Here is a 72,089-nt window from a genome sequence, read left to right on the forward strand (position 1 = left end):
AGAGGCAAGAGAGAAAGAGGGGTTTAAGGGTTTCGTTTTTAATAAAAACGAAAAGGTACGAAGTGAAACAATGCCTCTTTTTTTTAAAAAAAATGGGTTTTAAAACAAATCCAATGGGTGTCGGGTCCCTTCATTTAATTTTTTTTTTTAAAAATTTAGTCGACTAAAACTTTATCGGTCGACTAAAAAGTATGACTTATTCTAAAAATATCATCAGTCGACTAGAAATATATCGGTCGACTAATATGGTGCGATACATTCCAAAATATAAAACACCAGTCGACTAAAATTTTATCGGTCGACTAATATAGTGCGATTTTGAGATTTTGTTCAAAAATCAGCATTTTTATAAATCCAAAAACAAGTAAATACCTAGTTCTTTCCTAATTCTCATAAAATCTTCATTTTTAAGAGGTTTAGTGAAGATATCGGCATGTTGTTCTTTAGTGGAAATAAAATTTAACGAAATATCTCCTTTTAACACATGATTTATATATATATATATATATATATATATATATATATATATATATATATATATATATATATATATATATATATATATATAGAGAGAGAGAGAGAGAGAGAGAGAGAGAAAGAGAGTAATGTGCTCTGCCCCCATAAGGCTCATTCAAAAAATCATACTTTTTTTTTTGTATTTTTTCATTTCTAACACCATAGATGTAATTTATAGGTTTTGTTTAGTGGGAACCAGCTTTTGGATCATCCAAATCAGACTTGTATACAGGTTTTTCTGGTAATCAAAATCAATGGCTATAAAAGGCATCAATTTTTTTTGGCTAAAAAAAACATGATACAAGAATATATTCTCACTAAATAGAGCATGCTAAACACATCTAACAGTTTAGACCTTTCATAAAAACACTTCAAAATATGGGGCCTGCGGAATGAGGAAAAAGGGTCTAATATATATATAAGATTCTGCTTACCATCCTCTCGAGAATAGATCAGTGATTTATCAAATCACTTCAAAAAAGTGATTTTATCAAAATGCCTGACATTTGGATGTGTAGCCTCAATGATGAGTTGTTTTTTTATCTCAGCAAAAAGTGAGGCCATATAGGTAGGCTCTTCTTGGACCCCCTTTTGCCATTCTAAAAAGTTGTTGGTTGACTCTCAACCAAGTGTCGAGGTTGAACTGAATGGGCCCCAAGGTTTCCAAAATATAGCTTTTAACCCCCACCAAGAGATTGGGTCGAATAGTGTGAAGTCTAGTCTAGTCTAGTCTAGACTCCTCTGTGGGACCTGGGTTCTGCGTTATCTCATTTATTTCCCAAAAAAATTGGAACCATGAAAATCCATGGGAAATTTCCAGGTCCCCCTTCTAAGCCGCCGGACGAAGCAAAAACGGCGTTGTCAACCCTAAATTACGAAATAAGTCACGATTTTTTAAAAATCACGATCTTTACGCGTTTTTCAATTTCACCTCCTGGTCCACCTACTTAAGCCCACCACCACACACACACATTGGCCTGTCGTTTCTCCATTTCTCCTTTCCTCCGCCCACCGCAACAAAGACAAGACAAGGGAGAATACCCAAATTTCACGGAAAACTTGCTCTCTCTCGTCGCCGGCCGCCGTAAAAGCGAGGAAATGACGGAGCAACCGAAGCCCGCCACCGGTTACCCGGCTGCGTCCGGCCAGTACCCCCCTGGATACCCGCCGCCGCAGTCGTACGCCTCCGCCTCCAACGGCTACCCTTACTCCGGCTATCCTGCGCCTCCCTACTACCCTCCGCCGCCGCCTCCCCAACCGAATCAGGCCTACTACTACGGCTCCACCGGCGGCTACCGCCCCTCATCCTTCCTCCGGCGCCTGATCATCTCCGCGATCGCCGTCTTCCTCATCATTGGCGCCATCCTCTTCATCGTGTGGCTCGTCCTGCGCCCCCAGCTCCCCGATTTCTCGGTCTCCGCCGCCTCCGTCCCCGCCTTCAACGTTTCCGGCAGCCAAGTGACGGCCAATTGGGACGTGACCATCACCGCCTACAATGGGAACAAGAAGATGGGGATCTCCTACGACAGGGTCGACGCCTCCGTCTTGTACCACCGAGAGGGTTTGGCCGACACCTCCCTCGCTCCCTTCTACCAGGCAAAGCGCAACACCACCACCGTCCGCGCCCGCTTCGCCGCCGACTCGAAGTATGTCTCTGATGGGGCGGCGATCGCTTCCGACCGCAGTGACGGGAAGGTTTACTTCAACATCCGGTTCTTCATGGTTGTGCAGTTCAGGGCCGGTGGGTGGCGCACGCGGTGGCGGACCATGTTGGTCCGCTGCGACGGAGTGGAGATCGACTGGCCGGGTTCAGGGAGCAATTCGGTCGCCGGAAGCTTGAAGGCGCCAAGCGGATGCTTGGTGTACACGTGAGTTGGTCTTCGTCGTTCTCTGTTTCTTCAGATCTTTGGGGCTTTTCTGTTCCTTACAACACTGATGAGACGAAACATTAAATTGGTTCGCAAAATGTGTGAATATTTTTCAGAATTGCCGTATAATTTCTTGTTTTTCTTGGTGGTTGTGTTGATTCTCTTCCCCTTTCCAATAGTGGTGGATTATGGATATTGGTATGTTTTCGTGAATGGTGTTTATGAAAGTGTTTTTTCTTGACTTGTTGCATTTCTTCATTGCTAGGTTAGCATAGGATCTCTATGTTCATAATTCAGGTATACTACCACTTTGGGTGCTTGTTATGGTATGTTGTTTTCTCTTTGGATCAAGCTTTTGGATTGGTATATTCTTTCACAACAAAATCTTGGATGTTTTTGAGTCATATGTGGAATTTATATGAGAACCAGTTGCTAACCAAAGATCATTAGATGTTCTAGGGGGGAGAGAATATGAAAAGGTCGAGGAGCAAGATAAATGATCAAACAGTTGGCATGTCGTTTTTTATTCTTCTATGCACCTGACAATGACTATGGATGTTCCCTTTTTAATGAAATACACGTATTTCTATGATTAATGGATGATAGTCAAAGAAGGCCTTGTTTGATCATAATCTAAGCTTGTGAATGGGGAACTTAAAAAGCGTTTAACCAAGTGAACACGCAGTGAATGTTAGCAAGAGGCCTATTACCAAAATTTGAGACGTCTTTCCTAGTTTTGCTAAGTTCCTTAAAGGGAACTTGAATTCAGGTTTTGTATGTGTTTGTCCAGATTGGTTTAAACAAACACATCAGCATTCAAGCGGAATTAAACATCCAAAATGTGTAGTTGCTGTTAAGTTTTGTTCATGGTAGTTGTGAAATATGCAGATTCATAAGGTGTGTTTCTGATGCTGCTTCTACAACATTAACTTTTTTAAACTTGTGTAATTGATTGAATCAGAAAATGGTTTACAAGCATTGTCCAATAAAAAAAAAGACAACTTTCTGTCTTCTTTCTTGTGCTTCATGAGGTGCCTTGTTGCATGCTTTCATCACATTTCATTGTCTTTGTTTATGAAATGCGTTGACCTAGAAAACTGGGTTGGACCACTGGTGATAATCTAGGTTTATTTATGTATAGCTGTTTATGTGTTAATTAAACTTGATGCTATTTACTGCATAATATATATTTGGGGAGACACTTTTACGCATTGGGAGCTTAGCTTCTGTTTGTAATCTGAAGCTCAGAATAAAAGCTAGAGGGTAGCATCAGCACATGAGCATTGTGGCTGAAGTCAACTATGGAAAGTGTATGATTAACATCTGAAACCATGGACACATTTTCTCAAATCATGCAACAGCATATTCAATCATGTAGAGGATGCCTCACTTATAGCTCCATATCAAGATGTGTTTACTATTTGTCATGGGCTTTCTTGGCGTGAATTGGACATTTATCTATCTATGTCATGCTATATTTACCGGACTGGATGAATTCCTTGCTGTGTAGCGATGCCGACTTGATGTTTTTTGTACCTTAGCAGTTATTGCAGGGCAGGAAATTTTAGATATGGAAGCAAAATGAAGATTTGGGTAACCTAAAACTGACATGTAGATTGGGATTGCAGTTGTCTTTGGAAATGTCAGCTATATTGGAGGTAGTGTACAGGGCTAGTGTTTTAATAATGTTAGATTTTTATTTACATAATGAAGCAGAGAATTGAATGAAATATCAACCAGGAACTCTTCATAGGAAAATTGCGAAACAGACTAGGGTGTGAAAAAAAAGAAGACATTTTGATTGTTTGAATGACAAATCCCATCTGGGCGTAACCGGTGTCTGAAAAGTATACAGTATTTTTTTTTTTAAATAATGTTAGATCAAGTGTTGTTGAAAGCATGCCTCAAGGGGCGAAAAACAACCTCATCGCAAGGTGAAGGCCTTTTTTCCTTGAGGCGCAAACCTAAGGTGCAAAGGGATCGAGGTGTGTGCCTCATATGCCTTGAGGCACATGCCTCATAACGCCCCATGGTGAGGCATGCCCCAAGGTGAAGCCCATGCCTCATTTCTATGTAGGTCAAATGAGGTCAAAGGCCTCATTTATCCGAAAATAAATTAAAAAAAAATAGAAACAAGAGGTTGCCCCCCCCCCCTTTCGTGTCCTCCCCTCTTTGCTCCCCAGTCTCGCCACTGGTGGCAGCCACCAACGACAGTCACCACTGGTGGCAGCCACCGCCCGATGACAGTCACTACCAGCGGCACCTCTCTCTCTCTCTCTCTCTCTCTCTCTCCGCCAAAAGAAGAAGAAGAGAGGAGCAGACTCTCTCTCCTTCTTCTTCTTCTTCTTCTTTGTCTCTTCTTTTTTCTTCCCTCCTCCTTTTCCTTCCTCTATTTTTTTCCTCCTTTCTTTTTCTTCTTCTAATTACATGTACATGTGTAGTAGCTCTGTAAAGACTGTGCAATTAATTGACTATGCATGTAATTATGTTCTTCATAGGACTATGGGCATTTGCCTCTGGTTTTTTGTCTTTCATTTGCACTTGTGAATGTTGTAACACTCTCATTTTGGAGGGTCTTGGATAAATACATTTTTTGGTTGTTATTGCTAATATGCATTATATGGTGATTACACAATGTTGAAAAATTTAATTGTTAGTGATTTTGTTACTTAAATTTTCAATGAATGCTCATATTTTATTTGTTAGATACTTAGAAAGATTAAGTTGTTGCATTAATGTTACTTTTACATGTTATTCTTATATTTTTCTATATTTATTTGATATTTTCTATTGTTTATTGGTTGTTGATTCATGAATAAAATATTTTTGATTTATTTGTGTTTTTATATATTTTTTAAAAGTTTTTAAAATTATGTTTTTGAGGCTTACGCTTTACACGCTTCGCTTCATGTTTTAGTTGATCACTTTACTTCACCTCAACGCTTTTCACAACATTGGCTAGATCTTTAGTGACACTGATAAAACGGAGAATTGAATGAAACATCAACCAAGAATTGCTTTTGACAGGAAAATTGCTAAATAGACTATGGCATGAAAAAAACAGATTTGATAGTTTGAATGACAAAAGCCACTCAAGTGCTATGTCACACGGACTCGGCTAAAGGGTTGCCGCACCCGCGTCGACACGCACGGACTCGGGTGCGGACTCGGGTGCGGCTTTGGACTCGGCCCGGACTCGGTCAACTCCGAGTCAGACTCGGTCAACGAGTCCGGGACGAGTCCGACCACATTTTGGACTCGGTCAACTTTGACCGAGTCCAAAATTGTCCAGTTCGAGTTTTAAATTTTGTTTTGGATCCGGGTCGGGTCGGGTCCAAACCCGACCCAGATCCAAATTTTTTTTGGCAGCCGAACCCTAAAAGGGGTTTATCGACAGGGAGAGGGGCTTACCCTCTCGATTTTGCCTCTCCCCCTCAGCCCCTGCAGCTTTCTCCTGCAACCACGCCGGCGATCCGAACTCCGGCGACAGGCAACCACCGTCTCCCCCTCCGTCAGGTATGTCGACCCTGCTCGTAGCCTCCCTCCCTGCACCCTCTGCACGCAGGGGAGGGGCTCGGCCCCTCCCTGCACCCTCTGCTCGCAGGGGAGGGGCTCGGCCCCTCCCTGCACCCTCTGCTCGCAGAGGAGGGGCTCGGCCCCCCTCCCTGCACCCTTTGCACGCAGAAGAGGGGCTCGGCCCCCCTCCCTGCACCCTTTGCACGCAGGGGAGGGGCTTGGCCCCCCTCCCTACACCCTCGGCTCGCAGGGGAGGGGCTCGGCCCCCCTCCCTGCACCCTCAGTTCGCAGGGGAGGGGCTCGGCCCCCCTCCCTGCACCCTCTGCTCGCAGAGGAGGGGCTTGGCCCCCCTCCCTGCACCCTCTGCTCGCAGGGGAGGGGCTCGGCCTCCCTCCCTGCACCCTCTGCTCGCAGAGGAGGGGCTCGCCCCCCCTCCCTGCACCCTCTGCTCGCAGGGGAGGGGCTCGGCCCCTCCCTGCACCCTCTGCTCGCAGAGGAGGGGCTCGGCCCCCCTCCCTGCACCCTTTGCACGCAGAAGAATTGCTTTTTTTTTTGTGTTGTTAAGAATTGCTTTTTTTTTGCTTTAAAATTTACAATCTTTATGTGTTAATTTTTTGGAATTGCGCCGCACCCGTGTCGCACCCGCACCCGCACCCATGTGACATAGCTCAAGTGTAACCGAAGTGTCTGAAAACTGAAAAGCCAAGAAAGGACCTATTTGATGATATTCACATATAAATGCACGAAAATGTAGTAGCTTTGGGTGACATCTAAAGGGAAAACCAGGATGATGCGAGTCACCATTGTTTTAGATCATCATCATGTTCAAGTTCACGCCTTGTTTATCAAAATTGTGTAGGCGGAATATTTTTGTGAAGTGGTGTAATGACTTGGAACTTTCATGAGACATGTAACTCACTGACTTTCAAGTAAATAACTCTGATAGTTCGAATGACAAAAGCCACTCACGTGTAATCGAAGTGTCTGAAAAGCCAAGAAAGGACTTATTTGATGATATTCTCATATAAATGCATGAAAATGTAGTAGGTTTGGATGGCATCTAAAGGGAAAACCAGGACAATGCGAGTCACCATTGTTTTAGATCATCATCATGTTCAAGTTCAAGCCTTGTTTATCTACATTGTGTAGGCGGAATATTTTTGTGAAGTGGTGTAATGACTTGGAACTTTCATGAGACATGTAACTCACTGACTTTCAAGTAAATAACTCTGATAGTTCGAATGACAAAAGCCACTCACGTGTAATCGAAGTGTCTGAAAAGCCAAGGACTTATTTGATGATATTCTCATATAAATACATGAAAATGTAGTAGGTTTGGATGACATCTAAAGGGAAAACCAGGACGATGCGAGTTACCATTGTTTTAGATCATTATCATGTTCAAGTTCAAGCCTTGTTTATCTACATTGTGTAGGCGGAATATTTTTGTGAAGTGGTGTAATGACTTGGAACTTTCATGAGACATGTAACTCACTGACTTTCAAGTAAATAACTCTGATAGTTCGAATGACAAAAGCCACTCACGTGTAATCGAAGTGTCTGAAAAGCCAAGAAAGGACTTATTTGATGATATTCTCATATAAATGCATGAAAATGTAGTAGGTTTGGATGACATCTAAAGGGAAAACCAGGACGATGCGAGTGACCATTGTTTTAGATCATCATCATGTTCAAGTTCAAGCCTTGTTTATCTACATTGTGTAGGCGGAATATTTTTGTGAAGTGGTGTAATGACTTGGAACTTTCATGAGACACCTAACTCACTGACTTTCAAGTACATAGCTCTGCAGTGTTGATGAACAACTGAGCAAATATCGGGAAGTGAGTCAATACCATGTAGATGTCAGTCATCCTTGTATTAGATCATCGTTATATTCAAACCTTGTCCATCTACATTGTGTAGGTTGAATATTTTTGCGAAGCGGCATAATGACTTTAACTTTCATGAGGCTCCCAACTCACTGACTCTCAAGTACATAATAACTCTGCAGTGTTGATGAATGTACCTGATCACTATGTGAGGTTTAAACTGAAAAAGTATCAGGAAGCAAGTTTATACCATGAAGATGCAGGTTACCCTTGTATTAGATTGTCGTCATAATAGCTCTGCAGTGTTGATGAATGTACCTGATCACTATGTGAGGTTTAAACTGAAAAAGTATCAGGAAGCAAGTTTATACCATGTAGATGCAGGTTACCCTTGTATTAGATCGTCGTCATATTGAAAACCTTGTCCATCTACAGTTCTACACTGTGTAGGCTGAATGATTTTGTGAAGTGCTGTAATGACTTGGAATTTCCATGAGACACCTTAATGGCTTTCAACTACATAGCTCTGCAGTGTCGAGGAACATAATCGATCGCTATGTAAGTTTTAAAACATTAAAAATGAGTAAGTCCATATAATGTATATGCAAGTCACTCGTATATTAGATAAGGGTCATATTCAAGCCTTTTGTCCATCTACATTGTGTAGGCTGAATATTTTTGTGAAGAGGTGTCATGACTTGGAACTTTCACGAGACACCAAACTGGCTGACTTTCAAGTACATGGCTCTGCGGTATCGATGAGCACAACCAATCACTGCGTAAGGTTTATTTAAACTGATAAAATATCTGGAAATAACTCTTCACCAACCTTTGATCTTAAGGACCCATAACAGTAATTTAATTGTCAGGACAAATAATTCAATTTAGACAATGATGTTGGGCCGATATCTTTTATCCGTTAGTGGTATTCAGCCATTGTCCTCTTCTTCATTGGTGTTGGCCCCAGTGAACTGATTTATCTTTTTCTGGGGCTGTGTTTTTCTTGATTGGAGAGATGCCTTATCTTTCGCTCTGTATTTTTTATTGTAATACTTCTTCTACCTATCCTGGTCTGATAGACCTGCATCATGGTCTGTGTACTTCATGAGTCTTTTAATATTTATGGAATGAAAGGGGCCTCATTCCCTAGCTTGCTTGTCAAAAAAAAAAGGCCATGGTGATCTTTGATAACTACCAGTCAAGGGCCACATTCTTGCTAAAGCTTGACCCATGCCCCACTCAGAGAGAGAGAGAGAGATGATATTGTGATTTGGGGCATGTTTGCTTTGGTCACAGGTGGGGATGAACAATCGCAGCTCAGAAAGGTCAATCTTGTGACCACAAGTTTCAAGGAAAGAACAATTACGGCTGGCAATCACAATAACGATATAAAGTTGGAGCAATAGAGATTCTAGTTTAGGAGATTAATGTATATTTAATCCTTATTCAAGTGGGAGGCTTATTAGAATTAGAAAACTTATCTAAATTAGGATTTATAAATCTTTATTGTAATCAGGTTTACCTTTTGTTATCTCTTGCTTTCCTAGATATTTTTATTTGAAGTTTTTAGCATTTCCAGACATCATAGTTGGTAGTTTGGGCTTTAGCTTCGTAATTCAAGTTTAAAACTTTGAATCTTGGCTGGGCAATGAATATTGAATTTGAATATAGTAGAACGAGTCAGATCTGAGTAAGAATTGGATTAAGTAAAAATCCTTGGTGTAGGGAGTGACTATTTTACGTAACAAAGACTCATGGACATGAGGATCATGAGGATGCGTGATGCGGGTTCCACTTGCAAGTTTTGGATTTTTTTTGAAAAATTATACACGAGGACATGATTTTTTTTAATTTTTTAATCAATAGGAAACTATTTTTTGTATTTAAATGTTAAAAATGTATTTTTATTAAACGGGTCAGCTGTGGCAAACACAAACCCGACCCATTTAATAAACATGTAACCCGACACGACCCGCCAACCCATTTAATAAATGGGTTGGGTCGGATAAACGGGTTCTCAGGTTGGCGGGTCGGGTTGGCGGGTTGACCCACCCACCTAACCCGTTTATTAAACGGGTCAACCGGGTTGGCGGGTTGGCATACCCCTAACATGAACCCGACCTGTTTATTAAACGGGTTTGTTTTTTCCAAACCCGAACCGGGGTTGGCGGGTCGTGTCAGGTTTTGCCACCCCTACATGTAAGCTCTTCCGTGGTTGATGTCATGGTTATGTCTGAGCAAGATCCAACTACGAGTTGCTTCTTGGCTCTCTAGGATATACTATTAGCTCCTAAGAATATGCAAAACCATGAGGTAAGTCTTTAGTAGCTAGGCACCCATCCTAGTCGGCATCATAAAACACATACAATTCAAGAGATGACTTAGTCAAAAGTCAGGTTTCGAATTCAATTGTCCTATATGAATTAGGAGCTAATTGTATATCCGTTTAACCATTTGGAAGTGAAAAATAGTTGGATTTTGCATGAACCGGCTTACATAATTAACAATATGAGATATCTAGACGAGTGATAGTGAGATATTGAAGCCCACCATCTATACTCCTATATAATGTGGTATCTTGAAAAAGATTTGCACCTGAGATTTGATGCCATGTGGTATTCATGGGCAGAGCATTGAGCATCTATACCTTCGCTGATTTCAAAAAAGTCGTCCAGAAAATTTATGAACATGGACGCCGAGAAAATAGTGTAGTTAGCTTGTCTTGTCTTTCACGGCAAATTTCTTGCTTGCTTGGTGAATAAAATCTTCCAATACCTTGGGTTACTTTCTGTTAAAATAATATTGTTGACATACCACAGAAGTAAAATAGTTTTCTCTTTATGGTGACTAACAAATAGAGATGAATCTGCTGTACTGGAGAAAAATTTCATTCCCAAAACGATCGTACCAGGACCATGGGACCTGCTTCAAGCCCTGCTGGTTGCTCAAGGAACACCATAGGCCAAAACTAATTTTATAATGATGCTTAGCCTGAATGTACATGCTTACGAGTTTGCAAGTCAAACTACCAAAATAACATTAAATCAAGGTCTCTTTCAGAGGTGGGCTAGGTAAGGCAGGGTGGTCATGCCCGGGGTTTTTCCTCTCTTAGTCAAGGGTTCCTCGTCATAAAAAAACAAAACATTAAATCATGGTCAGCCTAACATTATAATAGAGTATCATATTGATCATCTCCCAATTTTCCAGCACTGAAATAATTAGTATATTGTGCTTATTCTTATGTTACACAACACATACATCTCTACCCTAAGTCATATCTGAACACAAGACTAGAAAACTAAATACAGAAGCAAGCAAGTCGAGTTTCATGGTGAAAGGCTAGCTGAACATGTGCTCAGATTTTCTCAAGCTAAAGCCTAAGACTAGCTAGCCACCTGTTGCTGATATCGTTTCCCAGTTCTAGTTCCATTGCCATTATTTGACACTGCAAAGGATATTGAATTTTGAATAGTAATGTGCGCTCTTAGTTCTTAGTAATAAGACTAGCAAGCTCCTAAACTGGGAAAGCAACCGCTCTTGCAGGATACCGGAGCATGCAAACAAGAAGGCAAAAAACAATCTATATATTATTAGCACGGCCCTTCGAGAATTGGTAAATCTATTTTCATTCTAGATTTTCTATACTTGTTCACATCTTCTAAAGGAAACGGGAAATATGAGGAACAAATTTTTATTCTCTCTTGATAAAAAAGGGAAAAGAAGATGATATATATATATATATATATATATATGTATATATTACAAAATAGAAATTGTCAAATGTACATAAAGGAAAAAAACGTGAATGCCGTCTCCTTAATTTTTGGTAACTATATAACCCATCCTCTCTTGATTATCGTGATATCATTTGCTGAATAGTCAAATTGATTATCGTCTGATATCATGTGCTGGAAATATTAACCGAATACAACAGTTAAAGATAATCTTGACAAGGATACGCGTTTTCATGGTTTCCTGTTCTTTTACTTCCCCTCAAGTTGGAGCATAAGGGTTGAGCATGCCCAACTTGGTTTTGAGGCGAGAGAAATGCTCGGTGCCAAGGCGCCTTTGTGAAAAGATATGCATATTGAGAATGCGTAGGAACAAAGTATGTTTAAATTAATTCGCTTTGAATTTTCCCCCGCATAAGGTGGAAATCAATTTTGATATGCTTAGTACACTCGTGATAGACGGGATTGATGGCAATATAAAGTGCTTCTTAGTTGTCACAATGCAATGTCGTGGGTTAAAAGTGACTAATTCAAAAATATAACAGCAGATATTTGATTCATGTGAGTTCACAGCATGCTAGAGCCATGAATTGATATTCGACTTCGGTCGATGATCGAGAAATCGTAGATTATTTTTTGCTTTTTCAAGAAACATGGTTGTTCTCAATCATAATGTAATAGCCGAATGTGGATCTAAGAGTCATTGGGCAAGATGCCCAATCTGAATCACAGTAACTCACGACTTGAATTTTACCGGTGGATGACATTAGAATCTCTTGTCTTGGAGAACTCTTAATATAGTGAAGAACCCACATAGCAGCATCTATATGAGACCGTCGGGGTTTGCTACTGAACTGAATTAGAATATTGACCCCGAATATGATATCTGGTCGAGTTATGGTCAAGTATAACATCAGCCTACGAGATGCCTATATGATCCTGGATCCTCCAACAAAGCTCCGTCTTCGTTGTTGAGTTTGATATTTGGTTCCATGGAAAACTGACTTGGATTGGCCCCAAGATAACCCATATTCTGAAAAATATCAAGAGCATGTTTTCGTTGGGATAATAAAATACCATTGTTGGATCTTGCAACTTCAATGTCGAGGAAATATTTGAGTCACCCAAGGTCCTTCAATCAAAATTACTAATTGATGTGGGACTTAAGTTGCTCGATGTATATAATGTCATCTCCTGCACTGATAATGTCATCTACGTAAACTAGAACGAAAATATGTGCCCCATTAGTAGTCTTTGAAAAAAATAAATAATCAGCTTTAGATTGTGAGAAACCTTCTTGAAGAAGGTGATTTGACAACTTGACAAACCAGTTTTTAGAAGATTGTTTGAGGCAATATAATGGCTTGTGCAACTTACAAATTTTATGCTTCCTCTGAACAGAAAAACCTGGTGGTAAGTCCATATACACCTCTTCATCTAGGTCCTCATAAAGAAAGGCATTGTTGACATTGGTTTGATATAGATGCCAATTCTTCATTGTTGCAATGGCTATCAGGCAACGTACAGTGACCAACTTGGCAACAAGAGCAAAAGTCTCGTTGTAATCTAATCATTCAATTTGAGTGTAGCTCTTTGTCACGGGACGAGATTTATACCTTTCAATGGATCCATTAGAGTGATGCTTAATTTTGTACACCTATTTGTAACCAACAGGGTGTTTGTCCACAGACAGGTCCACAATCAACCAAGTATGGTTCTCTTCCAATGCTCTAATCTCTGAAGTTATAGCATCACGCCAACATTGATACTTCGTAGCATGAGAAAATGTTTTGGGGGTTCTGAGTGTTGAGAAATGACACTTAGAAAAAAATGATGTAGTGAAAATTTGACATAGCATATATAGGACTTGAGATAATTCGTGATCCATGCTATGAACCTTCTCTCTTTTGTCAGTTGATTGTAGTATGAGGGCAACCATGTAACAACTATAGTCTTTGAGATGTGGTGGTGATTGACAGATTCTTTTAGATCTTCGAATATGAACTTGAGTGGGTTCAAGGATTCCATGATTGAGAGGTTTGTGATTCGGATCATGGTGACTAGGATTATGGGTCTCATTGTCCTGAACACCAATGAGTTATTGATTCTCATAAAGTTGAGTCACAAATATTGATATGGATAGGATGCACCCTTCCTCTTTATCCGGAATGTTGTGATTTTTAAAAGGACACATTTTCATAAAACTTTACATCATGATTGAAAAAGATTTTTTTGTTTTAAGATCATACACATGATAACTGACTTGATCATAAGGATACCCTATGAAAACTTCTTTACATGCTTGATTATCAAATTTGTGAGTATAATGTATATTGTGAGCATAGCATAGACATTCAAAAATGCAAAAATGATCATAAACGAGGCTCTTTTCATGAAGTAACTCATATGGTGTTTTGCCCATTAAAAGTTTGAAAGAAATGCGATTAATGATATACGCAACTGTAAGAACGCATTTTTTTCAAAACTTAAGAGACAAAGAGGCTTGAAACCTCAAGGCTCTTGCAACATTGAGTAAGTCTTTATGCTTGCCTTCAACCACTCCATTTTGTTGAGAGGTCGCAACGTAGCTATGTTGATGTTCAACCCCCTTTTCCTTGAAAAACTTTTGCATGTCATTTGAAAAAAAATCCAGTCGTTGTCAAATCTGAAACTTATAATTTTGCTATTGAATTGATTTTCAACTAGCAAGAAAAATATTTTGATCTGGACTATGGTTTCTGACTTATGCCTCATGAGATGAACCCATGTGGTTCGAGAATAATCGTCCACTATGGTCAAAAAAATATTAAGCTCCGGATAACGCGGTGGTTTGGTATCTGCCCCATATGTCACAATGGATAAGTTGAAAAGGTTTTGACGAAGAAATTGATTCGCTAAGAAAAGGAAGTCAAGTTTGCTTGTCCATATGACAAATATCACAATGATTGTAGGGAACACAACTACGTAATTTATTACTATTTATGAGAGTTTGCAATCTAGAATTAAAAGATGTCGAAGTCTTAAGTGTTAGATATTATAATCAAAGGATGAACTATTAAAAGAAAAATTGTCATCGATCTCAAACACATAGAGTCCACCATGTCGCTTACCCACCCCAATATTCTTCTTCGAAAGATGGTCCTAAAAAATACAATGATCATCATATAAGAAGATGTCACATTTTCTATCATGAATTAATTTACTCACAGAAATAAGATTGAATATGAATTTTAGAACAAAAAAGACATTCAAGAGAAGAAAGTTTGGCGTCAATCGGATACTACCCATATGAGTTACATGTGTAGAGGATCTGTTTGGTAACCCAATAGGGGAAAAAATGGTGGGTGTTGAAAGTATCAGGTTTGACATAAAATTAGTGTTGTGATTTGTCGCATCCGTGTCTATGGTCCAATTTTTGGATGATATGGAACAAACAAAATGAGTATCGAGATTATTTGTTAGATTGACCACATGTGCTGGTTTAGAATTATCTAAATTTATCGCAGTAACTATTTGGTCAAGTTGTTCTTGGGTAAGTCGTTGAAAAGTTTGGACATGACTAGATTTGTTGCTTTCAGAAGACACATAGTTAACGCTAGCTTGATTTCATTGACGAGCATTAGAAGGTATACCAGATCGATTTGAAAATTCATGGAGATGAAAACATTTGGCCTTTATATGACCAAGTTTTCAACGGTGATCACATTTTGGGCGAATACGATTTTGTCAATTTTTTACTTGGATCCATGTTGATTTGAGCATTGGATCCATTTGCAATTGATGCTAGTGGTTTTTTGTTAGCCATGATCCTAAGATCACGTTGTCTTTGTTCTTGCACTAGCTGTGCAAAGGCTTTGGATATATTTGACAATGGTGTCATCAAGAGCAGTTGGCTCTTTATGACACTATAGCTTTCATTTAGTCACATTAGGAATTGCATTAGTCTTTCAAGGTTTTGTTGCTTATGAATGTCCTTCACCGCTTTGCATGTACATGACGGACTAGCCATTTATGTGGATAGTTCATCCCATAGGCCCTTCATTTTTGTATAGTATATTGTCATATAGGTCTTCATTTGCTTGAGGTTTATGATTTCTTGCTAAATCTGATATATGTGCGAGGCATTCGATTGAGAGAATCAGTCAAGGAGTTCAACCCATACTTCAACAGAAGTTTCAGCGTAGATAACGCTTGAGGATAAATTTGAATGCAATGAGTTGAGGAGCCATGATAGGATCATATTGTTGCATCATTCTTTGGCATCAATAGATTTTATGAGAGAGGTTGGTTTAATTATGGATACATCAACAAATCCAAACTTGTTTTTTGAAGAGAGTGCCATAGTCACAGCATGACACATCTGGTATAGTTGTCGTCAGTTAATGGCTGTGATACGAATGATGAAGAAAAAACAGGCTCTCCATCTCTTCAGGATTCTAGCTGGCTGCACTTTTATTTTTGCTATCCATCGTACCGACTGAGTCCTCAGGTATCATAAAGGAAACTGGAAATGAAAAATATGAGAAACAAATTTTTATTCTCTTGATCAAAAAGGTAGGAGATGAAACATATATATATTACAAAATAGAAATTGTCAAAATGTACATAAAGGAAAAAATGTGATTGTCCTCTCCTTAATTTTTGGTAACCATATAACCGATCTTCTCTTGACTATCGTGATATCATTTGCTGGATAGTCTACTTGATTATCGTCTGATATCATGTGCTGGATATATTAACCGAATACAACAGTTGAAGACAATCTTTCATAAGGATGCACGTTTTCACGGTTTCCCGTCTTTTATCTTCATACTTAAAAAGGGGTGTCAATCTCTATCTTTCCTCATTTGTAGTAATTTCATTCCTAAATGAAAGCCAAGAAGTTCAAACGTTGTTAATTTTAAACGTGAGAATTCACCGAATTATACTTCTTTCCTAATTTTATCGTCATTGAACAAGATATTCAGAGTTACTGTGATGCTAAACTGTCTTGCGAATGGAAGGTATTCATACTGGATTGTATGCTGCTTGCATATTCTCCATCATATGCAAGCCAAGGCGATGTGAGCTCTATGGGTACTGTATGCATGTGGGGAATTTTTTTTCAAAAAATGACATCAACTCAAGCCGGCCTTTTCCCTAAAAGATGATGATGATGGGATAAACCACTGTTTTTCTTAGGTAAAAAGAATCCCATCCTTTGACATGCGTGCAGCTAGCGGAAGAAGGTTCCACTCAAGGCTTTTTGTGGAGTCTTCGTCCGCTGAAACAGAGTCGGACCCCCTCTCCTCCCTCTCCCCCCCCCCAAATGGGAAAGCTTTTCGTGCGGGGTGGGGGGAGGGGAGATTACATTGAAAACGGCCCTCTTTCCACGGGGAAAAGAGAGGACGGTGTTTTTGTTCCCACATGGTGGGGCCCATGGAAATGTAATGATTTTCATGAAAACCCTTGGGTTTACGTGGCAGACAAACACCTAAGCTTTCCATGTGTTCTTTGGGCTCTTTTACTTCAATCCCATGGATGCAGAGGCGTAGCTGGGGGGAGGGGGGTCCTTTTTTTAAAGCCCAGTCCTAGCCCAGCCCTGATTCCATATGAAATAGATTTTTATCCATTTTTTAGCCCAGCCCTAGCCCACTGACTGCAGCAAATAGTTTGATTTGTCCATATGAAATAGATTTTTATTAATAATTGCAGCCATTTTTTATTATCACACCAAATTTTTTTTCCCCCTCACATGAATCCTAGCTATGCCTCTGCATGGAAGGGAAAGACCTTTCATGAGAAAAATCCTGTCAGCTCAGCCTTTCTATTAGAACGCTTTCATAGGAGGGAGGCATGAAAGCTGGTAGGGGTGGCAATCGTGTCGGGTTGGCGGGTCAGCATACCTCAACCCGAACCTGACCCATTTATTAAACGGGTCGGTTGTGGCAAACACGAACCCGGTCCGTTTAATAAACAGGTAACCCGACACAACCCGCCAACCCATTTAATAAATGGGTTGGGTCGGGTAAACGGGTTCTCAGGTTGGCAGGTCGGGTTGGTGGGTCGGGTTGGCTGGTTGGCGGGTCGGCATACCCCCAACCCGAACCCAACCCGTTTAATAAACGGGTTAGGCCGGTCGACCCGTTTATTAAACGGGTTGGCTTAAGCCCAACCCGAACCCGCCTAAGAGACGGGTTGGCGGGTCGTGTCAGGTTTTGCCACCCCTAAAAGCTGGGGCCCATTTCTGCCAGCCTGGTACTTTCTTACTTACTTGATTCCACTCATGATAGGAAAGTAAATGGATGTCAGCTCATCATTTTCCTATGAAAAATGAATGTGTTTCATGTGGCGGTGGGAAAGGAATGCCTGCATGCACTTTTAAATAAAGATGGCCTTAACCAAATTTCATCGGTCTGAGCTATGATTCCTATGAACATGTGACTTAATTTATATCGCCCGCCCAAAGGTGCAGCCTTTGCCACGATCAGTATGTAGGTATCTAATATTTTATTATACGTAGAGCTAAGTAGTCTTTTTTTTTTTACGCCAGGAAAAAGAAGGCCGTAACTCATTTATGATTATTTGAAAATTAAAAGGCAGGTCAAATTCTTTGGCTTGAGTCTCGAACAATAATAAAAAAGTTGCGGCCTACTTTTCCAGAATTCTGCCTTCTTCTGGTTAACGCTAGGGTGTCAACGGGTTGGGTTGGGTTGGGTTGGGTTTGGTTTGGACCCAGTGGAATCAGACCTGGCCTCTATTTTTGGGTATGGTATCATCTCCGGACCTGGGTTTAATCAGACCCATCATAAGAAAAACCATACCCAGACCCAATAAAAACTACATGAACCAGACCCAGTAAAACAATATTTTTTTTATCATTTTTACATTGAAAAATTGCATGTTTTAATTGGAACTCGGGTCAGGCCCAGGTCTTGTATAAAATTTCACAAACTATACCCGAGTCTATGTATTAATTGGACTTTCGAGTCCGGACCCAGGTCTTAATCAGGTCTTCTTATTTATCACCATACCCGGATCCTATAGGGTTTGGTACGGTTCGGGTCCAGGTAAACCCGACCGGTTGATACCCTTAGTTAACACGCTTTTATTTATCTTCGATATTCAATTCTAGATGTGCCCTGCCCACAGAAATTGGGGAGTTGAGATCCAAACATGAGCAAGCTCATAACCAATCACAGGGCGTTGATTTTGAGTGGGACCCTGCGTTCAGGTGTTGTAAGACCGATGTGATGCTGCCACGTGTTTGATCATTATGATATTACAGATAATTTTATCCAATCACCAAATAGAGAGGCCACTTCTTAGGTCAGATCTAGCCCAGCCCTAGGTCATCCAACAACGCAGCCTAGCTGGGACCTTCTTCATCTTCCTCTTGGGCTAGTAAATATGGCAACTATATATTTGGGATAACATTTTGCTACCCTCGTGGGTAAGATAGGTTGTTTTGAGTTAATTTGATTTCATAGATATGTACAACATGGTAACACTAGTAGTTTGTTGTCATAAAATTATGATTTTATGAGGGTTGAAAATTTGGTGTATTGTAGGCCGTTGATTTTTCAACCCCCATAAAATCTTGTATATACGTTGGAATAACATGATCCAAATACCTATTTCTATTAATCCAAATCACATCTGAAGGGTCAGATGTGCAAAAAACATTAAAATTTTTAAAATATTACAGTTTTTAACTATTTGGTTCCTTACCTATGAGGGTATCAAATATTAACCCTATAAATAAATCTTCATTGAAAAAAAAAAACACTCTAAAGCCATAAAGCTAAGTTGAATCACTTTGGTTCCATTTGGTATATCCTCACCGCCCCCACAAGTTATGTTCTTCAGTAATAACATGAAGAACAAAGCAGAAAATAACAAAGGGAAAGATGATAAGATGGCGAGAAGCTCAGATACTCGTGAGTGCATTCTTGCTTGATAGACATGAAAGCCAAAGGATTCATAGGGATGTTTATCAGTAAGGAATAAATGTTTCGTAAGTTGGCTTTGGACCCACCAACATCACCTTTTTCTCTTTTGTGTTGGATCATGATTATTGTTACTCTGCACTCTTTTACCAAAAGTTATGGTATGATATATGGCCAAAATTTCCATTGATCCAAAATATCTCACTAGAGGACAACTTCACTTGAGCTTAGCTCATGATTTATCCCCCCCACCCAGTTGCTTCACCTCTCTCTCTTTCTCTGTCGTTTTTTTTCTTCTTTTTTTTTCCTACTTTAAGAATCTCATTGAGATGGTCTTCTCTTTTCACTTTATTCTTATCTCTTCACTTTGGTGGAATATGTGCATCTCTTCCCAATCTTCTAAGTATTCATGACTGGCACTTGTCTACTGCAACACTTTTAGTTAACTTGAATATTTGGCATTCCACTTTAGTATCAACCCATAACATTCTAATGCCCTACTGAATATCTTGCTAAAAGATGGATTTGTTGGGTATTTGCAGCTATAAAGGTACGTATCATTCAACTAATGTTAGACTTACTTACGCATCCACCTTTAGGAGTTTGTTAAATTTGGTGACCTAACTTTAATATGGAAATCCTATACTTTTCACATCTTTCCCCTGCCTTGCCTTGAGGAACACTACCTAGCTTTTCTAATTCAAAAAAAAAAAATAGGAAAAAGAAAAGAAAGTTTGGCTGATAGTTAAGGCAAGGTGCCCACCGAGGTGGTAATCCATGTGGTAAGCGGGGTCCTGTGCCAAGCTGAAGGCCCAGGTTCGAATCCCTCTGCCACATGGGGCTTAAGAGAGATCTGGTATAGGGGTTTGCCTCCTTTCAAAAAGAAAAAAGAAAAAAAAAGGTGTTCACGTTTGCATGAATGAATGCCCTACGTGGATATTTTTTTACCGCCCTTCCATTTTTTCCCATTGTGTGTGTGTATGCCTGCGCGTGTGTGCACGATGACGCATGTGTGCTTACATAGTGAAAATTTTTAAAAAGAAAAAATAACGTGACCTAGTTCATAGGTAAATCCTTTTATGAGAAAAAGGCAGCCAAATTCTCATGATAAATTGGCACCTTTTTTTCTTGCATTTTTATAAGAAAAATATCTGTAAAACTAAATAAATAAAGAATTAGAACAAGAATATGTAAAGGAAAATATCTAAAAATAAAATAACTTTGTTTTTTCCCCAAGAAATAGAAAATGGAACCATAAATGCTGCCATAAAATATTTCATTAAAATGGTGCTATCGTGGGCATTTAAAACAGTGACCAAATTTTCAAAATGTCATCCACATTCTTTGTATGTGTATGGTGTTTTCCTATGCAAGTGTTCATGTGCGTGACGTAGACAGTAATGAACTGCATCCCCACATGAAATATGAAGTCATTTTCATAAAAGTGGCAAGCTGCTATGTTAGCTGTGATCCAAGCTCTTGAACAAAATATAACTTGGAGTCTTATGGACTTACCTCTTGGGAAGAAACTCATTAGATCCAAATGGGTATTTAAAATTAAGTTCAAATTAGATGGGATTATTGAGTATTTAAAATTAAGTTCAAATTAGATGGGATTATTGAACGATACAAGGCTTGTCTCATTGCAAAAGGATATACTCAACAAGAGGGCTTTGATTACCATGATACCTTTGTGTCGGTCGCCAAGCTTGTCATTATGCGATGCTTGTTGTCTGTGGCAGCAAAGTCAAACTGTCCACTCCATCAACTTGATCTCAACAATGCCTTTTTTCATGTCGACCTTGATTTGTCACTCGGTTTCTCGCACGAGGAAGAGACTTGTGTGTGTCGCCTACATAAATCTATTTATAGATTGAAACAAACATCATGACAATGGTTTGAAAATTTCTCAACTGCCCTAAAGAAAGCTAATTTTAAGCATTACTCCCTTTTCTCTAACATCTCAAGTGATAAACACATGTTTTTTATAATTTATGTTGATGACATCATCATCACCGACAATGATGATTCCATGATACACAATGTAAAGGTATTTCTGAATCAATGTTTTCATATTAAAGACCTTGTAAAGTTAAAATATTTCCTTGAAATAGAGATGGCCTAGTCCAGAAAGGAGTTTTCTTGAATCAGAGAAAATATACTATTGAATTATTACAAGATGATGGGCTTTTAGGATCCAAACCTAGCGAAACACCTATGGAGCCAAACCATAAGCTGGATCATAGTGATAATCTTGCTGAAGACCCCACGATTTATAGAAGTAGAAGGCACGTGGAATACCGGGCCTTGGCAACTGACACTTGTGAAGTAACTTGGTTGAGATATTTATTAGAAGATTTTGGATTTTCATAAAAGGAATCAACACAAATATTTTGTGAGAATCAATCAGCTCTGCATATTACAGCCAATCTTGTTTTTCATGAACAAACAAAACATATAGAGTTGAATTGTCATTTTGTGACAGAAAAGTTGCTGTAGGGAATCATTAGAACCAATTTTATCTGTAGTAAAAATTAAAGGGCAGACATTTTTCACGAAGGCAGTGGGATGTGATCAATTCATCTGGTTGATTGGCAAGGTGGGTATAATCAATCCTCAGAGATACATCTTGAGGAGGAGTGTTGAACCAGATCCAAATGCACTTAATATTAAGGGTACTAATCCAAACGACCAAGTCAGGTTAGATCACGCCAATCCAGAAGGAGATAAGGATGCCAACATAATGCGTGCAAAATGAAAATCCCCTCAGCAAATCAGTTCCTAAAATTAAGTGATTAGATTGTGTGTTCCTAAATTGTTGTAACCTGTTCTATTTTGAATCCCTATGATTAATGGATTTCGTATATCCATATGTAAACTACATATAGTCCATTATATACTGTGTAAAAGGTAAGGACATCTTAATGAAATCGAGTGATTTTATGCTCAACATAGATAGACCTGCTCTACACACTCCTGTCAACACAATTAAACACTCCTTGGGGTATGTTTGATGGCTTGTCTAGGGTTGGACAAAACAAACAAAAAAGACAGAATAGAACATTGGTTCAAGTCTAACGTTTGTTTGGACCGTACTCAGATGCTATGTTTTAAACGTCCATTATTTGATGTCCGGTACGACATGAATTTGGAAAAGAGGAAAAGAAACATAAAAACATGTTCATTCTATGCTAATAGGAAGACGAAAACAAAATTAACCACTTCGTCATTGACGAGTTCTGATTTGTTGAATGCCAAGGTGACCGGAATCCTGATCGATTCTGCCTCCACTAAGAACCTCGTAAGTGTGAAGGGTTCGAGCTTGGGCTGCTCCATAGAGAAAAGAACAAGCAAATGATCCACATTCGACATTGGAGGGTCGATAATCACGGATTTCCTCTCGAATATGTTCTCGATCATCAATCTCCTATCAACCCAATCAATCCCGCCAACCAGAACCTTGTCCCCCCACCAAAACCCTCCTCTTAATCTTCTTGAGCATCGCTCACAGCACGCAAAGAAGCTCAATGCCGATCCTCTCGTCCCCAATTTTGTTAGAATCGAAATCTTCTGGATGACCACCATTGTCGATTCCCGAGCAGAACTCGATCGGGTCCAAGAAACCCCCAAATTCGTTCGAATCCGGCAGGGGGGGTAGCTTTCCGGCACTGCTGGATATATAGATTCGCCGCGACCCCGATGCATTCGACGAAAACCGCTGATTGTGCACCGACCAGTGGACAGGTGGCAACCCCTACTGAAGAAGGAGCCTCCGCCGCTCACGGAGGTCACCGGTGGCACCGCCGCTGAGTGCGCGGTGGTGTGCCCGTGCAGCCAACAGGTCCACCGGTCGGTAGATCATTTTTTTTTTTTTTAATTTGTTTCCTCTGTTCTTGTTCCTTTTGTAACAAGGAGGGAAGAGGTGGATAGAAAATAACACACATTAATGAACGCTGAGGATATGCGAAACATCGTCTACAGCGTCCAATGTTTGTTCAAACATACCCTTAAAGAACCCAAGCACATGACACATTCCAGGGGCTATATGCGTGCTTACACATCATGCATGTTCTGCTTTTTAACACGTTCATGTCATATATGTTGATCCTCGCAAGTGGTACAAATGAGCTACATCAAGTGCTACGGACTAGCTAGGATTACCCCCAATAGTTATCTATCAGGATATGAAATGGATAAGAAAAGCGATGAATTGCAAGCAAGAAAGTGCAATGTTAATAGTATAAAATGTGAAGTGAGATACATTTTTGAAGAACAGGGATCCCCTCGTACATTCAGTCCCAGCCATCCAACAGAGCCGTTGATTGGATGGCTAGGATTGAATGTATGATGGAACCCATCCTATTTCAAAACGATGGGATCTCGTGTTTATTTTTGAAATGACCGTGGAAGTCTATTTTTTTTTTTTTGAAAGAAGATCGTGGATGGGATCCGTGTTTATTTTTGAACTGATCGTGTAAACGTTTTTTTTTTTTTTTTGAAAGAAGATTGTGGAACTGTATTTATTACAAGTGAAAAAGAAAATGCCCAAGAGGCACTATGGAAATACAAGTGGAAGCAAATAAGAAACTACATAGAGACAAGTAGGAAGTGATGATGCAAACTCAACATGGACAATACTCGTCGTAGATTAACAATCATATAAAAAAACGTAGTAACATAAGTGAGACCAATTGCAGTGAGTACGGATGGCAGTGGACGGGGGGAACGGGTCAGGCCCGTTTGGATTGGGGACGAAGGACATGAAACAGGGATGGAGGCAGGGATAAAGGTTAAAATCAAAACTCGTGCGAGGATGGAGGTGGGGATGGACTTACTCTTTACGCCACCCCCACCTTGCCCCGCTCCGCCCCATCATAAATCCTTGTAAGGGATGGCAATGGACCGAGGGGGAAACGGGACCCGGCCCTGCCTCGCCTCTGTTTGGACCGGAGATGGAGGACATAAAATGGGATGGAGGCAGGGGTGGAGGTTAAAATCAAAACCCATGCGGGGATGGAAGTCTGAATTTTGAGACGGAGCAGGGTGGAGACCTTGTGCCCTTTCCCCACCCCCGCCCCCTCCCCCTCCCCCTCCCCTAGGCATCCCTAAAAGTGAGGGAGAAGCTACAGGGAACAAGAGAGTAATGACCGGTAATCAATCCAAGAAGTGAGAGTGAAGTGAGCTTCCCACTAATGGTGGTGGGTTGACACTACTACACTCTATGGAAGTGCTTTCCAGTAACTATGGCATACCCTTCTTAGGTCCAATTCTAACCCAAGATTGATGACTAGGGCCAACACGTGTTGTTGGTGTAATAAACTTTTCTTAGTGGGTTCAAAATCGCCTCTTCCATGATCTCACTGGAGATTTGATTACATATTATTTCATTCGGCCTTTGGGAAAAAAGAAAAAAAAAAGAGATGAAAAACATTGTTGTTGGTGTAATATGTAGGACCTGGACCTGGACCTGGACCTGGACCCATATGCTTATCTGCCTAAGCTAGGCTAAGATGGACCCAACACTTATTATCTTATGAAACCTTGTGTTCAGCCCGACTAAACTAGAGGTAATTTCTCCATACAAGTAGGGGTGCAAACGGGTTAGATTTGGGCTAGATCCAAATACAAATCCAAATCCAAATCCAAAATGCAAACAGTAGATCCAAATCTGAATTCATATCCGGATCCAGATCTAGATCTGAATAAGATCCAAAGAGGTTAGATTGAATACGAATCCAAAATACACGCGATAGAAATAGATTCAGCAAAAGATAGAATAAAACATACTATTTATGTGTAAAAACTGCATTCATGTCATATTTTTGGTGCAAAAACTTGAAAGTGATTAAAACTGCATTTGGGGCTTATCCAAAACTGACACAAATCTGAAAGTGATCCGATTGAACAGATCCTAATCCGATCCAAATCTATATTTGGATTTTGCTTATAGGATTCATATCTCGAAAGAAACGTGTAGGACTCCGATTGGATATCCGAATATAACGATATGTTTTTGCAGCCCTACCCACAAGCATACCTACTTTCAAGCCAGCGTGGTAAGAATGTGGACCCTCGTTTTGGAAACAGTAGTTGGAACAGGGTCAAACTTTCCATGGTCCAAACAGCCCCAATTCTTCTTTACAGTGTGGTTTTAGATTGATTTCTTCTTTTTTTTTACTAAAAGGTGCAAAAAACTCGAGGTCTTTTTTGTAAATTGCCACTACATGTGTAGTAATTAAGGTGGTGGGGAAGCAAAGGACAAAGTTAGGTAGGCCATCAAATAATTGAGCTAAAAAATGAGGTCCACTTTTTCAATCACCTTGAACAGGTCAACTATCCATCATCTTACTTTTGCAATACAACACATAGACCATACATTTGGCTACCTTCATGGGAATAGATGATGTCATAATTAAGCAGCCCTGAATTCTGTTGCTCCAAATCCTACTGATCCGTGGGATTCTGAGACCATCATCCAGTCATGGTGGCAAACATCAGAGATATTTTCAAAATATCCGGAAAATAGCTCTTTATTTTTTTGTTGCCATCTTTAAATAAACGGCCAAAATGTCATGATACTATCATTTTAACAAAAACGCATCATAATATCTTTGATGATATTTAAGTTGATAATGGCTATTTCATTATCTCATAAGAAATTTTCTTCCATTGCTTTCCCATTTCAAACATTCTTACACCCCTAGTTACGTGTTTGGGTCTGGACCTGGTACCATCATCTCAAATCTGGTTTGGGTCTGATTCAAACCCGACCCATTTACACCCCTAGTTACGTGCAGGGCTGGGATACCAACCCGAGTAGCTGGCTGCTCGGCTCGTCAGAAGCTCGTTCATGAATGTCAAATGAGTTCAGTGATACGAGATGCAAGCAGCTCGTGTGGCTCAAGTGAGCCGAGTACTAACAATGGTTGTTTGTCTCGGCTTGGCTTGTCTAAGTTTGTATATCCTATATATCACAAAATATAGGGTAACTCAACTGGCTAGATGGGTGTACAAGGAACAATGGACTGTGAACACATGCTTGTAAAAGGCTTTTTCACTATCTCGGGTTCAGCTTGTCAGCTTGGCTCAGCTCATATGAACGATCCGAGTCCGAGCAAGGCTCTAACATAAACGAGCGCAAGCCTTACCGGCTTGTTTTAGATCAACTGATCGTATCGTATAACTTGATTTTCTAAGGGTCACAAAATTCAATGTTATACAATACATCAAAATTTCAATATTAAGAAAATCATATTTTACCTCAAATCCACCTGATCCAAACTGTGTTTACTAGTAAATAAACCATGTTGAATGCATTCATGGGGTCTAATTGGATAAATAAAACTTGCACCTATGAAATTCAACTAGAGAGTGTCATACTTTAGACTGTAGCCAATATTTTTTCATATATATATATATATATATATATAGAGAGAGAGAGAGAGAGAGAGAGAGAGAGAGTAATACATCCGTGTTCATGTTAAATGTAACACGCTAGCAGATTTTTGACATTTTTTTTTTGCAATTCCCACCTTATAGATGTCTTCAGCATCATTGATTTACTATAAATTGATACTTGGATCATGCATTTAGATAATAAAATAATAGCATTTGAAGCTTCAAAAAGTTATGAAAACCGTAGGCCTTTGATTTTTGAAAGCTTATAAAAACATATACATGCATCAAAATCAAATGCTTCAAGAACTAATTAATTCTTATAAAATTCAGACATAGAGATCACATCTGTACGGTCAGAATTTTTTTTAAAAAAAACCCAGAAAATCTAATAACATGGTTTACTTAGCGCCGTGCTCATTTAGCATGTATACATATTAGAGTAAAGTGATTTGTTATCGTCTTGAAGGTTATTTGATATCGGATGAGATGAACTCACAGATAAAAACATCACATAATTAAGGTCCACCATAATCACGAATGTGGGGGGAGGCCTGCTATACGTAGGGACCATCAGGTGGGGCCCAAGATCCATGTCAAGATTGATTACCATGCCTCATCAAATTGAATGCTATGATCACCACCAAATCCTTTTAGGTGCTCTATGAGAAATCATCCCTCAAGATTCAAAACTCTTGTTATGGGTCCCAAGAGGTGCCAGGTTGACTGTAGCCCTGTCTCAAGCTGTATTGAGACTTTCTTATCGTCAAAATGAATGGTACCCACAAACCATTCAAAGCTTTTTGTGTTGGACAAATTTCAGCCATCTCTTTTTCAACCATTGATGCCATCCATCTAGGAAGTGAACGTCCTTCAAAATTTTTGCCAAACCCATTCAGGTGGAGACCATCCTTTTGGGTGCCCTTCATCTTGATGACGGGCCGCATCCAAGATACCTTAGACAGTTTTCTGTTCATGTTCCATTGGACCCAGGGCCGTACCTGTGTTTTATGGGGCCTGAGGCGGAGGGAAAAAATGGGCCTCCTAATTAATAGTAGGAGTTTTGAGGGCAGGGCCTCGAAATTTTTTGAGTCCCTATTAAAAATGGGCTCCCTAAAAATAGGCCCCCTATTAATAGCAGGAGTTGGGGGCAGGACCTCCGAATTTTTTTGAGCCCCCTATTAATAGTAGGAATTCAAGGGCAGCGCCTCTAATTTTTTGGGGGCCCTTGTTGAAAATGGAATCCCTATTAAAAATGGGCCCCTAAATTTTTTTTGGCCCAGGGGCCCTGAGGCCCAAGTCTCATTGGCCTCTTGACAGGTCCGGCTCCCTGATCCGCGCTTTTTTAAGTTGGACCATTGGGGCCTTTTGTGGTCACCTAATTCATTTTTTTTACGGGCATAGATTTTGATGAATCCATGTTATACTTAAGAGATTAACAGTGATTGTGGTGAGAAGAAAATAAAAAAAAGTTCATAGAAGTTCCTCACTAAGAATTATCAGTAAAGAAAAAAGCCAAGGAGGAGGAGAATAAGGATCCAATTTACATGTCAATTTCCTATACCATTGTTTGCATTATATATAAAGGTTGACAAGAACGCAGTTGGGCAAAAAATCAAAATAGTGAGAGTCAATATCTCGTTGAGATATTGAAAATTTTAATATTTTTCTCACTTTTTTATCTGCAAAAATATTCGTTGAGATATTGAAGTCAAAAGGCACTCTCTCCCAAGTTTTAATTTAGAAAATAGATGGGATAATTGGGACCCCATACATCGCCAACTACTCTACTTTCCAATTTTTTGACTCATTGTTGAGGTTTTAATTGTTTTACAAATTACCCCTTCAAGAGAAGAAAGCAACACATGATTGTTGCCCCCACTAGGGGCTAGGAAAGATAAGGGCAGGCCACTCATTTGTTAGAAAAGTATTCCACGGTATTTAATCACAACAATTCAAAGTAATGTACTGTATACTGAAAAAGACTCCCATGGTTAAATGGGAAACTATATATAGACAAGTGATCAGAGTATAAAAAAAAAACAATCTTGGCAAAGAAAAGTAACTGTACATCTTGATTTTTTTTTGAAGACCAGGAACCCTTGCTGAGAATCAGGTCACATAATGGGCCACCTCCTTGTGAGCTAAACCCCGGGTGGGGTCACTAACACCCAAGTTTTTGATGATCCCACTAGTTGAAGGCACCCGCAGACTTGGTGAGAGTTAACCTTTTGATGAAGGGATTTCTGAAAAGAAAAAAATTAAGAAATTAATTTTATAGAGTAAAAAAATTAAAAATACAAAAAATTAAACTTTTTAAATAATATGAAAACATTATAACATTTCCTTTGTCGTCATATAAGGATCATCTTATAGGGATAAAACAACATACTTTCAAAATAGCTTTTGTTTAAAAACATACACCATTTTTTTCTGAATTATATTTGGTACGTACGTACTCAAAACCTACGTCAAAGAGATACGTCATCTTATCTTCGTGTCGTATCCTCTTTTATACTATTTTTAATAGAAATTGCAGAAAAAAAAAGTCCTTTTAATTCAGTATCCTTGTGACCGAGATTCAAACTCGATTTCAAATTCAGTATGCATTAAAAAAAGAAAATAAAAGTCAAGCCCCACAATCCGTCCTCTACCGAAAACCTAAACTACCCCTGCCACCAAAAAAACAGTCACCTCCTACACACTATGAGATTGCTGATGAGATTAGCTGTTGTTGTGGACCCCAACTTCATTCACCCCGAAGCCAGCACTCTTAAATCCACACCGAACAATCTCCAACCCTCTGCAGACATTCCAGCCTCTCCTCCCTCTAACTCTCTCTCCCATTCTCCCACCACCACCGCCATCATGTCGGTGAAGGACTGTGGGAACCACCGTCCCCGCCGGAATAAGCTGTACCGGCGGCTCTTCGCGGGGCTGTTGGTCTTCATCATTCTGGCCCTGTTGGCCGTGTTGGTATTCTGGCTCGTCGTCCGCCCCATGAAGCCGTCGTTCCTTCTGCAGGACGCCACCGTCCAGCAGTTCAACGTCTCCGTCTCCAACCTGTTGACCACCGCCCTTCAGGTGACGCTCTCCTCCCGCAACCCAAACGACCGCGTCGGCGTCTACTACGACCGGCTCCTGGTGTACGCCACCTACATGAACCAGCAATTCACGCAGCGGACGGAGCTGCCGCCGACGTACCAGGGCCACGGCGACGTCTTCCTCTGGTCTCCCTTCCTGCTCGGCCAGAACGTCCCCGTGGCCCCCTACCTCGCCGCCTCCCTCTGCCAGGCCCAGGCGTACGGCACCGCCATGTTCTCCATCCGCATCGACGGCCGGATCCGGTGGAAGCTCGGCACCTGGACCTCCGGCCCCTTCCACCTCTACGTCCAGTGCGACGCCTACCTCTCCCTCGCCGGCCGCGGCATCCACGGCGTCTTCCCCATCTCCCATTGTTACACCGACATCTAACGAGGACGGCGACCGTCCGATTGGTTCGGTTCCCCCCACACTTCGCCTCTGCAGTAAGATCAACTGGTTAACTCTCCCTCTCTTCCTTGTTGTAAGGGTATTTTGGTCAATGTCAAAAAAATTAAAAAAAAACATGCGGTGGTTGTAAAAGCTAGCAATAATTATGGAGGCAAAGAAAAGTGATAAGAGTAAGAGAATAGCTTGTTTGTAATTTGTATATTTTGTTTCATTTTCTTTTTTCTTGGAAAGAGGGAGAAGGGTTCTCTTTGTATTATTTCTAAATTTGTAATGATTTTTAATAATTGGGGATTGAATTTCTCTAATTGTGGATTTTCTTTTCCTGTTGAAGGAGGCTTTTTTTTGTTGAGATATGGAAAAGTGGGATAAATTGGGTTAAGTTGGGAACTTGAATTGTACTGCTTGAGATGCAATTTCCAAATTTATCCGGCTTTTGTTGATAAGCGGGTGTATTCATGCCCCAATTTCTGGACTATCTTGATGAGGCGGTGCTTGCGCTGAGTGCTTTTCAAAATGACGGTTTTGTCTCTGAATGGGAACTTGAATCCGAGTTAATTTGGGGATTGGATTGGGTCGAATTTCACGGGTTCTATTCCATGTATACATCTGGTGTTTGGAACTGAATCCGATCGAGCCCAGATCGGGTGCAATATGATTGCACAAATATTTGTGAATTAAGCACATGATTGCCCTTCATCGCTGACATTCATCACTTCAAGATGGAAGGTGATCAGGTGCTTAATGCACAAATATTTGTGCAATCATATTGCACCTGATCTTTTCACACTGGGTCCTGGGTGATAATTTCAGAATATTTGGAAGTCTTATTTCTTTCTTGTTCCAAACGGTAGACTCGATGGGGGCCGGCAGAGTTGCACCATCTTCTTTCACGCGTTCATTTTTTTTTTTTTTTACAATAAAATTTTTATGTACACAGTTTTATTTTAGCTTTTTACGTGGCTTCGTACTTCCCTTTAAAATTCACACGTTTTTGTTGAATGCTAAGCATCGCTTTTGGCACGTACTTCCGATAACTACGTGGCAAAGGCTTCGTAATTGTGTACGTAACTATTTATTCTATCATGGGGTATGGGGTAAAATGGGGATTATATATATTAACTCATAATAATGCTGGCCTTCCATGGTGTTTTTTTTATTATTATTATTGGGTAAGCACGTTGTTAGAATTTGGTATACGTCATTTTTTGTAAGAATCTGTTTTCTAAAATTAGTCCTTTATTCTTTCGTTAAATAACTAAATATCAACCCCACCCACAAGAGCGGGTTTCCATCTTTCCAAGAATTTTATTACATACGTTAGCAATCATGTAAGATTTTAATGGTTTGCTTCCCTTCATTAGCTAATATTTTAATGGTGATGAAATTATTGCATGAGTGGACGTGACGAAGGGGACACCTCTCTCTCTCTATTTTCGTGATGCCTGTGGGCGTGGAGAAGCAAATTTGTCGTTTAATGTCGGATTTTCTTTGGTCTGGGTGTCACCTTAAGAGTAAGCGCCATTTGGTTGGTTGGCGAACGGTGGTGTTACCGAGGCGTATGTTTGGCTTAGGTGTTTTTGCTCCAAGACAGAGGAGTATTGCTCTCGTAGCCAAGCAATGTTGGATGGCTCATCAACCAGGCTCTCCATGTGCTCGCCTGCTCCATGCTAAATATGGTGCTCCTGATTTATCTCTTTTTCGCCATGGAACCCGGGGTCTGGCGATCTCGCACTTGCGAAGCATGTGGCTGAGAGCCTTATCGTCCTTCAGAGATCAAACTGGGGATGCTGGAAATTATGATCAGTGGTTGCAATGGGCGATTACTCCAAATGGAGTGTTCCACACCCACAAAGTGTATAGATCGTTGCTCCCCCAAGGGGCAGATTGGTTCCCTGAGCGTGCGTTATGGGGTAAGGGCCCTTCTCCAAGATCTCGATTCTTGGCTTGGTTAATTTTGCATGATAGGGTTCAGACTCACAATTATTTAAAGAAGTTGGGCTTTCAGTTTCCAAGTTGGTGTGTGTTGTGTCAAGCTACTGAAAAAACTACTTTTCATTTATTTTGGTCCTGCCCAATCTTTGTGGCCCTATTTAATAGGACGTGGAGATCTCCGAACGTAATTGTCAAAGAAGAGTCTTTTGCGCTTGATCTTCTCCTGGGCCCTATTGAAATTAGACGATGCAAGCGGTGGAGACTGATCTGGAAGACATGGTTGCTTACTACTTGGTGGTTTGTTTGGATGGCACGCAATGATGCTACTTTCCGTCAAATTTCGGTCATCTTTAATCATCTTGTCCATAAAATCCTGGTTGATGTATATGCAATATTACGTATGCATCTTAGAGACCTCTCCTCTCATCTGAACGACGTTCACTCAGCGGTGGTTTCTTCTAATCCTGCGGATCCTGGTTGAGTAGGCTTTGTTGTTTTGTTGCTAGTTGTCTGTAGTTTCTTTTCTTTAGCTTTGTTTTTTCTATATTTTAGCTTTGTTTCTTCTGTGTCTGGTTCATGGGTTCAACATTTTGTTGATCTTCATGAGTATTAATGTTGATATTCTTTCGGCTCTCTCTCTCTCTCTCTCTAGATCAGGAGATTTTTGGGATGGTTGATGGAGAAAATTAGTGCACCATAACTTATTGCTAATTTTCTATTAATCTCTCTCTATCGCATGGATGAAGAAGATCAAGAAAGATGATTGTTGAGATAAATTAATGATGGAAATTAATGAAGGGATATGCAATTGCTAACTCTCTACTGTCAGAGAAGGTCAAGACGCTGGAGCGACTTCGAAGAGTTACTGATGAAAATTAATGTAGGGATAAATAATTTTCGTTAACTAAACTGAAAGGGATACCCGCCTCTCTCTTTCTCTCTTGTTAATGAAGATCATAGCGAGATTTTGGTGCAGTTAATGAGGTTTTGGAGTGAGAAGTGCTTTTTTTTCTGGGGGATAGGCCAAAAGGAACAAACCCCATTACCGACCCCACATTGGCTCCATTGGTAAAATCCTTTAAATCCCCTTGGGAGTACACCCAGCTTCGTGCGGCAAGGAATTTCAATTCACTCGCCCACTAACTTGGTGACATTCACAATTCGCGGTAGATGAGCGGAGCCGCGGTGAGCGAGTGATAAGTGGGGCTTTACATCCTGAAAAATATAATTTTTGGTACGCTTGGCTGTCTCTGACAGTGATGGCAGTGGACCAGGGCGGGGAACAAGGTCTCCACCTCTGCCCCGTTTCAAAATCCAAGCCTTCGTCCCCACCTCAATCCTTGCATTTCAACCTTCACCCCCGGCCTCCATCCCCGTTTCATGTCCTCCATCCCCGGTCCAAACGAGGGTGAGGCGGGGCAGGGCCTCGTTTCCTCTTAGTCTATTGTCATCCCTTAAAGGATTGGGGACGGGATGAGGCGGGGTCAGGCGGGGATTGGGATGGGGATGGGGCGGTGCAGGGAAAAGCTTAAGTCCATCTCCGCCTCCATCTCCGCCTCCATCCCCGCACAGGGATATATAGATTTTAACTTTCATCCCCGCCTCCATCCATGTTTCATGCCCTTCATCCTCGATCCAGGGCGGAGGAGCCCTGTTGTCCCCTGGTCCACTGCCATCCCTAGTCTTCCGAGACACTGGTCATTTGTGTCCTTGATCTTCTAAGTTGGAGAAGTGAGTCATGCGAGCAAAGGGGTTTGTTGTTTGGTTCCTGCCAATTATGGGCGACTAGCTTGGTGCATAGTTTTGCTTGTCAGTCTTGTCTGGGATTATGTTCTTTCTTTCTTTTTATTTGGATAGGTAAAGATGGGGTTAGGTTGACCCCTACAAGTTTTACGGATTCGAACTTGCAACGTCCCAGCAACACAAGGTGGCTTGCACTCACTGCTCCTGCCAGACAAGTACCACTATGGCACTATCAAACAACTACCATATGAGAAATTTTAGTTTTCAGTGTCAGGAAATTCGTATGCGGTGAGATGGGTGGTGAAAAGTGTAAAAAAAATAAATTGTATAGAAGTTATATAGAAGGACACATGTATTTTCTATAAATATTTGATATATTTTGTATAAGAAACATCAGTCAGAAAATACAACAAATTTACATCGTGTGTATACAAAAGAAAAAATATCGAGAAATAAAGTCATCGTTTGCTTGTATTTATGGAGGTGGGGAAACCTGAAACAAGGGAAATATGTTTTTGACAAGGGAGACTTAGGGCACGTTTGGAAGCGAGAAAGATGCAAGAAAAGTAATGGAAAATGGAAAATTCCATATTGATTTTTAGACCCTTACAAATGAGAGATTTTTTCTCGCTGAGAGAGTTTTTCAAAAAATTACATTTTTTGATAAAAAAAAACATTCCTCCTCAGGGGTGAAAAAATGTTTTCTACCAAAATAATTTATTTTTATACTTACCACCACCCATCTCACCACCACCATCCACTTCCTCCTCTTCTCTCTCATTTTTTCACTCTATTTTTCTCAAGCTACACAAACAAGCGAAAAACTTTTTTTAAAAAAATTTAGCATAGGCAAAATTTTCTTTTCCTATGAGAGTTTTTCTCTCTTCCAAACGTGCCCTTAGAGACAGGATTAGGTCTGAGTGTGCTCTGACAGTATTCCCTCAAAGAACCCTTGGATGCAGTTGATATCAAGATGAACGGAATCCAAAATCTGTACGAATGGAATGCCTATCACTTGGATGGACCCCTCTTTTTTCCAATGCGGTTCGTGTTTCTGATAGACGGCATCAGAATGGTTTAAAATGAATGAATGACTCATAATGAGCTTGTTCATTGTTTTGATGGGTGTCATTCATTTTCTAAGATGATCGACATCCAAGGCAACTTTGATTGTATCTGACATGTGATCCTCTCTATTAAACTTAGGGTTGTTTATTTCACCCAAATTTACATATAAAAATGAGGGTTTACGTATGAAACACACCATTTTTTTTATGGAGTTGAAACGAACATGTCAACTTCATTTTCCTCTAGGGCCAACTAGGGGTGTCAAAATTTGACCCGACCTGCCAACCCGCTTCTTAGTCGGGTTAGGGTTTGGCTTAAACGGGTTCGTGTCGCAAATGGGTCGACCCGCCTAACCCGTTTATTAATCAGGTCGTGTTCGTGTTAGGGGTATGTCAACCCGTTTGACCCGTTTAATAAACGGGTTAGGCAGGCGGGTCAACCCATTTACACGAACCCGTCCCGCAACCCGTTTGACCCGTTTAATAAACGGGTTCGTGTCGTAAAAGTATAATATGTATTTTTTTTGTGTTTCTAATTGTGTTATTCGGGTTACTCGGGTCGGTTATCGTGTCTATGTTATCGGGTCGACCCGTTTAATAAACGGGTCGCTGTGTCGTGTAATCGTGTCATATCGACCCAACCCGTTTATTAAATAGGTTAACTGTGTCGTGTCGGGTTACCCGTTTAATAAATGGGTTGTGTTCGTGTTTGCCACATCCAACCCGTTTAATAAACAGGTCGTGTTCGTGTTGAGGTATTCTGACCCGCCAACCCGACACACCAACCTGCCGACCCAACCCGATTGCCACCCCTATGGCCTACAGTCATCATGGGCTTGTTTATTTTCACGTTGAGCATATTTACATATGCATTTTTTCACATATGGGATGGCTTTTTCACATGTGTGATGGCTTTTTCATCATGGGAAACATTTCTCATGGAGTCTTTTAGTATTGATGAGAATGAAACAAACCACCGCAGTTGTGACTGTTTGGTTCATTTTCGTAGAACGAAATGTTCTTTCATGGAAAGAAAACATATTGCTAAAATTCTTGTCATCTTAGCTTTCTCATGAAATTTTTTTCATATGAGAGAGGTAAGAAAGTATTTACATATAAAAAAAAAGGTGGTGTGAAAAAGTGGAGCTCACTTGTGGCAACACCATTGCACTTTCCCATTAGGACGCTTAGATGTTTGTTTCATCCATAGTGGGAAAGGTGAAAAAGGATGCCAGCAATTTACTATGAAAATTATATGAAATAAACGGACCTTTGGAAAAAACATACCCACATGGAAGACCCCTCAAGGTTCGCCGAGATCTGTAAGGGTATGTTTGATAGCTCATCTTGTGCATTGCACGGGATAAAAAAGATGTCAAAAATACAGTTTTTAACAAACATTGGATGTGGCGGGCAACGTTCTGTGCATTTGTCGTGTCCATTAACCTATGTTATTTTTATTTCACCTCCTCCTGTTAAAAAAAAACAAGAACGGAGGGAACGACGTTAAAAAAAATGGGGGCATGCATGACACTCAGCGGTACTCGATGGAGAAATGCCAAAAACCGGCATAGGCGTAGGCACGACGCTCGGCAGAGAAATGCCGGGAATCTGCTGTAAGACACTCAAATTTTTTAGGAATTTTTTAAGGATTTTGAAAATAATTTGTGAAAAGGTAATGTATTTAAAAATTTAACTTCGTGGATTTTGAACTATTGGGATTCGGATCAGGGTCTAATACCAAAAATATCCAAAATCCATTAGTTATGGAAAATGGATACAGTAGCTGGATCTAGTTCCTAGATAATATCCAAAATTTCAATGAAGGGTATAAAAGAAAAAAAGAATGTATATGGGTCAAATTATGATAAATGGATCCAGATATTGAAAGGATCCAAATTAGATCTGGATCTCAATATCCGAAATCCAAATTGGTTTTGATAAGTGTATGGAGCAAGGTACATGAGAGTGGACCCAACATGGATCCAAATTTTAATAAGATCCAATAAGGAAGAGAAATTGAAAGAAGTATTAAGTATAGAGTTTACTTCATGAAATAAAGGTCATATAAGTTAGTTACATAGTGCATATATGAGATAAAATAGAATATGCACTTAGTTACACTACAAGAAATCTGTGGATTAGCGACGACCTCAATCCATCGTTGTAGAGTTTAGCGATGGATTAGCGATAGATTAGCACGGCTAACTTTCATCGTAAAATTCTAGTCGCTAATTAGTGATGAAAACTTTTTGTCGCTAGTTTCGTCCCTAATTTGCGATAAATTAGTGAATGACATGATTTCGTTGCAAGGTCGTCATTAATCTGCAGAGATTTGGTTTGGTGACGGATTAAAATTCGTAACAAATCATTGGCCGATTCACTTTTGTGATGGATAAATATTCATCCCTAGTCCGTTGTGAAATTAGACGTTGATACTAAATAGCAACGGATAATATTCATTGCTAATCCGTCGTGAAATTAGACGTTGATACTAAATAGCAATGGATAATATCTGTTGCTAATCTGTCGCAAACAATAAAAAACTAAAAAAATTTGTTTAAAATATAAATATCGAGAAAAAATTATCGTGATACAATTTATATTTCCTGTATAATTTATATTTCCTATGTATAAAAAATAAAGTATACATAAAAAATACATATACATAATATAAAAAATAAAGTATACATAAAATAAAGTATAAATAAAGTAAACAATTTATTAATCCGCTATAATCCTCGCCAAGTTCTAATTATTTACAAGTAAACATTTACAAAGATTTTCTTTTGAAACAAAAAGAAGGTACAACAAATTCAACACATGAATCTAATCATCGCCAAGATTTTGTGCGTCATCTTCTTCATTGTCTCAATCTGCCCCTTCAGCTCCTCTACGCTGATTATCTCCAACATCCTACAAGAGAAAAGAAAGGTTAGTATTGATAAACAAAATATAATGAAATAAATTATATGCAATGCACCTAAGTTGAGGCAATCAAAGTAACATGAGTGAATTACACACGATCTAGCTAGCAATAAAGTGAAGGATATTAACCGAATTCAGATGTGTTCTAAGGCTGACATAAAAAATTCATAATGATTCAATCATGCAAATATGTGTTCTAATTATGCATATACTAGCTTGAAATCTAACGACATGAAACTTTCATACCTGACAGGCACCTGCAGACGAAGTTTCTCTGTCTTGAAAAAAGCTGCAAAACTCATTACGGACAACGTCAGAAATTACTTCATGTAAATAGTCATGCATTGTGTCCTTAATAAGCTGGCGGACACCATCCCAAGAATTAGGCGGGTCAGTCGAATGCTTAGAGATGATGCTGGCGAGAGAACTCTATGAGTCGTAACTGGAGGAGGCAACGACTGGTGAGGTATTCATATTACTCTCAAACCCGAACATACGACCCTTTTTGGGTTCACCTGTTGCAGTCACCCATGATGCATGATCAAAAGACGGATGCTAAGTAGAGTCATCACCATATCGCTCTACTATCTATTGCTCGTATGACTCTTACAAAGTAATGATTACAATGTGGATTAATAATTAAGAATTACAATGTTTATGATAACTTTCATATTACAATGTTTATTAATACAATAAATACATACAATTGTCATTCTCGCCTTCTCTGATACAAACTCTTATGTGTCTTATGTTTATGTGTTTCAACAAACACATCCTTGTATGGCACAATGCCTCTTTTTTCTTCTTCCTGCGAAGTTAAATAAAAAAAAAATTATTTAACAGATATGCAACAATACTTATAAAATTGAATATATATATATATATATATATATATATATATATATTGATGAGTTACCATTTTCTTCAAGTGGCTCCCAAAAGTCTTAGATCCACCTGTGTGTAGATGGACATCGGGCATCTTCGCTCGGTTTTGTGTAGCCTTCATTGAGCCATTTCAACATTTATGCCCTGCCCACTTGTCGCACATTGCATCTCAAACATCTGACTTGATAGTAGGAGGTTCATGTCCCTTCCACTGTAGTAGATCATCTATCATGTTAGATGCTTTTCTTGTTGCAGTCTTCATATTGTGCAGCATGTCTGTAAATCGATTGGAAGCCACCTTCTGCCACACCTTCATCGCGTTCTGCTCCTCTATCGTAGTCGCGAAGCAATTCAAAGCCTACAAATAATTTCAAAAAGTTAGTAGACATGACTATAACAAAAAATTAAATATGAAACACATTAACTATGAGAAACAATTATATACCATGAATGAAGACCATAATTTGTCCAACATCTTTTTCAGATACTCTTTCCATTGAGCGACTGGTCCTGGTAAATATTGAACTAGTGAATGTCTAATCTCTCGTATTACTTCTTGTGGCTCAAACCTCGCACTGCACATGAATTGGTACGCATTAACTATCAATATACAATATTTATAAGGTAAGTATAGGATAAGTGAAAATGAAATACTTACGGTCGATTATCGATATACACTATTTGAATAAGTCATCATGTGTCAGACTGAGAAGATTCTGCATCCAGCGTTGTCTCGTGACTTGTATGAATAGCTGGTGTAGGTGTATTATGTGCAAGTAAAACATCATCTATAGAAAAATGAGTTAAAAATTCACACAATATGCATTTAAACTAATCAAGTATACAATTAGTTAAATGATATACCTATTGAAGCAGCCCATGAAGATGAAAGTTGAGACGGGCTACCACTGGGTGATCGACCATTGTAACCTCTATGAACCATATTCTAACAAATAAAAAATGTCTTGCAATACATTCAAACATTGCAATACCTTCAAATCATTCAAATCATTTTTATACGTTTCAATACATTCAAATCATTCATATCAAATATTGCAATACATTAAAACATAAGATATGACATCACTTCCTAATCATGGATAACTTATCCTTAACTTGCAATACAATTGGATCAGTTACACAACTCTATATCTTCATGCATACATAATCAAATCGAAAATAACTTCATGCAAGACATTCAAATATTGCAATACATTCAAATCATTACAATACATTCAAATCATAATTCTATACCTATCAAAGATACATAATCAAATCAAAAATAACTTCAAATCATTAAAGTCATTGCAATACATTTTAATACATTCAAATCATAACTCTATACCTATCAAACATACATAATCAAATTGAAAATAACTTCATGCAATACATTCAAACATTTCAATACATTCAAATCATTCAAGTCATTGCAATACATTTCAATACATTCAAATCATAATTCTATACCTATCGAAGATACATAATCAAATCGAAAATAACTTCATACAATACATTCAAACATTTCAATACATTCAAATCATTCAAGTCATTGCAATACATTTCAATATATTCAAATCATAACTCTATACCTATCTAATATACATAATCAAATCGAAAATAACTTCATGCAATACATTGAAATCATTCAAGTCATTACAATACATTTCAATACATTCAAATGATTCACATCAAATAGAGGTATGTATTACAAGATGTATTTCACTAGCTCGAGAATTCTTCCTCATCACTTATTTGACTTTCATATTATTCGTCTTCCTTCTCCTCCTCTTCATCATCTTCTTCTTCTTCTTCATTGGGTGCTCATTCACTTGGTATATCATTTGGATCACCTTCTTCCATGCATGTGTCATCGACCAATGGAGATATGACATGCATACCATGCGCGACATCGTGACCATAAGAGAAGTCATACATATCATCTGATTGATAGTAATCACTCTCTTCAGTTAACTTGTCTTCCTGTAACTAATCACACTCAGGGTATAGTTTAAACTCTACATTGCAAACTACCCACCATTCATTTCTATCTGACTTCCTTGTACTCGGATATGAAGTATAGTAAACTTGTTGAGCTTGCGAGGCTAATATGAATGGTTTATATATTGCAAACCTTGATTTATGATTCACCTCCACAATGCTTGAGGCTTTTGTCGACTCTTGTTGTTGTGGGATCAAATTAATGACACTTGAATAAAGTTACCTTATTATTTATGCCCAAGTAAGTCAACTCCATTATTTCTTCTATAACACGTAGTAGTCATGTTCATTTTCATCGTAGTTGCTACCCTTGACACACATGCCACTATTCATCATTGACTTGTTTACACTGCAGTCTTTTGTATAGAATCGATAACCATTTACGATGTACCCGTTATAACAATACACAACTTTGGTCGGACCATTTTATAAATCACATATTCCTTTATCTTTAACATCACCATGGTGGACCTACAAGCATAAACAATGACTGTGATCACGACCAATTAAGTAATTTATTATTATTTATACAGAAAGAATGTATGTCATCGTCCTTACCAACTATTTTAATTTTGCCACAAACTTATTTTCACATTCTTTTTATATTTCTGCATCAGTGAGATGTGGAAGTTCTCTTCGCAACTCCAGATCAAATCGTATGCACTTAACAAATACTTATATTACCGAACCATATATGTACGTATAGAACTTAATGTTACAAATTAAATATACTTACTTGATGCATGGGTCGATCGCTGAGCAATTAAAAAGGATATAGATTTATGCTGCATCTTACTCTCGATCTTCCAAGAGTCTTGACCTGCAACTGCGAAAGGCATGCCCAAGTGGTTGAAATATAGACAGTTTGTCAGCTACAGTAAATTGTTCTTCATCGTCATTATGAGGTGGGCATGCGTAACGTGTTGGAATATGAGGTTCAAAGTACATAGATAAGAAATTTAAAATCTCTTCTAAAGTCTACGCCTCACAAATAGAGCCCTCTACTCTTGCTTTATTCCAAACCTTTTTTTTGAGGTCAAACATGCATCTATCAACAATATACATCTCGAATTACAATAAATTTCTTCATAGCATTAAAGAAAAAAATATAAAAAAACATATACCTTTCAAATGGGTACATCCACCGATATTGCACAGGACCACTAACCCTTAGTTCATATGGCAAATGTATGATCAAATGTTCCATAACATCAAAAAATATGGGCGGAAATATCTTCTTTAGCAGACAAATAGTAGTGACAACAGATTTCTTGAGATTCTTTACCTCAAATACTATGACTTTCGATGCGCACAATGTTCTAAAAAATCTTCTCAACTCAGATAATACCCCCCATATAGGTTTGTCTAACATATCATGGAATGCTAGGGGTATCAACCGTTGTATAATGACATGACAATCTACTACAAGAAAAATGCATAATGGCGACGGATGTTATTCATCGCTAGTTCGTCGCTAATCCGTCGTTGTACATGTTTACGATGGATTTTGCTATGGACTAGCGATGGATATCATCTGTCGCATAACCCTAGTCGCTAAATTATGACAAAATTTATTTGTCGCTAGTTCGTCGCTATGTTGTGACTGCTTAGTGACAGATCATGTGCGTTGTGAATTCATCGTTAAATGATGACCGATTTGATTAAGCAACAGAATTTAATCTATCGCTATTTCTGTCGCTACCATTCATCGACAGATGAATATCCGTTGCTAATTGGCGACGGACATTAGCGACGACTTAAATTATGCCGCAAACCGGCGACTACCTCAAATTGGCGACGGAGTAACAACGGATAATATCCGTCGCTAATTTATAATAAAAATTTTATTTATTTTTTTTGAAATATTTTAAAAATTGGGAAAAATTTCTCATACAATTCATATATCCTGCTTATAAAAAAATAGTATAAATAAAAAATGCATACAAATTAAACAGAAATGCTAAGTTAAGCAAACTTTAACTACTAAGTACAATCCTTGCGAAGTTATAATTAGTTACAAGTTTGTCAAACAAATTAAACAAAAAAATCTAATCCTCACCAAGATTTTGGGCATCATCCTCTTCATTTTCTCGATATGCCCCTTCCTTCATGCCTCCATCAGTTTCTCTACGTTGATCATCTCCATCATCCTACAAAAGAGAACCAAAATGTTAGTATTTATAAACAAAACATAATGAAATAAATTATATGCAATCCATCTAATCTAATGCAACAAAGTAAATGGTTGAATGACAAATAGACTAGTAATAAACTGAAGGACATTAACAAAATTATAAGAAAAAATTTATAGTAATTCAATCATGCATACCTGATGGGTACCTGAGCTCATGTTGAATGCAGATGAAGTTCTACTGTCCTAAAAAAAGTTGCACAACTCATTACGAACAAGGTTGGGAATAGCTTTATTTAAAAAGTGTTGCATTTTGTCCTCAAGACGCTGATAAACATCATCCCAAGACATATCAGGGTCAATAGGACGTTGGGAGTTGATGTTGGCAAGAGAACTCTGTGAGCCCGGGCTGCAGGAGGAAACGACTGGTGTGATGTTCATGTTACTCCCAAACCCGAACACACGACCCTTTTTGGGTTCATCTGTAGCAGTCACCCATGCTGCAGGATCAAAAGACGGATGCTGAGTGGAGTCATCGCCATATCGTTGTATCATTTGTTGCTCGTATGACTCCTACAAAGTAATAATTAGAATATAAATTAATAATTAAGAATTACAATATTTATGATAACATAATTCAAAGTAACTTGTATATTACAATGTTTATTAATACAATAAATACATATAATTGTCGCTCTCGCCATCTCTGATACAAAATCTCTCGAGCTCTTACGTTTATGTGTTTCAACAAACACATCCTTATAAGGCACAATGCTTCCTTTTTCTGCTTCCTGCAATGTGACATGATATAAAAAATTGATTAATAAGTATGCAAAAATACTCACAAATTTGACAATATATATTGATGACTTACTATTTTCTTCTGGTGGCCCCCAAAAGTCCTTGATCCACCTGTGTGTAGATGCGCATCGGGCATCGCTGCTCGGTTTTGTGCAGCCTTTGCTGAGCGGTTTCGAAAATCATTGTTCACACACTTGTCGCACATGCCCTCCCAATAATCTCTCTTGACTGTAGCCGGCTCATGGCCCTTCCACTGCAGTGGATCATCTATCCCACCAGTTGCTTTTTTTGTTGCAGTTTTCATATTGTGCAGCATGTCGGCAAATCGATTGGCAATCATCTTCTGCCACACTACCCTTGCGTCCTTCTCCTCGTTTGTACTCGCGAAGTGATGGGAGGCCTATAAATACTTTCAGAATGTTAACATACATTTCAATAAAACACTGCTTGTTATGATAAATGATTGCATACCATGAATGAAGAAATTAAGTTGTCCAACACCTCTCTCGGGTACTCTTTCCATTACACTACTGGTCCTGGAAGATGATGCAGTAATGACTTCGTAATTCCTCATTTTACTTATTGCTGCTCAAACCTCGCACTGCACATGAAAAGATACACATTAATAATCGACCGTCAATATACATTTTTTATAAGTTAAATATTGAACAAGTGACAATGAAATACTTACGATCGACCATCGATATAAACTATTTGAATTACTTGTCGTGGGTCACACGGAGAAGACCTTGCATCCGACGTATGTGGGTCATGTGTAGGCGAAACACCATGTGATCATCGCAAAATTTTTCTTCTTGTAATATTCTCTCTCTTCCTTCTCTTTTCCTTTCTAACCTCTTATTTTCCTCCTTTTTGAAGGGAGAAAGATAAAAGACAGAAAGAAAGAGAGAAGAGAAAAGAAGAGAAAAGAAGGAGAAGAATTCTTTTGCAGGTCTCACTTGACCTTAATTTTGAAATTTTTTGAAATAACTCACCTCCGTTTTTGAAATATTTGTGGGAAAACTGGGAGACGGGATCCACTCGTCGGTACGAGGTTCGACTGTTCCTGGCGCCTTTATCAGGGGTAATCGAACCAAGGGTCGAATTTCATGCCTTTTGCTTTGCAAAGAATTTATCTAAGTATTTATTCTAAGTCTAAATGCACAATGAATCATGCTTGTGCAAATGCAAAGATGTATGCTCTTTTTGAAAAATGTTTTGAAGAATTTCCAAGTGAATCTGATAAAGTGAAGAAATGTTTTCTAACTTAGAACTTAAGATTAAAGTTCTAAGTTTTTAGAATAATCAAGAGCTCGGGAAAATAAATCTGGATTTTGGAAAGTGATTTTGAAGTTTTGAGATAAAAAGAGAAGAAAGGAAATTTTCAAAGTCATAAATGGACTTTGAATGAAAATAGAAATGAAATTGAATCAGAAGAAAAGATGGAATTGGGAAATCTGAATAAAATTGAGAAATGGAATTTGATTTAAAAGTTGAAATTTCAAGATGAAATCCGAATCCAAGATCTGGATTCTGAATAGAGTTCAAAGTTGAATTTTGAATTTAGGATCTAAAATGGGAACTTGATCTGGAATGAAATGGAATTGGTTTTAAGGATTGGAATTTAAAATGGAATTTTGGATTTGGAATTTTGAATGGAATTGGATTCAAGATTTGGAATCCAAGATGGTATTTGGATCTAAAATCTGAGATCCGAGATAGGGTTGGACTCTGAATCCTAAGATGGAATTGGATCTGAAGTCTAAGATCCAATGTCGAATTGGGTTCTGGATTCTAAGATGGATTTGGAACTGAAGTCTTAGATCCAAAATAGAATTGGTTCTGGATCCTAAGAATTGGAATTTTGGATCTGAATCTGAGATCCAATGTAGAATGGGGATCTAGATCCTAAAATGGAGTGGATCTGAAGTCTGAGATCCAAATGTAGAATTGGATTCTTGATCCTAAGAATTGGAATTTGGATCTGAAGTCTAAGATCCAATGTGGAATTGGATTCGGGGTCCTAAGATGGATTTGGATCTAAAATCTGAGATCCAATGTAGAGTTGGACTCTGGATCCTAAGATGGATTTGGATTTAAAGTCTGAGATCCAATGTGGAAGTTGAATTCCGGATCCTAAAATAGATTTGGATCTGACATCTGAGATCCAAAGTGGAACTGGGTTCTGGATCCTAAAATGAGATTTGGATCTGAAGTCTGAGATCCAAGATGAATTGGGTCATGGATCCTAAAATGGATTTTGGATCTGTAATCGGAGATTCAAAGCGGAATGAGGATCTGGATCCTAAATGGAGTTTGGATCTGTAATTGGAGATCCAAAGTGGAATGAGGATCTGGATCTTAAATGGAATTTGGATCTGTAATTGGAGATCCAAAGTGGAATGAGGATCCGGATCTTAAATGAAATTTGGATCTTAGCACTAAGCATCGCGCAATTAGCTCAGCAACGTACCTGCGAAACACATATATACAAAACAAAACAGGGAGGGGGCTCGACCCCTCCCTGGCGAAAAAAAAGAGAGGGGGCTCTGCCCCTCCCTCTCATCCTGTAAGTGCTTTTGAGAAAATAATTCAGAAATTTTGGAGACGTTCCAAGTGGTTTTTGAAAATGAATTTTGAGAATATTTGTGAAGAAATGGTTTTTGAAAGTTGAAGATGGACTTGTAGAAGTTAAATTTTTCTAACTTTAAGATTTAGAATAGATCTTGAGTTTTGAAATAATCAAAGATTGAAATGAACCTGAATTTGAAGAAGGGAGATTTGAAAAAATGAATATAGACTTCAAAAATGGATTGAAAGTCAAAATGGTATTTGAGAAATGGAGTGTAATTCTGTTTTAAAACTGACTCAAAGGGGACAAGAGCAAAAAGGAATTTTTTTTTTAGATTTTTTGGAAAATTTGGGGTGTTCACAGATGCCCCTATTTGCTGCTAAGCCGGTTGTGAGCCGAGCTTAGTGGCAAAGAAGACACACCAAATTTTCTAAAATGCCTCAGTCAGAAAGTCTGAACTGGGTGTGGAAGAATTATTTTTGTAAAACATCATTCTCAGGTTTGATACCTTATCCTGAAAGGTTTTGGAATGGAATGAAATCTTCGATAATGAAAATAACTTGGATAGAAGAAGATGAGAAAATCGTGATGGACTTTGCGATGAATATCCCAAAATGGTAAAAATAAGAGATTTTGAAGAAGTCTCATAGCTGAGGCAAAGATAAGAATTTTTTGAAAAGACTCAGGTTTACATTTTTTGAAAAACCACTTGGGGGTGGGGGTGGGGGTGGGGATAGGCCATAGGAAAAAACCTCATTACCGACCCCACATTGGCTGCAGGTTTTGGATTGGTAAAATCCTTGATGTCCATTGGGGACTACACCCAACTTCGACCTTGCGGCAAGGAATTTCAATTCACTCACCCACTAACTTGGTGACATTCACAAGTCACCCCTACCAGATGAGCGGAGCCGCGGTGGGAGAGTGATAAGTGGGGTTTTACATCCTAAAAAATGTAATTTTTTGCACGCTTGGCTGTCTCTAAGACACTGGTCATTTGTGTCCTTGATCTTCTAAGTTGGAGAACTGAGTCATGCGAGCAAGGGCGTTTGTTGTTTGGTTTCTGCCAATTATGGGCGACTAGCTTTGTGCATAGTTTTGCTTGTCGTCTTGTCTGGGATTTTGTTCTTTCTTTCTTTTTCTTTTTTATTTGGATAGGGAAAGATAGGGTTAGGTTGACCCCTACAAGTTATATGGATTCGAACTTGCAACGTCCCAGCAACACAAGGTGGATTGCACTAACTGCGCCTGCCGGACAAGTACCACTATGGCACTATCAAACAACTACCATATGAGAAATTTTAGTTTTCAGTGTTAGGAAATCCTGATGAGGTGGGATGGGTGGTGAAAAGTGTAAAAACAAAATCTCTTGTAGAAAAACAAATTTTCACCCCTATAGTGGAATGTTTTTTATCGAAAGTGTACTTTTTAGAAAAACTCTCTCAGTAAAAAAGTATCTCTCATTTGTAAGGGTTGGAAAATCAATACGGATTTTTCATTTTGCATTACTTTTTCTGCATCTTTCTCGCTTCCAAACATGCCCTAAGTCTCCCTTGCCAAAAACATATTTCCCATGTTTCAGGTTAATTTCCCCACCTCCATAAATGCAAGCAAAAGATGATTTCATTTCTCGATATTTTTTCTTTTGTATACACATGATGTAAATTTGTTGTATTTTCTGACTGATGTTTTTTATATAAAATATATCAAATATTTAGAGAAAATGCATGTCCTTGTATACAACTTTTTATAAAAATCATGTATCTATGTGTTTAAACGCCACAAAATACGCACGAGTTCTTGGATGTTTAAAATATCCAACTACATCTCAACACCACCATCCGCCTCCTCCTCTTCTCTCTCATTTTTTCATATTTTTTCACTCTGTTTTTCTCAAGCTATACAAACAAGCAAAAAACTTTCTTTTGAAAAACTTCTCATATCAAAAACTCTCATAGGCAAAACTTTCTTTTCTTATGAGAGTTTTTCTCTCTTCCAAACGTGCCCTTAGGGTATGTTTAATGGCTTGTCCAAGGTTGGACGAAATGAACAAAAAGAACGGAACAGAACATTGGTTCTATTTGTTCCTAATAATTGTTCCAAGTCCAATATTTGTTTGGACCGTACTCAAATGCTATGTTCTAAATGTCTGTTGTTTGATGATGATGTGTAGACAACTTGAACAATCATGGATAATGGATCGAATTACTTAGTTTTGGATCGTATGATACAATCAGTCCATGATTTTACATGTTTTAACAAGTTTATTATGGTTTTTTGCCCGGATCTGAATCCAATTATGAAATTATGTTTAAAATCCAATTAAGTATCTTATTATAGTATAATTATAGAGGGTCTATCCGACCATACTCAAAGACAAGAATATTGTTCATATTTCTTTGTGCATGATAGAAATCAACTAAGAATGAAAAATAACTACTTCCCCAATCAAAAGGAGTTATTAACCCCCAAACGATTTTCAAAGATTTGCCATAGTACCAACTCCCCACACCACCCATTCATAAAAACAATAACACTCAAATATTAGCTATTTCAATGATGGCTCATTGGCAGCTGTAAGAATGGCAAACAACCAACCTAATCAAACATAGTTGTTATTAACCCCAAACTATTTCCAAAGGTTTGCCATAGCACCAACTCCCCACACCACCCATTTATAAAAAAACAATAACACTCAAATATTAGCTATTCCAATGACGGTTCATTGGCAGTTATGCATTCCCATCTTGCTATTTTCAATTATACATCCTCAAAAAGTGACTCCTACAGTATCCCGCAATTCATTGCAATGCCATTCACAACATTTTCCTACCACCAACACAGAATTGAAATTGATATTTTTAACTCTATCCTATGACCAAGATAAAGTATCAAATCCGTCCACTAAACTCAATGGCAGACATATCTGAAGCTTCAATTTTCCTGCTGAGGTGATAGATATCCATGTGTTCTGGAACTGGAAGCTTTCTGTGTAAGAAGGGTGGACTTCCCACATCCATTCAACCCAAGCAAACCATAGCCCCCAAAAACAAAATGACAGAAGAATCTCCATCAAAAGAACCTCCAGGGTTGATGAAAGAGAATTGAAAAAACCAATCACATGATTCTAACCAAGACAAAACCCAACCAGAACACAAAATTTTCAATTGAAATGAACACAGAAAAAATTCCAATTAAACAGAGCATAAGAAAATTAACTACGTAGGAGCTACTATGAGTACGTCTGCCAAATGAAAATTACATATGTTTTCGTCCCCTTTGTTCTGGTTCTTTTTGTAACAGAGGGGAGGCCGTGGATCAAAAATTACATAGGATTATGGATGTGGCGGACGTGTAGAACGTCATCCACCGCGTCCAACGTTTGTCTGATTTCGTCGTTCTTAGCGGGATTTCCGTCTGAATCTCGTTGGGAAGGGCACATCAAACATGCTCTTAGAGATAGGATTAGGTCAAAGTGTGCTCTGACGGTATTCCCTCAAAGAACCCTTGGATGCAGTTGATATCAAGATGAACAGAATCCAAAATCTATACCCATGGAATGCCTATCACTTGGATGGACCCCTCTTTTTTCCAATGTCGTTAGTATTTCTGATGGATGGCGTCAGAATGATTTAAAATGAATGAATGGCTCATAATGAGCTTGTTCATTGTTTCGATGGGTGTCATTTATTTTCTAAGTTGATCGACATCCAAGGCACCTTTGACTATATTTGACATGTGATCCTCTCTATTACACTTTGGGTTTTTTGTTTCGCCAAAATTTACATATAAAAATGAGAGTTTACATATGAAACACTGCATTTTTTTATGGAGGTGAAACAAACATGTCAACTTCATTTTCCTCTAGGGCTTATTTTCATCATGGGTTTGTTTATTTTTACGTTGAGCATATTTACATATGCATTTTTTCACATATGGGATGGCTTTTTCAGATGTGGGATGGCTTTTTCATCATGAGAAACCTTTCTCATGGAGTCTTTTATTATTGGTGGGAATGAAACAAACCACCCCAATTGTGACTGTTTGGTTCATTTTCATAGAACGAAAGGTTCTTTCATGGGAAAGAAAATAGATTGCTAAAATTCTTGTCATCTTAGTTTTCTCATGAATTTTTTTTCATATGAGAGAGGTATGAAAGGATTTACATATGAAAAAAAAGGTGGTGTGAAAAAGTGGATCTCACTTGGGGCAACACCATTGCACTTTCCCATTAGGACGCTTAGATGCTTGTTTCATCCATAGTGGGAAAGGTGAAAAGGATGCCAACAATTTCCTATGAAAATTACATGAAATACATGAACCTTTGGAAAAAACATACCCACATGGAAGACCCCAGAAGCTTCATCGAGATCTATAAGGGTATGTTTGATAGCTCGTTCTGTGCATCGCACAAAACAAAAAAGATATCAAAAATATGTTTTTTTATCAAACATTGAATGTGGCGAACGGTGTTCTGTGTGTCTGCCACATCCATTAACCTATGTTATTTTTGTTCCACCTCCCCCCCTGTTACAAAAAGAACAAGAACGGAGGGAATGATAGTAAAAAAAATGGGGGCAGGCACGATGCTCAATGGTACTTAGCAAAGAAATGCTGAAAACCAGCGCAGGCACGATGCTCTGTGGAGAAATGCCGGAAACTGGCTGTAAGACCCTCAATTTTTTTAGGAAATTTTTAAGGATTTTGAAAATAATTTGTGAAAAGGTAATGTATTTAAAATTTTAATTTCATGGATTCAGAACTATTGAGATTTGGATCTGGGTCCAATACCAAAAATATCCTAAATCCATTAGTTATGAAAAATGGATTCAGTACCTGGATCTAGTTCATAGATAATATCCAAAATTTCAATGAAGGATATAAAAGAAAAAAAGAATGTATATAGGTCAAATTATGATAAATGGATCTGGATATTGAAAGGATCCAAATTAGATCTAGATCTTAATATTCAAAATCCAAATTGGTTTCGCTAAGTGTATGGAGCAAGGTACATGAGAGTGGACCCCACATGGATCCAAATTTTAATAAGATCCAATAAGAAAGGGAAATTGAAAGAAGTATTAAGTATAGAGTTTACTTCATGAAATAAAGGTTATATAAGTTAGTTACATAGTGGATATATGAGATAAAATAGAATCAACACTTAGTTATGAATATAATGATTAACAAAGAAAGGGTGAGACGTTAAAATAAAAGGACACTCTTTAAGTGGATCCCACTTGAGAAAAATAAATAACATAATCAAAATAATATGATAAGATGAAATGGTAAAAACACGTTTTGTGTTAAAGAGTTGCATTAAGAGGCAAGAGTGAGCAGAACCACTCATCACATTTACGTAAATGCGAGGGGAGGTTATAATAGTGAAAACGAAGAAAAAAATGTTTTGTAGGAGTGCACTAATTGGAAGAAGTGGGCTGAAACCACTTTCTCCTTTACCTAAATGTGAGATGGAGTACCTTGGTTAAGTAAGCTAAGAAAAAAATAAGAAGGTGATGGGATAAAAGCTAAAAACGTGTTGGTTTAAAAAAAACTGGTGGGTTGTGGGGGGTTACAAGAGCCACTATAAGGAGGTTAGTAGCACTCCCATTCACGTGAATGGAAGGGTGGGTGGGGAGTTACAAAAGAACATATGAAGAAAAATAAATAAATAAAGAATTTAGAGTTTCTTGAAAACCCACTTCCCTCTCTCATTTAAGCCATGAGTGAATGGCAGCCCCGCTAACCTTTGTAGCTAGGGGTGGCAATCGGGTCGGGTTGGCGGGTTGGCGTGTCAGCATACCTCAACCCGAACCCGACCCGTTTATTAAATGGGTCGGCTGTGGCAAACACGAACCCGACCCGTTTAATAAACGGGTAACCCGACACGACCCGCCAACCCATTTAATAAATGGGTTGGGTCGGGTAAACGGGTTTTCAGGTTCGCGGGTCGGGTTGGTGGGTTGGCGGATCGGGTTGTCAGGTAGGCAGGTTGGCGGGTCGGGTTGACGGGTTGACGGGTCGGGTTGGCGGGTCGGGCAGATGGGTTGGCGGGTCGGGTTGGCGGGTTGACGGGTCGGGCAGACGGGTTGGCGGGTTGACCCACCCGCCTAACCTGTTTATTAAACGGGTCAGCCGGGTTGGCGGGTTGGCATACCCCCAACCCGAACCCGACCTGTTTAATAAACGGGTTACACGGGTCGACCCGTTTATTAAACGGGTTGGCTTAAGCCCAACCCGAACCCGCCTAAGAGGCGGGTTGGCGGGTCGTGTCAGAAATTGCCACCCCTATTTGTAGCCACCGTTTTCCTCTCTATAAAAAGCTATGAGAGCCTACACGTTTTCTACACTCTCTTATGTGTGTCTCTCTCTTGTACTATAGTAAGTTTGTGTAGTGGTGAAGATCCTAGCCAACCTCTAGCGTCCAGCCAACGTGATATCGACAAAGAAGTTCAGTTGTTAAAAGTAGGTACTCTGACTCGGTATATGCGTATGATTGTAGGCATTGAAATATCAATTTTTTTTCAATTGGTTCGTATTTTTTTTATGTCATGTTTGTTGCATTGCCATGTGGTAAAAAACTTTTATATTGAGTAGCATATTCTGTTTTGATGCGAAACAGAAATTCGTGTTTGTCGCTTTTCATGAAAGTCTAAAATTTTATGCTGCCAAAATTGTGCCTGATATAAAATATGCCGTGGTTAAATTTTTATCATGTGGTAAGTCGCGATGTTCAACTTGTCTTATAAACTAGAATTCACGAGAAATGTGGAAACATGGGATAGTGTATGTTGTAGCAACTTTCCAAAAAAAAAAATGCTCTTAGAATCGGTTTGTGCATGTGTGCATAAACGGTCTGTTGAAAGGAAATTATATATTGTTTGGACATGTATGTGAATGCTAAAAGTATAACATCTGATTTCTTATTATTAGCATATTCAGTTTTTTTTTAAACGAATTTACATAGAAAAAAAATGAGATTTTGCCACAATTCATGTTAAGCAGTGAAAATTCTGAGTTTGATAAGGACTGATTTGCATTCCAAATACCAGCTGGAAATCAGCAAGTTGAGTTTGTGTTGTTCAAAAAATTTAAAAAAAAAAAGTGTTTTAACATAATCTGCAATTTAGAAACCAAAGGCCATTTGAAAACTGCAAATTTTTAGTATTTGGTTATAAAAAAAAAGAGAATTCAATATGGTTTGAGTGTGTTGGCTTAGAAAATAAAGACGATTTATAAAGGGATATTTTTGGATTTGATAAGTTTAGAAAATGGTGATGATTTATAAATGGCATTTTGCTTTATGAAAAAACACATTTTTTTCAATAAAGAAGAAAATATAGGTATGCAAGTAATGCAAAAGGTTTGACATCCAACTGGGTGATATTATTTGATAAGTGCAAAGAAAGTTGAAATGTGATTTTGAGACACTTTATTAAGATGTATAAACGGACTCGCAAAGGCAATAAGAAAAACTATATCTGTTATGAACCTCTGAAAAGAAAGTGTAATATGTATGCCCCGAAGTGGTGTCCAATGACTGTCTTATTCTCAATGGAGGCCATTATAAAAGTTTGATATTTTGTTAAGTATGTATGTCATGAGAGTTAATTAGTTAATAATATGAATGTTAATTCTCATGTGGCTTACAATGAGAGAGTAAATGGTACGTCTGACTTCGTGGGGGTATTGTAAAGCACAAAGGGTTACTTTCCCAACCACGAAAACAGGAGATAGCTACTACCAATGTCGTGAGATGGTAGTGAATAAGGCTTTAGCTGAAGAAAAGATTGGTATTCCAGGTTAAGGGTGTTAGGGTTTCTCTCGATAAGTTTCATCCCTAAAGGATGTACACAATCAAGGTAATAAGATACAAACTGCTTGAATGTACCCCTTGGTTGTCTCCAATTCGGATTTTATCTGTGTCGTACCCACAAAGACTGTTAATAAGCGAAACAATAGTGTATTGTGCATTCTAATAAAAGCATTGCATGCATCATTTAAGAAAGAATACCTAAATGAAAGAATTTTACGACACTCATATCATATATGTAGACTCAGTTGCACTCTTAAGTCATGCATAGTATCCTTGATCATGCATACCTATCAAAATATTTTGAGTGGTTTTGCGATTTTCATTATGCCTGTTTGAAAATGATGTTTCCTTTATGCTTTATGTTGTATACATATGCTTTGTCATTGTATTCCTACTGGGTATTGTTTTGACCCCCTACACAATTATAGAAACTAAATGAATCACTGGGGTGATGATGGAGAGCTATGGCGAAGTTTGGGAGCCATTCCATTTTCCTCCTCTGAAAATTGGATTTTTGAATTATGGTCATTTTGTTATCTTGTTTCATGAACTTTCTATGTACTACAATATGAATTTTATAAAGAAAGGCTTCCGTATTTAATAAAATCCAGTGCTAGTGTATTTGTCTGACGTAACTTGCCCAAGGTATTTGGGTCCAATATGTTGAGAAATGTTTCTGTTGATGAAAAAAAATTATACTGAATTTTTTTCTGGTTCAAAATCTTGGGGTGTTACATTGGCAATACGGCAAAGATCTCCGACGACGATGCATAATGGGGGGGGGGATCTCTATCAGGCTTTGGTAGATCCTCTCGGGGGAGGAGTACCTTCCACCTGCCAAAGATTGCCACCAGATTCTGGTCGAAGAAGTTCGTCTGCGTGACTACCGTGAGGACGATTTTGGTGTTGATGGCGACGAATCTGTTGGCGTTGGTGATATTGAGGGTGAAGCTCCTGGTGTTGTGCTCCTCTATCATGAGGGTCGTCTACACGGGGTTGATGATCAACTACAGTGAGCCAAGCAGGTAGTAGGAATGGCGGATGTGGTACTTGAACACCACTGCCTTCATATCGGCCGCGAGGCTTTGGAGGCGCTGCTTCGAGAGCGAGGTGAAGGCGTCATCCGTCGGGAGGAAGGCGATGATCTCGACGCTCTTCTCATTGGCCTCGAATTCTATCATGATCCCGACAATCTACTTATTGGTCGGCCTTCTTCATATCGATAAGGGTTGCTGGGGTGCTTGGGGTTTAGCTCCATGAGCTATTCGGTGGTGAATGGCTTCGCCAAGGCCCTCTATCACCACCATCTCGTTCCATCCATGTGAGAGGTGGAGAGCCCTTCCTCCTCTGGCCGGACTTCTCCATATCAGCCCTCCAGATCTTCACCCTCAACGTCACAGGTGGTTGTTCGCACATCATCATCAAACAATGGACATTTGAAACATAGCATCTGAGTATGGTCAAAACAAATGTTGGGCTTGGAACAATTGTTATGGAATGAATAGAACCAATGTTTTGTTTCGTCTTTTTTGTTCATTTCATCCAACCCTGGACAAGCCATCAAACATACCCTAAAAGCTCAAAAAGTGTGAAATTTGTGAATGTCCCAGTCACCAAATACAAGGAAAAGGGACACAGACTTATCAAGTCTCCACATTTCTCTTCCGATTATCTTGAGAATTATATCATCCGATCAGGTGGAATCGTAAACAACAAAGATGTAATGTGCAGCCAGACTCCAAGACACGTGTTCATGGCTTCAAAAATTGGACGAATCAGAATATAGAATCGCTCTAAATCAGCCTTTTTACATTTTATATTTTCTTTAAAAGATCAATAAATCATAAAAAGTAGCAAAATTTTGAAAACTATGCCAATACAAAAATAAAGTAATTGATGACTTATATGATCCAATGAAGTTCTAAAATATATGAATTTAAGGTATGAACTAAAAAAATTAAAAAGAACTAGTCAATTTTCTAAAAAATTAGTGAAAACACAAACCAAATTAGATTTAAATTGACTGGTTGTATTTGATTATGATGACATTGACTTACTGTGAAAGATGAATAACTGCATCTGCTCGCCATCCAAAACAACCCCACGTTGGAAGTAATACTCTCATTTTTACAAGAGCATGTGTTAACATATATACGAGAACTGAACATATTAGGCCCCCTTTTTTCATTAGGTTTGGTTAGGCCCTATAGTTTGAAGTGTTTATTCTGCTCGATTTAGTAAGAATTGACTTTTTTTGACAAAAAATGTGAAAATTTCGATGCCTTTGTATTCATTGATTTTTGGATCACTGAAAATTAAAACATGTCAGATTCCAGTGTTCCAAGAGCCGGTTCCCACTAAACAAAACCTATAGATCACATCTATGGTGTTAGATGTGAGAAAAAATACTAAAAACTACAATGTTTGAAGGGGCCTAAGGAGCGCATTACTCTCTATATATACGGAAAATGACCGTATTGTATGGCAAAAATGATGTATTTTTTGAAATGCCATATAATTTTTGAAATCTGCCCAATGTCTAAATTAGCAAATTTTTGGCTTTTAAATAACCATTTTACCCTTCTCATGAGCGAACCTCCTAAAGTTTGCATGATATATCAGTACGCTTTTCGAGTATCTCAAACTCTCACTAAAATTTAGATTTACACAATTTTTTTTATGAACCTTAAGATGTTCACATAACCATATCTACAGACTTCTTGTAACTGAAACCTCTTGAAACTTCGCATATATATTACGAAGTTCGCATAACCAAATATGCAACTTTCTATAACTAAAAGCATCAAAACTTCATAAATATTATACTAAATTCGTGTACATAGAACAAAGTTCACATAAAACCATGTGAATCTCCTATAAGTAACTGATCTTCATGAACATTCATAAATATGGGGTAGCGGTGCATTTGGCACGTTGCGAAGTTCTGTGAAGTTTGCACTTTGAAACTACTATCGCAAATTAGGTATTAACCTCACCACTAAGGTCACTGTGAATATGCTTTTTGTATGCGGGTTTTCTGACATATTTGTGGATTTTCAAAAATATCGTAAATATTAAGGATGAATAAAATGTGAATTTTCTTCTTTTTATAGAGTCTCGTATGTTCATTAAATGCAATATTTTGATTGCTTAAAAACCGATTATCCGTAACCAAAGTTTTTTTAGCACAAACTAGGGTTCTTTTGTGGTCCCCAACGTGCTTTTTCCAGCATCAATTTTGGATCACTATTACTAACAACTTTTTTCGGTGAGTCATAGATAGCTGTTCATTGTTGAGCTTTTCAGAATCATCAGCGTGACGCAACACAGTCCAAGGTTGCTATGATACCATGAAGTTGGTATTGAGAAGTGCACGTCTGGTATGCAGCAGAAAACACACATAGAGAGAGTGAGAGATGGAGTTGTTTTACGTGGTTCAGCCCAATGTTGTCAGTATCAGTATCGGCCCTGAATCGTTTGGCCAACAATTCAGCTGTATTGGCCGATACCGATACCGATACCGATACTTAAGTGAATGGTTTTATATCAGCCAAAAAATAATAAAAAACATTATGTGTCAATCAGAATGTGACACATGTTAAAACTATTAAAGTAATATTTTAAAATATTTAAAATTTCATTTTTAAGTTTTTTTTATATTTATTAAAAAGTAGCCCATATCGATTTTCTACCTATAACATATATCGGCCGATACACACCGATATTGACAACATTGGTTCGATCACCAAGACAATAATTAGATATTTTCTTCATGAGATTGGGATACAATGAAACACTATATTTAACATGAGGATCCGCCTGTCCTCATCCCACCAAATCAGAGATATATACTAGATAAGCCTGCCATGGTGATCTGATAAGCTTTCCACGGTTATCGTGATCAGTTGGATCTACCGATTAGGAAGGTTATTCTAATGAGATCAGCCACCTTGTCACCCATAACGATCTCCTCAATTGTTGCCTTGATGAAGGGAACTCTCAACATTAAAGGTCGTATCGATCGATCTTCACAAGACACAGCTGCTTATGATTTGATCCAAATTGCACCAAGTAGCTCTCACAGATCCAGATCGACTTGATAAAAATCCTACCAAGTTCCTCACGGATTCAGATCCAGATTTGATAAGTCTTATCCAATGTTTTCCATCCCAAATTTTTGACTTGAGCACATGTTTATTAAAACATCCATTGGTCAACGGTTGAATGCTTTCACGTTAAGAAAGATGATTTCATTAAATACTTTGAAATCGTTGAACATGGAAAATAACGTAGACCAAAAGGCAGTGATTATAATAAAAACAATAATCCAATGAATATTATTCTGTACATATACAAAAACCATACAAATGAAGAATCTCAATGACTACTAATAATTAAGCACAATAGAGTCCCTATGATTATAAGATACAAAAATAAAAAAAATCAAAATAATAAAAATAGTAAACAAATCCATTCTAGAAGTAGTGTACATCACATTTGGTCCTTGTAAAACCGCCATTTGTAGATGATGAGTTATTTGAGGCCAACGGAACCGTCAGATAGCACCAAATCTTTGGAGAATACTTGGTAGTCTTCAACTTTCCAATCTTAAACCTCATCTTGGCACGAAGCTTGACATCTATGTTAAACGCACCCTTTGCCTTTTCTTCACTAAAATCACTAGTAATCAAGTCACTAAGCACCATCACAGACTGCCCACTGAAGGCAGGGTAAACCATGCTGGTGTTCTTGTGTTCCTGATAGAAAGTAGGCAGTGAAACCCAACCGAACCGTTCGTCGTCATAGTATGCGGCTGCATCGAGCTTGTCGTAGTAAATCCCGATCTTCTTGTTGGGGTTCCTTATGCTAACATCCAAATTAAGATTGTAGTACAAAGTGTTTGAGTTAGTCAAGTTGAATTGTGTCAAAGACGCGTTGTCCACGTAGAACTTGACCGCAGACGGCCGGAGGACGAGCCAGATTACGAGCACGGCGATGCCGAGGATGATGATGATGGCGAAGATGAGCTTAATTATGGTGGATAGGAGGCAGCAGAGGCCGCAGGAGCTGTGGTGGCGGCCAGGATGGTGGTACGTCTGCGGGGGGTGTTGGGGAGGGGTTGAACCTTCTTGGGGAGCAGAATAGTAGGCTCCATTGAAGTGGGTTGGCTTTTGATCAGCCATCTTTTTTGAGAGAGAGAGAGAGAGAGAGAGAGAGAGCTGCAACCTAGCAAGGTTAAGATTGATTAAAGATCCGGAATTAGGAGAGACTACAATGTATGAAAGAGGGAGGGGTGAGAGTTTGAATATATAGCCGTTGGAGTACTCAATACGCGTAGAGTGAGCGGCTCGGCAATGCGTGGGTACGTTGAATTTGGTGGGATGAGAGGAAAGTTGTAAATTCGGCTGACGGGGGGATCTGGTCATCTGCCAATAGGAGAACGACACCTGCCTCAACACCGTTGTCAATACGCATTTCTCTTCCTGAAAGAAGCCCACATAAAGAATAAATTAACGATTAGCCAAAGCAGGCGTGTCAACGGGTGGCATCTAGTTTCCGGACCGAACTCAGATCTGACTTTGAGGTGCTGGTATGGGCCCGGATCTGGGTCTACTAAAATCTATTTTAAGAAAAACTATACCCGTCTATACCTGGTAAAATAATATTTTTATATCTTTTTTAGATTGAAAAATCACAGCTCTTGATCGGAATTTGGGTCAGACTCGAGTCTGGTATGAAATTTCACAAACCATACCCGGATCCATATACAAATCAGACCCTTTGAGTCCTACCTAGATTCTAATTGAACCTTCTTCTTTATCGCCAAACCTTGACTCTATAGGCTTTGGTATGGATCAGCCCGCGTCAAACCTGGCCCATTAGACTTCTAGTTGCATGTCGTCCATCGGGTGGATGAATGGTTTCCAAGGACCCCTGACCCAAATCCAACCCAAGTAATATGTTGAGGGGAGCGCTTGTCATATTTCAGCAAATTGTTTTTTCCAAAAATAAAATTCAGCAAACTGTTTGTTTCTACCTCATCTCTAAAGAAGAAAAAAAAATAGACCAGTTGAGTTTTGGTTTCCATTTTTCAATTTAACGTAACCCGAACCCAAATCCAAAGTCTCATCGGTTGAGCTCCAAGTCTCGCGAGGCATGGGAGGTTTGAAAACTGAATTCTCACACGGCGGTGGGGAATGTGTGGCGGGTCAACAGGTCGTATCTGGCCGGAACCAACCCGTTTCCAGGATGTTTCTGATGCATCTAAACTTATCTCTTTCAAGGAAACCCAAGTTTGCCAAATTGTGTTACGGATCTGAGTAATGGAAACACAGTTGGATGTTTGAGGGATGCAAATAGGTCAACCACTAGCCAGATCATGGTAGACCAGAGATCAAATTCAAACCCAAATATTGGATAACAAACTATATCCAATGTAGGAAAGTAGAATCAGGATCTGAATTTTACATTATATTAATGATGGATCCGATGGAGAATGGTTCAAAGAAAGGCATAAATTTCATTAACAAGGAGTTTTTCACATTTTTCAAATATATTAAACCCATTCCCAAGGAGAAAACCTTCATAAATGTAGTTCGATATTCTTAGCACCAATTTTTTTCTTCTTTACGAAGAGTGAAAGTGGGTGCAATATCGTGTATTTTTTCATGATTTTTAAAATTAATAAATATAATTTTTAAATTATATATTTATTTAAAATTGATAAACTCATGGGAAAATAGTTAATTTTATAAGTGACGTGAGCTGGGTCTAGAAGTGGCCCAGAGCTCACTGATAAGACCTAGTTGAGCTAATTATAATATAAAAAAAATTTTTTTAACCTTTAAATTTGATAGAATTTTTTGTCAAATTCAGGCAAAAATCAGGTATGCCCACCATTAGATCCGCCTGAGAATATGGATTGCATTGGCAGCCTATTTTTTCAAAATTAGATTACGGTTGGCCCAAAAATTGCATTTTTCAAAAATGACCAGCTTCTATATTTTACTATTTCTATATTAGATCAGACTAGATTCACTCTGTTTGATCCAAGTTAATATGGATCTAGACCCAATCCAGGATCCATATTGACTAAGATCTGGTTCAGTAGGATACATATGGATTTGGATTTTGGATTCAAATCTGGATTTGAAATCCATCCATAGTTATTTTAAAATTTTTAAATCGACCTTTAAATTTAAATAGGATGAGGTAGAGTTCTACCTGGGTAGAACTCTACCTCATAGAGTCTTTAAGAGGAGGGCAACACCCTTTGAAATATTCTTTAGAATAATAAATAAAAATAATTAATAAAATAATAAAAGATCTAGAAGAGGTAGAGTTCTATGCACATGCAGATCTGGTTTAGATATGTCATGTACATGCTCTTTTGATTAAATTCAGGTCTACCAAGTACACATTTATTTTTATTTTTTTTAATCATACTTGCCGATACACATGTTTAATTCATCTCAGATCTGCTGAATTATATGTTCATGTTGGATTAGATTTGTCGTGACACATGCTTATGTATGTACATATGTTTATGTTCAATTTTTCTTAAGTTTAGCATACATATTTGTGTAGTTCAGCATGTATAGTAGTGTGCTTATAGTCTGGCTGACCCATGTACATGTTTGTGAATATGTACATGGATACTGAAACCCATGTATATGGTTTCGATCATGTATATGGATCAGCTAGCCTGTTGAAAACATATATTTTTCAGCTTAGCCGACCCATGTACATGATTTTGATCATGTACATAGATAAGCATCAGTTGTTGGATTGGTAGAAATTTTTGAACAATTGTTTGAGTACATGAGTTTGGTCATATACATATTTAAGATTGATGTATGTATTCTTTTAAAGAGGATACATAAAACTGATTTTGATTTGATCATGTTTGCAATCGTGTATATCATACACATGAATTTGAAATTTATTTGAAGTTTGCATAATTGTGATCATATGCATATTTTATTGTTTATGCATGAAATTGATCATGATAATGTATTTTGCAAGCATCTATTGGCATGCGTATATGTTTGGCTTAATGTGTATTCATTTATCTGTTTTGAATGTGCATTGTAAACAAGTTTGGAAACAATGTTTATGTTGCATGTTCACTAAAATTTTTGCAAAGATGCATAAGTTATTTTTTAGATGTGTTAGTGGCCAGATATGAACCATTGTGGGTCATGTAGGCTAAGAGCATGTATTGCTCCAATTATTGTTGATTTTATTTATGCATTGCAAAATTTAACTATAAAAATTTATTGGTTTTCTAAATTTAATTACCCTGTTAATTTGTGAGGGTCAGGCCCCGAATTTGTGTGTTTTGCATGTAGATTTGCAAAATAGTTCTTGCATAAAGAACATAAAATTTATTTTGAAATGGTAAAAGATGCCAAATAGTGTAATTAATCTCTTCCTTGATGTCTCTTCTATAGTGTGAAAATCTTAGATGACGGTCATAGGAGACTGTAAGGATAATGAAACTCTGTGTGCAATTGTACCCCTGAACCCGATATGGTGGTTCACCTCCTGACCATGTTTTAAGAAGATTTCAGTCACTTTGCCTATAGGTGGTATTGTTAACTCAGCTATCATTTTGGTATACCAAAAAAGTAGCGTCAGTGGATAAAGATTTTCATTGATGTCCCGACATTAGGTGAGGATTCCTATTGTTCTGATAAAATGTGAGAATTCCTGATATCGGTTGAGGAATAAGTGTGGAACTTAATAATAAAGTATAAATTATGTGTTAAAATACAACTGCGAACCTAACTTGGTCTTCGAGAATTTATACCTATTTTGAGTATCTGCAGGTTTAAGAAAAAGTAGAAATTAAACTTGTGTGCATTTAATAGGGATATGCATGTAAATGCAATTCTGATAAATAACTTAATAAGTTATTTATGCATGTGCATTGAATTATGTATACTTTACTATTCAACATTAGTTCATGCATTATGCATATTTGGCTTTACATAATATTTATTTTTGTATGATATTTGGTTAAATGCTTGAATGTTTAGTTGATTATGGTAAGTTGTTAATTGTGATGTTTTTTTGAAATTTTATGCATGATTTGGTTTATGCTATGTTCTTATTGTTTAGATTTTTAGAGAAATTCATACAAAAGATTTTAGTTCTTACCCATTTTCTTAAAATTGTTTTATAGGCACGGATGCTCAGTGATGTCCTGACTAGCTAGTTGGAGACTGTGAGCCTTGTGACTAGTTTCTGAGTTCTGACAGGATGATTCATATGGATATAGATGATTTTTATATTTAGACTATGTTTGACAGTTGATTTAAATTAATAAAGTTTGAATTATTTTTCTATTTATTCAATGTATGGTTTGGTTTGTTGTTTGATATATTAAATATGTGATCCTCTGCATCCTTGGGTGAGTTTTTGTAATTGTTTAGAAAAAAAATCTACTATTTTTACGAGGGTTAGTTGAGGTCGTTACAGAGTCGGTATTATAGCCTAGTTAGATCTATCAGAACTATCACCAGAAAGTCAAAAACTCGTATTCCAGAAGCGATCTCTACGTCACTGGTAAGTGTTATCTTATGATTTTTTTCTTATTGTCTTGAAATTATTGAATTTCTATATTTTTTACTATAGGGATGATTATATTTAATTCAATGTGTGTGAATTAGATTTTTGTGCTTGTATGACTATGCTTGTTGTTATGGATCAATCCCAATGGGGTAGAATTGATCAACATACAAAATTACTAATAAATCTTGCTGCATTTTATGTAATAGATGTATGCTCGTACCTGTGCTTCTTCTTCTAGTGGTCTAGTTGACAGGCAGGAGCAGAGGGACTTTCTCATGGATGCCCTTAATATGTTGGCAGCGATGGTGACCATGCATATCCAGGAGCAGACGATGCAGTCGATGACATGCGTCCATCTTGCATCGGTTACTGCAAACACTAGTACGATGATGTACGAGAAGTTTCTAAAGTTAGATTTGCCAATTTTTTAAAGAAAGACCGACCCAGAGGCAGCTGAGAGTTGGGTCGAGGAGATAGAGAGAGTTTTTTGCATCCTGCTTGTACCCAAAGACAAGCAAACTGACTTTGGCATGTACTGGCTGAAGGGCAATGCCAAGAAGTGGTGGGACACCTTGTGATGGGTGAAGTTTGTTGAAGCGGAGGTTATCCTCTGAGAAACCTTTAGAGTTCTTAGTTGTATATTTCCTTTTCTATAACCAAGAGTGTGTGCAGCAGCAATTTCTCGATCTCGTTCATAGAAACATGAGTTTTGTAGACTACACCACCAAATTTTGGAGTTTGGAGAGGTATTGCCCAAATCATTGATGACAAGGTAAGGGCAGTGAAGTATGTTTGCGAATTGAAGGACGGTCTTCGGGTTTGTGTCATAACGAGCTATCCTTTTTCGTTCAGTGATGTGATTGAGTATGGATATATCCTGAACGATGAGTGGGAGTCGTTCAAGGGTAGATCACAAAAGAAGAGAGGTAATGACAATAACAAAGCAGAGAAGAACTCACCTGCAGGCAACAAGGTGCAAGGGGGAAAGGTCAAGAAGCAGAAAACCCAGTAGGGAAACCAGCAGAGGACTCAGCAGGGTCAACCCCAGCTTAGACAGTAGCAGGGGAAGACTCATTTTGTTTGCAAGTGCTGCAACAAGAGTCATCTCATTGGCCATTGCTCTCTCTTCATGGGGATGTGTTACTAGTGCCAGCAGACATGACATGTGGCACAATACTGTCCAAATAAGTCAGCAATTCAGGGTAGTCAATAGCAACAACAATAGAGATCTCAGCAGCAAGCACAACAAAAGATGAAGAAGAGAGTTTTTGTTGTCATAACTACCAAGCAGGGCGATCAGGCTGACCTAGTCGAAGGTATATTCGTAGTCGCTGACCATCTTGCTCATGTTATGTTTGATTCAGAGGTAACTCATTCATTTATATCTTCATCTTTTATGAGATTGTGTGACCTCGTTATGTCTAGCCTAGAGAAGACACTTGATGTGATGTCTCTGATGAGCATGTCTACTTATTATGGGTAGTACCTTCCTGCAGTTTGAGTAGTTATTGAGGGGCATGAGTTATATGTCGGCATGATTATATTAGACATGACATTTTATGATGTCATTCTAGGTATAGACTGGTTGTTCAGACATAATGTGACTCTTTAGTGTCGGAGGAAGAAGGTTTTGTTGGAGCACCCCAACTTGTCTGTGTTGGTGTTTTAGGCATTTAGGCTTGTAAGTGAGGTAAAGATTGTCTCGAATATGAAGATCTCAAAGTACTACAAATAGGGTTATATGGTATTCTTGGCTAGTGTGTCTGTCACAGACAGTCAGGTGACATCTTTGGAGTAGTTAGACATAGTTTGCAAGTTTTCAAAGGACTTGGTGGGTCAGCCACCTCACAGAGAGATCGAGTTTTTGATCGAGTTGGTGCTTAGAATGATACTAGTGTCATACATGCCTTATCGCATGGCACATGCAGAGCTTGTTAAGTTGAAGAAGCAGTTGCACGAACTTCTTGACAAGGGTTTTATTAGGCCGAGTATCACCTTGGGGTACACTAGTTCTTTTTGTCAAGAAGAAGGATGAATCCATGCGACTTTATATAGATTATCGCATGTTGAATCAAGTTACCATGAAGAATAAATATCCTTTGCCTAGGATTGATGATTTGTTCGACCAGTTGTGTATGGCAAAGATATTCTCTAAGATCGATCTTCGTTCAGGTTACTATCAATTATAGATCAAGGTACAAAATATCCTAAAGACTGTGTTCAGGTTCAGATACAGGCACTACGACTTCTTGGTGATGTCCTTTAAACTCACCAATGCCCCTGCAATATTTATGGACTTAATGAATTGTGTCTTCAGGTTATAGCTAGATCAGTTTGTCATCGTGTTTATTGACGACATCCCAATATATTTTATGAGCATGGAGGAGCACCGAGAGCACTTACGGATTATATTGCGGACACTAAGGGAACATAAGATGTATGTTAAGTTCTCTAGGTGTGAGTTTTGGCTCGATAGAGTGATGTTCTTCGGTCACATGATTTCAAAGAAAGGCGTTGAGGTGGATCCAACCAAGGTGGATGCAGTGTTGTCTTGGGAGCAGCCAAAAACAGTGTTTGAGATCAGGAGTTTCTTGAGGTTGGTGGGCTACTATCGTTGATTTATATAGTACTTCTCTCATATAGTTGCTTTGATGACTCGACTTTTGCAGAAGAAGGTGAAGTTTGTTTGGTCACCGTAGTACAAGGAGAGTTTGTAGGAGTTGAAGAGGAGGTTGACTTTAGCCCAATTGTTGTCTTTGCTTTCTCGGATGGGAGGGTTTGTAGTGTACAACGATGCTTTGGGGACCAGACTAGGTTGTGTCTTGATGCAACATGAGAAGGTCATCGCGTACGCTTCTCGACATCTAAAGGTGCATGAGAAGAACTACCCCGTGCATGACTTCGAGTTAGCGAATCTTGTCTTCGTGTTGAATATCTAGTACCACTACTTATATGGGGAGTAGTTTGAGGTTTTGTCTGACCATATGAGCTTCAAGTATATTTTCACTTAGTGAGATCTGAATTTGAAGCAATGTAGATGGTTAGAGTTGCTCAAGGACTATGAGTTCACCATCACCTATCACTCATGTAAGGCGAATACAATGACAGATACACTTAGCAGAAAGACCTCAGGCATAGCAGACAACTTGATTAGTCGTAGTTGAGACTTGCTCAGAGAGTTCGTCAAGTGGTAGTCGTTTGTAGACGAATCTGGACATATCCTTTGTGCAGAGGTGAAGGTGCGACCTGACAAGACCTAGTTGAGCTAATTATGATTTAAATTTTTTTTGGTTTTTAACCTTTAAATTTGATAAAAATTCAGGTTAAATTCAAGCAAAAATTGGAGCCAAAAATTAGGTATGACCATCGTTAGATCTGACTCAGAATACTAATCATATTGGCGGCCTTTTTTCGAAAATCGGATTATGGTTTGTCCAAAAAACACATTTTTAAAAAATGATTAGCCTCTATTTTTTACTTTTTCTAGATTGGATCTGCTCTGTTTGATCAAAGCTAATATGGATCTGGACTCAGTCCAAGATTCATATTGACTAGGATTTGGTCTAGGTAGGATCCATATGGATTTAGATATTGGATCCAAATCTGAATCTGAAATCCATCCATGATTATTTTAAAACTTTAAAATCAACCTTTAAATTTAAATAGGATAAGGTAAAGTTCTATCTGGGGTAGAACTCTACCCTATAGAGTCTTCCAGAGGGGGGCGTCACCCTCTGAAATATTCTTTAGAATATTAAATGGAAAAAATAATTAAATAATTAATAAAATAATAAAAGATCTAGAAGAGGTAGAGTTCTACCTTTGGTAGAACTCTACTCTCTAAAAGAGAGCTCTAGAAGGGATGCCACCCTTATTTAGAAGTTATTAAAAAAGAAAATAAAAAAATAAAATAAAGCAAAACAATATAAAGAGGACTTATCTAAGACTCTCTCTAGAACTCAAGTTTCTAGAAAGAGAAAGAGGTAGAGAGATTTAGAGAGAGTGAGATAGAGAAAGGAAAGAGAGAAGAAAAAAAAATAGTGCAGAGAGAGAGAAAAAAAGAAAGAAAAAGAGAAAAGAAGAAGAAGAGAAAAAAACTATTTTTCTATGGCATCCATCAATTTTTTTTTGAACTTCAATTAAGGTACGGGTTTCTCTCTAATTTTTTATAGGCAAGAAATACATATAAATCAGTTTATGTATAGGTATTAGAGGGAAACGAAAATTTTGATTTTATGTATATATATAAATACATAATATTGAATATATATATATATATATATATGTAGATTTAATTTTTTATGGATGACGATTTTTCTTATGCATCAAAAATTTGAAAATATGCATGTCAATTCCTTGATTCATACATCTGAATATGTATACGCATATACATATTTAGATTTGACGATTTTTCATTCAAGAATAGGCATGTCAATTTTTTGTTTTGTGGCTTATGCATAGCAAATATACATATGATGCATATAATCAGATTTAGTGATTTTTATTGTTCATATCATTGAATATATTTATGAATATGTACATGTTCAGATTTCTGGTTATGTAAAGAGGCACATGTATTTAGGTGTATTGATTTTATTAGATTTGCATCTAAAGGCATGCATAGAGTTTTCGATTTGACGAGTTTGATATTCATATATTGAATATATGTTATCGATTTTTTTAATGGTCATACATGTTGAATATATATATATATATATATATTCAGTTTTGTTGACCTTTTTTATCATACAGTTGAATATGTGCATACAATCCATGTGTGACGATTTTTTTTAGCATGTCATTGAAAATATTATGTGGTTCAGATTTGTTTTGCTCATTTATATTATATATGTATGTTCAGATCTGATAATCTTTTTGACATGTACACAACTTAATATATTTTTTTGTTTCAATCTTAATGTGTGCATAGATATACATCTGGATTTATGCATATGAAAAGTTTTTTTTTCAGATCTGCCAAGAATATATACTCTGGCGGATCTGGTCCAGATCTGCAGTGTATATGACTGCAAATATGGTCAGATCTATTGTATATTTGTACACACAGATCTGCCAAGCATTTGTTCATGCATATCTAATCTAGATTTGTCGTGTACTTGCTTGTTTGGCTGGTTCAAATCTGTTGAGCATATTTACATGCAAATCTAGTTCAAATTTGTCATGTACATGCTCTTTTGATTAGATTTAGGTCTCTCGAGTGCATATTTATTTATTTATTTTTAATCATACATGTCGATACACATGTTTAATTTAGTTCAGATCTGTTGAATTAAATGTTTATGTTGGATTAAATTTGCCATGACATACGCTCATGTATATACATATGTTTATGTTCAATTTTTATTAAGTTTAGCCTACATATATGTGTAGTCCAGCATGTATAATAGTGTGCTTATGGTCTTACCGACCCATGTACATGTTTGTGAACATGTATATGGATCAGCCAGCAGGGCTGAAACATGTTGGATTATGGCCTGGCCGACTCATGTATATGGTTTCGATCATGTACATGGATCAACCAACATGTTTAAAATATGTGTTTTTCAGCTTAACTGGCCCATGTACATGATTTTGATCATGTATATGAATCAACCCCAGTTGTTGGATTGGTAGAAATTTCTTTATAGTTGTTTGAATTCATGAGTTTGGTCATGTACATGTTTAAGATTGATGTACGTATTCTTTTTGAGAGAATACATAAAATTGATCCTATCGTGCATATCATACACATGAATATGAAATTTATTTGATATTTGCATAACTGTGATCATATGCATGGTTTGTTGTTTATGAATGAAATTGATCATGATATGTGTTCTACGAGCATCCATTGACATGCATATATGCTTGGATTAATGTGCATTGAATATGCATTATCAACATGTTTGAAAATAATGTATGTGTTGCATGTTCACATAAATTTTTGCAAAGATGCATAAGTTATTTTTTAGATGTGTTGGTGGTCAAATGTGAACCACTGCGGGCCATGTAGGCTAGGAGCATGTGTTGCTCTAATTATTGTTGATTTTATTTATGCATTATAAAATTTAATTCTAAAAATTTATTAGTTTTCTAAATTTAATTATATTGTTAATTTGTGAGGGTTAGGGGCCAAATTTATCTGTTTTGCATGTAGATTTGCAAACTGGTTTTTGTGTAAAGAACATGAAATTTGTTTTGAAATGGTAAAAGAGACCAAACAGTGTAATTAATATTTTTCTTGATGTTCCTTTCATAGTGTGAAAATCTTGGATGGTGGTCATGGGGGACCGTGAGGATACTAAAACTCCATGTATGATTGTGCCCATGAACCTGATATGGTAGTTCATCTCCTTACCATGGTTTTAAGAAGATTTCAGTTACTTTGCCTAGGGGTGTTGTTGTTGACTCATCTATCATTTTGGTATACTAAGAAAGTGGCGTCAGTAGATGAAGATTTTCATTGATGTCCAGACATTAGGTGAGGATTCTTAATGTTTCAATGAAATATGAGAATTCCTTATATCGATCTAGGAACAAGTGTGAAACCCAATAATAAAGTATAAATTATGTGTTAAGCTACAACTAGAAACCTAACTTGGTCTTCAAAAATTTATGCCCATTTTGATTATTCGTAGGTTTAAGAAAAAGTAGAAATTAAAATTGTGTGCATTCAATAGGGATATGCATGCAAAAGTAACTCTGATAAATAACTTAATAAGTTATTTATGTATGTGCATTGAATTATGTATACTTTATTGTTCAACATTAGTTCATGCATTATGCATATTTGGCTTTGCATAATACTTGTTTCTGCATGATATTTGTTTAATTGCTTGAATGGTAAGTTGTTAATTGTGGTATTCCTCTGAAATTTTACGCATGATTTGGTTTATGCTATTTTCTTACTGTTTGGATTTTTAGAGGAATTCATACAAAAGACTTCGGTTCTTACCCATTTTCTTAAAATTGTTTTATAAGTACGGATGCTCAGTGATGTCTTGACTAACTGGCTAGAGACCGTGAGCCTTGTGACTGGTTTCTAGGTTCTGACAGGATGGTTCATATGGATATAGATGATTTTTATGTTTAGACTATTTTTTATAGTTGATTTAATTAATAAAGTTTGATTTATTCTTCTGTTGATTCAATGTATGATTTGGTTTGTGGTTTGGTATATTAAATTTGTGATCCCTTGGATCCTTGAGTGAGTTTCTACAATTGTTTAAAAAAAATCTACTATTTTTGCGAGGGTCAGTTGGGGTCGTTATAGTGGGTCTGGTAATGAACCCACTTGAAAACACATGTAGCAAAATTAATAAAGCTCAGCAAGGGTGAATAACGGTTAAGATTAGCCCAAGCTCAGCTCGATATGAACCCAACTCATGTGCACCCATGTCTTTAAACACACGAGCCTGTATATAAGGTACACACTCGATCGTACAAACGAGCAGAGCTTGTACCTATCTAGAGACTCATATAAGCTTGTTTAAGCTTAAGCTTGTTTGAGGTCGCTTAAGCTCGAGCTTGCCCGACCCGATTGGACCCGGATCCAATTACATTGTATACTATTGAATCATTGATCATAAGATCAACGGTTCAAAGTATACATGGATTAAGGTTTAGGGTTTTAATGAAATTGAAAGTCAAATAGACTTCTTAATTTCTACTCGAAACCCCCCCTTGCCCTTCTGCTCTGCCTCTGCATGCTCTCTTCGTCCTTGCAAAAGCACTATGCCTCTATGTGCTCTCTTCCTCCTTGCCCTTCCGCTCTGCATGCCCTCTTCCTCTTTGTTCCCTCTTTGTCCTCCACTTCCTAGTTTCCTCTTTATCATTGTGTATCTGATGATTGATGTCTGCATCGAGCGAATCTGAGTTGAGCCTGTGTTCAGCAAAGGAACTTACGAAGGGTTTCACTACTCTCTCTCTTTAGTATCACTGAATCGCAGTATGGCTCTTTTAGTATCATTGAATCGCTATAAGCAAATTGACTTTTTAGTTTATGTGGTTTTTATATATGTATATATGTGATATTTATGTTTCTTTGGGTTCTAGATCGCTATAGCCTCTCTCTCTCTCTCTTTAGTATCACTGAATCACAGTATGGTTATTTCAATATCACTGAATCGCTATAAGCAAGTTGACTTTTCAGTTTATGTGATTTTTTTGTTTCTTTAGGTTCCATATCACTATAGGTATGGCACTTTAAAAGTCAGTATATGTGAACTTTATATTAACTTTTCAATTTTTTTTGTGATTTTATGTTTCAATATCATTGAATCATAGGTGGTTAGGGAGGGTTTTGGTTTCAGTAAAGTTGAGTATCAGTCATTAGGTTTCTCTCTCACATTTTTGTTTTGGGTT

General features: G+C 38.1%; 1 protein-coding gene and 3 pseudogenes across 2 annotated transcripts; 2 read left to right on the forward strand and 2 right to left on the reverse strand.

The window, feature by feature from the left end:
- Positions 1-1,492: 1,492 nt before the first annotated feature.
- On the forward strand, positions 1,493-2,622 carry LOC149848660 (NDR1/HIN1-like protein 1). Its single transcript, XM_089996785.1, has one exon. The coding sequence runs from the start codon at positions 1,615-1,617 to the stop codon at positions 2,386-2,388; it is 774 nt and encodes a 257-aa protein (XP_089852911.1). The 5' UTR covers positions 1,493-1,614; the 3' UTR covers positions 2,389-2,622.
- A 19,953-nt stretch (positions 2,623-22,575) lies between these two features.
- LOC149848661 (small ribosomal subunit biogenesis GTPase RsgA 1, mitochondrial pseudogene) lies at positions 22,576-22,974 on the reverse strand (annotated as a pseudogene).
- A 6,620-nt stretch (positions 22,975-29,594) lies between these two features.
- LOC149848662 (NDR1/HIN1-like protein 1 pseudogene) lies at positions 29,595-30,581 on the forward strand (annotated as a pseudogene). Its single transcript, XR_016433028.1, has one exon. The product of XR_016433028.1 is annotated as an NDR1/HIN1-like protein 1 pseudogene (transcript).
- A 27,858-nt stretch (positions 30,582-58,439) lies between these two features.
- On the reverse strand, positions 58,440-59,371 carry LOC149848663 (NDR1/HIN1-like protein 10 pseudogene; annotated as a pseudogene).
- Between the last annotated feature and the right edge of the window lie 12,718 nt (positions 59,372-72,089).

This window comes from Nuphar pumila, chromosome 1 (genome assembly GCF_984573655.1).
Source record: "Nuphar pumila chromosome 1, dmNupPumi1.hap1.1, whole genome shotgun sequence".
NCBI lineage: Eukaryota > Viridiplantae > Streptophyta > Magnoliopsida > Nymphaeales > Nymphaeaceae > Nuphar > Nuphar pumila.

What these genes read in the sequence shown, in the direction of transcription:
- LOC149848660 (XM_089996785.1), top strand. Translation starts at nt 1,615, where the DNA reads ATGACGGAGCAACCGAAGCCCGCCACCGGTTACCCGGCTGCGTCCGGC.